The 72,089-nt window shown below is 35.4% G+C and overlaps 2 protein-coding genes across 2 annotated transcripts; one reads left to right on the top strand and one right to left on the bottom strand.

Annotated features, from left to right (window-relative positions):
* Positions 1 to 12,666: 12,666 nt before the first annotated feature.
* On the top strand, positions 12,667 to 39,709 carry LOC100369323 (zinc finger CCHC domain-containing protein 24-like). The gene is made up of 4 exons (XM_002735381.4): positions 12,667 to 13,086; positions 14,598 to 14,771; positions 36,178 to 36,342; positions 36,853 to 39,709. Exons 1-4 carry the CDS (start codon positions 12,799 to 12,801, stop codon positions 36,964 to 36,966), a joined length of 741 nt encoding a protein of 246 aa, XP_002735427.1. The 5' UTR covers positions 12,667 to 12,798; the 3' UTR covers positions 36,967 to 39,709.
* A 12,023-nt stretch (positions 39,710 to 51,732) lies between these two features.
* LOC102808498 (sphingosine-1-phosphate lyase 1-like) lies at positions 51,733 to 68,837 on the bottom strand. Its single transcript, XM_085494115.1, has 15 exons — positions 68,772 to 68,837; positions 65,508 to 65,706; positions 64,848 to 64,915; positions 64,254 to 64,404; positions 64,081 to 64,160; positions 63,849 to 63,977; positions 59,759 to 59,847; positions 59,137 to 59,242; positions 58,207 to 58,305; positions 57,447 to 57,593; positions 56,824 to 56,944; positions 55,497 to 55,614; positions 53,588 to 53,734; positions 53,306 to 53,426; positions 51,733 to 52,277 (listed from the first exon to the last, which is right to left on the bottom strand). The coding sequence occupies exons 1-15, from the start codon at positions 68,808 to 68,810 to the stop codon at positions 52,155 to 52,157; spliced, it is 1,737 nt and encodes a 578-aa protein (XP_085350241.1). The 5' UTR covers positions 68,811 to 68,837; the 3' UTR covers positions 51,733 to 52,154.
* Positions 68,838 to 72,089: the final 3,252 nt, after the last annotated feature.

Below are 72,089 nucleotides of genomic sequence, written 5' to 3'. Positions count from 1 at the left end.
ACTTGTACGAGACCCCCATTTACATGTACACCGTCTGTACTTGCTGTCCTATCAGCGAGGAAACACTTCATCTGTTTGTTTCATATGACAGAGAGTTAAAGCGGTAGGGTCGTCACGCGCGGGAATTAAGTCCCAAGCAACGATAACAACACACGCTAAAACGCAAAGGCTCATCGCATTTGACTCCCCCGCTTTAAATGTTTCTGGACAGCTCTGGGGGTAATTATCTGAATGCCCCCCCTTCAGAACGTATAATAATAGGCGATAACTCCTGCTCTGAATTTCTGAACCATATTATTATCAATTTAAAACACTATATCTACTCGTGCACTTTAAAAATGGTATTCTGTCCTCTTTCAGTTTAGTTATAAACAAGGTCTTGGAAGTGGAAAGTTACACCCGTAGAACATTAAAACTTCATTTTCAACAAGTCTCAACAGCCAGTAATGGAGAAACAGCTAATCTAATTAAGCCTGTCTAAAGTATCATGTTCGAGTACATGTAATTTTTTTGTAAACTGTTTTTTCTTCACCGTAACTATTTGATAGATGTCTTTAATTCGCCTACTGGCATTAGCGTTCCAAGGATTAGGCAAGTTTTGGAGGGCGATAAATATATAAACTGATTTTACTGCAAGTTAAGTGCTTTAGAAGTGAAATATATTTAGAGTTAATATCAATCCTACCTCAATATTCATAAACAAAACAGTTCTAATCAAACAAAACAATCGGATTGCCACTTTTTTGAAGGAATCATTGATTTTGCATTTGGACGAGGAAAGAAAACAATTGTCACCGTTTGCTACATAAATAACCATAGCCCTGGAATGTCATTGCTCTAGACATTGCATCATGATAGTATAAGTAGTCATTCCTGAAAATGTACGTCTAAAGATATTATTCTATAAGCTATCTGCCATTTAAACGAATCGACACGTCGGTTGTCTAAGTTTTGCATTGATCCGACTATACTTTTGGGCACAGTACGTTCCATTCTCCTTCCCAGAGTTCCTTGCGGTTAAATCACCGAAAGTATCTCTGCCACCGAACACAGTTCGATACGCGTTACTTGTCATCACTGCACAAAGCAGCTTTGCATAGAACTCATTTGCTATATTCGAATATGTTCGAACTACAAGACCCTGTCGGTTAACAAAGTTATGCGTAAGTCACTTGGTTACTTTAGTCACTTTAATAAGAGGTTTCAAGACTTTGAATAAAATATTCAGTTAATTAGATTAAAATATACATGACTTGCGTTAGAAACGTACAATCTTTTCCCAGATGAGAAAGCATTAGATTGTACAATAAATAAATAACTTTATAAATTTACAAGAACCTTTGTGTTCCATGGCAGTTAGACGCGGAAAATCGAACCCGTTCAAGCCAGAAATAGTATTGAAATATTCAGCAGAATACAAGATGAACGGAAATGTTAGGAAACCATTTTCAGTGAAATTAGTATTTAATGTTTCTTTCCCAACTATATTCGTTAACAGAACGTTTTTTCCTCCAAGTTTTAGTGTATCACGTGCGCCGTTTCACTACTATAACATTACCTTGCAAAATATAGTTCGCGATAAAATGGTTCGTATTTAGGTTTTTACTGAAGTCTGACATTAATAAATAGTTCGGATGTCACAAACGTTTTTTTCCCACTTTTTGTAGTTCGGTTTCAAATGAAACAACCGCGGAAAAATGGCCGTGCGTAGTGAGGTGATTAACCACAAAATTGAAGGCTGCCTGTGGCAGAGGCACTATTGCGTAGAGCGCAAAGGCCTCTGGGAAGGAGATTGCTCTGCCACCACACACCGCCATTTTGTGGTGAAACACCACAAGACTTTTACTACGCGTATCATTCGCGTATTTTTGTTATTAAAGGTCTCTAGTGTTTCTTTATTCCTACTGGAAAACAAGTTTTAAAATATGTTATCGATAGCTGATAATGATTTTTTTCGTAAACACACTGAAAACGATGAAATACTTATAATTTACAAAAGAAAATCATTTCATCGAGGAATAACGGTTTCTAAGGTGTTACTCGGTTCATCAAGCTGACGGCCCTGTCGATCGCGAGACGAAGAACTACACACTATCGAAAGCACTTCGTATTATTGACGACTAAATGGTCCTACTGCCACACCGTTTGTGTAAAAGAAATAAATAAAAAGAAGCTGCTAACTTTGAAAACAGCCAAAATCTGCAAACAACGCGTACACATTCTTAGAGTTCAAAAATCGAACACTTGCATGACAATGTTTTGGTGAGCGTCTTTGAAAGAAGCAGGGGGGAGGGGGTTGGCACGAGAGGGCGCCATCCGATCTGAATGGAACGTTTCGACGTCAGTCGCCCGTAGCCCATTGTCAAAGCAACAACGTCCCGTTTACGAACAGATGAAATAATTTCAGCAATTTCTTTACAGAATAATCCACAACAAAACTTAGAAACATTTCGTAGACAAATACAGGCCCAAAATTATGTCTACTGCAAAACAATTCAACCGACAACCAGTTTGACGCCACAATTTCTTGCTGGAGCCCGAGTTCTACCCGTGATTTTATTGCGTTCAAATCTGTTCCATTTCAAACTGCGCATGCACACACACTGTGGTTTCTCGAAATGCATACTAGTTAGGTAACTTGTCACTAATAAAATCACCGAAAACATTTTGAGCAATTTTGAGCAATAGTACTAGAGTGAAATATAAACGTGCCTCTGCATTCTTCATGAATTTCGTAACTTGCTATGATCATGGTAATGAGAAAACCTGTGCTTACTTTCAACAGTTAGCTGGAGTCTGATCGAAAACGTGTCTCAAAAAATACTTTTACATCATTTTTCCAATTATTTTTTCAGCTCGTAACGATGGTATCAGTCAACTTAGAACTAACATGTATGCTATCGGAAAGCATTTTGGCACAATTTTACTGAAAAGATGAGTTTTTTATTGCTCATGAATATTAATTTATGCAAATAAGACGATTATTCCAACCAATCGTGTCATGCAACTCTCCCCCCCCCGGCGTGGTGGCAGAGATATATTCGTAATAGAACTCTGCCTGGGGAGATTGAGTACGTTCCGCGCGATTTGTGTGACCAACATTGGAGGCGCTGGTTATAACTTATCATCCAAAACGACGAGTTGGGTAGCGAGCCCGGCAGTACAATACAGTGGTCAAATGGTACACTGTCAACAACAGTTTATTATGTCACAGAGAGAGGTCACGTGCTCCTAATACACCTGACAAGTCGTTATTGTGCTTTCTAAACCCCCACCTACCGAAGTGTAATGAACTGCTCCTAATTCAGTTAAAACTATTATATAAACATGGGGCAATATTATGTAATAATTGGTATCAAATGACATCATCCTAATTGCTATTGTAATTTCCCACGTGCAACAGGAAGTGATTGAAATCAAAATGTTATTTATGGTGTATTTGTAGCTAAGATTGTGTGACGAGAAACAATGTTTGCAGTTTCCCACGATCGAGTGGCGCCACTATCGTTTCCGAAATGCGTTTGATACAGTTACATCAATCTGATACATTTAATTCAAGTTGTTGCAATTAATTCATCATGTTGTGTTGTTCATTCCCATTTATTGCGTTTTTCTGGTGTACACACACGCTGCTCTCCATACCCAACGACTGATTCGTAGTTACTTTGGTGAAAGTATGAGAAAAGTTTAACCAGGTGGGATAACTTTATTTCTCTAGTAGCTAGGTAAAAGGATATTTTACATCGCGGATGTGATTCAGGGGTATCAGTGAAGTGCGCCACATACGGTGAATCCATTGTTTGTTTGTTTGTTTGTTTAAATGTTTTCAAGTGCTGAGTTTCATAAAGTCCCATTTATACACATAAACCATATTCCACTTTCCGAGACAGAGTTAGATGACGATCTCCAAGACATAATGGCCCAATGGCAATTTAATGCACCGTGACCAAACCGTTGTCAACCACGTCTGTTCCAATACAATGTTTCCACAAAGTCACACTCATCGTGCACGAATCTCGGTTGTCTATGTTTAAAACACGGATCTTGATAGATCGATTAATCTTGCAAAAAAATAATATTTGTTTTTGGTTTTATAATTTAATTGCAACGAACCCTTAAAATTAAAGAGTGGTGGCATGACCCATTCAACGCATGTAAAATATATTTTTGGTTGTGTGACGACAACCGCCCTCAGCGTCGTGGGAATATACAAGTTTGAAAATGGTGAAACGTGAATAGAATTTAATCAGTATTTCCTCGGTCGAGCGACAGCCCGAGGCGTTGCTGATTAAGACCAAAAAATAATTAGCAGAGACAGCGGGGAAATTAATCTGCATAATGGATGCACATGTTGCATCCCTCTGAAAAATATACATATTATTCAGTAAACAAACTAAACATTGCCAACAAATGCTGTCCGCCAAATGTGACCAGTTGAGGGCACTTTCACCGCCTGGCAACCCTCGCGGTGAAAACAAAGGCCAAAAACTCGCAGAAAACGGTATTTCGGGATGACTGAACAGTTTAACAAGATTAGCCCTACGTGTGTAACATATATAGATTTGGTTGTTCAGGATTACTTCAAAGTTGAGTTTGTGTTGTTTTCTCGAATTTTCACCGGCTCCACCGGCGTTCCACAGCAGCGCGGACAGAGCCCATAGAAATGCATGGTACAGTGGTACGCGTCTTAGCAACGTAGAACGTCTTGTGACGTAGCTCCGCTCCCGAGGAGACAAAATTTTCGAATGAGTATGTGGATTGTTCAAGGTTTTACCTCATTTGTTCGATTGGGAGGTGTTAAAATCATCAGAATGGTTCGCAGCTCAACGAGGGTCTACTTCGGAGTCACATGGAGTGAGTGGTGAATATCGAAATTGAAAAAAAAAACACTTGAATTTGTAATACGCCTTCTCCACAAGTGCGCCATCTGGCGACGAAACATTTCTATGACGTAGTGATGCGATGTTCGTTCCAAGCGTCCATATAGTTTATATCTATTGTCGTTTATCAATAACGATTGTTTTTGAGAGATTTTTATATATTCTAGATGACGAAAAACTACGCAACTAAATACAGTTGTTGATTTGATTAACATTTCTCTCACCTATCTTGACGTCACAGAAGCGCTTCGCCACTAGAGGGCGCGGTCCATAGGAAATAAAACAAAAGAAAAAAAAAAACTTTTTTGTGAGAAAATTTGTCAAGTGAATTTCTGATGAGTTAACAATAAATTAAAACAACTTCTTAGGTATTTTGCATGATGGTCACTGATGTTATGAACGTACCAATTCTGTGTCGTAGATGCCGCTCCTCGAGTGTTCCCAGGAGCCTGAGTCGCTTGTCGAGATATTCGGTGTCGTACGCGTACAATTCTAAAACAAACAAGTAAATAATAACGCAATACACATTATACTGATTCTATTATTGAGCAAGTCCCCATCCAGTTTTAGTGACTGTGTCAATTATAAACAATGAAAACATGTCCATCCGGAAGGGCACATGAAAGCTGCTAATGTTACAAAAGATAAACAGTTGCCATGCATGTGTGCTGCATATTTATTGCAGTGCGTTCTCGCGTCTTCCACTCGCACATGATACCAACCGTAAATGTGCAGAATTAATGATTAAGCTTCCAATTCGCCTCATCGAGTTTTTTTTTTTTTTAACCATAACAGTAGTGATCATAATAATCCAGAGATTTTCTTGCATTTTTGGTTGTAAACTTCGAATATTTATGATAATAAAATATAATATAATGTGGCATGTGGTTGTTATGATATACACAATTCCTCACTCACATGAGCCATGATTATCAACAAAAAACACGGAATAATAATCACAATAATAATACATGTATAACGTTCTGTTGTTGACGTCGAGGGTGTTACAACGATGTAGTAGGACTTCACGCAATTATATGCATATCACACTACCTGGTGACTGCATTTGACCTCAGACTAGTAATACAACAGACTGGCAACGTCTGAGTCTGAGATTTGACCAATGACATGAGTGGAATACCCACCCGCGAGTTCACATACATAACGAATAGACAGCAATTATTAATTAATGGCTCAATATCTTGTATTGCGAGTGGCCTTCCCTGGCCTTTGCTTCTTGTCATGTTGTTTGCGTGTACGACGACACCAGGCTGAAACAAAAAAACACCTGTTTAAAGGGCGGTGGTCGTCACGCCGCGTTCTGTTCGATATGGGACTCATAGCGACGTGCACAACGCGTGTAAAATACATTGTTTATTTACATGAAATTTGAACACGCGCTGCGCATTGACCACCGCCCTTGAAAGTGGAAGGGTCGTCACCTGCGCACGCGCGGGAATTGAGTCCCAAGCGACGATAACAACACACGCTAAAACGCAAAGGCTCGTGGGTAGACGCTTGTTTGTAAACAAAGACACGCTATGGCCGTCAGACGCATGCGCAGATGACGACCTCCCTGCTTTAAATAAAGTCATACGCACCTCATGTTTTACGTGCACAGCAACATAATAATGTCATATGTATCCCTGCAACACAAAGAGAAATTCTGTCACATCACAAACAATCTGTTTCTATAGTATAGTGTGAAAAAAACACACAAGTAGCGATAGCATACTTTTATTATAAAACTGAAGGTTAACCTACTAGTATTTGAAAGCAGGGGATGGAGCGGGTAAATGATCTGATCAGGACAACCGCCATCTCGATGTTAGTTTTTCGGATCACATGCGTCTATCTTCGCTAGCCAAGGTTCGCATGTACGGCTAAATCTTGACTTGTTCATACGTGCGCATTAAAGTGTGCCCTTTTTGGCAGTTCAACGTCCCGCCATTTTGTATTACGTCCGATACCATACGTTGCGCCAACTCTGATTGGTGCGCGGTTTACTGACTAATCCAATCAGATTTATCTGTACGTTTTGTCGAGGCCAAATACGCGACCTCGCGGTAGAACCACGCATTATTCTGTGGGCGTATGTTTAATTAGGTTCGTGAAAAAAAATACAGTCGTGAGCTTCATCATCGCACCATGGACGTACGACCACGATCGCACGGATAAGATATTTTAGCGAGACGTACGGACAAAAGAAGCGTTTAAGAAAATGACTTACAATAAACACGTGGTAGACGTGGATACATGGTAATGCTTTGGTGAACAAGCACCGGAAACTCACCGTACTATTACTAGTCGGGGGTGAAACGGATGAATGGAAACGATTAGCGCAATTAACCGCTAGATTAGAGCCACAACGTGGATTATCCGAGTGTAGGACAAAAACCTTAGGAACCCCCCCCCCTAGGAAAAAAAACCTAGGAAAAAAAAACCCATAGTGAAAAAAACACTTTTAGGAAATACTTTTGCAGAATACGGAAGACTTACTAACTTGTTTCTCATAACTATATTCACAGAGTTGACATAAATGGTCACACATGTTACTAGTATATTATTGTCTCATTGTGTTATTCTTTGATCTTAGTTGTGAACATCTAGTGTTAATTTGTGCATAGACCTTATATTGTTCAAATTGTTGCATTCGTTACTTGAGTCATGCCATTTTCGAAGTAATTAGGGTATTTTATTTTGATAACTTGCTATACAAAAGTCAAAATTACAAATTTTCTAAACTGTTTGAAACCGTGAAAGTCAGCAGCTTACAGCATCGGAAATGGCTGACCCGGTCTGTTTTAGATCACTGTATTTTCGCCCGATTTCTCAAAATAAAAACATCTGTTGTTCAAATTATTGCGTTTACTAAATAATTTGGGCATTTTAATTTGATTACATGCTTTAAAAAAGTCGAAATTCTGAATTTTCTAAACTATTTGGAAACGTGTGATACTAAGTGGAAAACTCATTAACATACAATTAGCATATTCATGACCGTTGCTTCAGTAGTCACGCAGGGAAACTCACGCGTTTTGCGCGATTTCACGAGTGCTGCCGACAGTACTAATAAACAGATGGTTGTTTATTCGTTAATAGGATTGTGAGATTATTTGGAGGATTATAACCCAGGTTAAAACAAAAGAAATGATGTAGTTGCCTGTCCCTCTCTTTCTAAGGTCTATGATTTGTGTCAATCACTTACGTTTATAGGCAACCTTTGATCTTGAATGCCTATTCATTGGTGTTTTGTTAAGTGTTTAATTCTATATATTGTCGAGGGATGCCTTTGATCTTTACATAAGATAAGTCTTGTTCATTTAGTTTTAAATCTTTGATATAGATTGGTGGATTGATGGACAGGAAAGGGCAAAAGTAAACATCAAGCATTATTACACAGTGTTTTTTTTTTATTTTTCATTATTTATTAAATATTTACAAAATGTGAAACACATTAAATTATTCAACTACACGATTATTATTTAACTACCACACACTGTAATTAAACCCACACCATTATTTCCACCTGACACAATGTCCCACGGCTTCAAGAAATTGTTGTTACCATATCCCCCATGAGACCATTAACATACTCTAAAAATAATAGCAGAAAATATGTGTTGCCATTTTTTTTACATGTAAATACTGACAATGTGCAAGCATTGGTGATAAAAAACAATTGTTTTTTACCTAGGGTTTTTTTTCCTAAGGGTTTTTTTTCCGGACCCCGGATTATCCGATGTCTGGTTGGACACTTACGTCAAATTACTTGAAACGGAGCAAGGAAAATGTCGGAAATACTCAGCAGTTAAAATGTCTTATGTTGGCGCAACAGAATTTCAGTTTGCGTTGTTGAGTCGCATTGAGTCATGACGTGATTTTGGTATTTCAAGTCACTAGAAAAAAAAAACGGTCATAATCTCTCTGGACAACCCTCTCTAAATCATGGGGGCACGACATTTCGTTGAAAGTTAAATTAATCGTAATTTAAAAATTGAAAAAATAAAAAACTAGCAAATGGGGTATAAATTGCAGGAAATAAAATGAATGGACTTGGCAGTTGTGTAAAATTAATGATTTTTAGAGATCTGAACTTTGTGAGTTGATATATCTATTAGTTGTCAACGAGCAATTTCTTAACTTAGAATGAAAAATAAATCGGTAAATGTGTTCTGACGGTTTATCCCGATTAAAGATTTGAAATCAAATACGCGTTGTTACACCGTCAATAGGCTGAAAGTCAGCCAATTGGGCCTGGGTCATAAGACCGTATTTACTCAGGTTACCCATAGTTCTTCGCGAAAAATAATGACGAGTACTGATCGATATGTATTTTTTGTCCGGACATCGTTAATAGAGCTGGCGTCGTCGCGCAGTGTTCGAATTTCATGTATACAATGTATTTTGCAGCCGTTGTGCACGTCGCTTTGACCATTTTTTTTCCAATTGGCTATTTCTTAGATCAAAATTCTGGAAAACAAATATAGGAGAAATTTTTGCAGATTGATTTCGTGTATTGCGACGTTAATGCGTTGATGTTATAGAATGGATAAAAAATAAATCCTACATATCCAAAAAATACGGTAAGTAATCACGTGGCTGAAAAGTACATGTACTGAAATTTGGCTGCAGGTGATTGGATAAGAAAACGAGACATCCGCGGCACCAAACGACCGAACACAGACACAACATACGGCCGAAATGGTGGTTATCGACCTTTCGTCGAATGTCCATATTTTAAAATGATTTCCGTGAAGGCGTAAACAAAATTAGGGTTATCACCGACAATTTCATAGATCATAAAGTCATAGTCATATTCCAGACTGTCAAATTATGTGTGATGACGTCATTAGGTCCATGTTCACCAAATTACGTCATCGAATGTCATCTCACACGTGGTGTACGTTTGAGAATAGAAGGTACCTTCCATGATTTGAAAGAGCCATAGTCATGAAAGCAATTAAAGGGCGGTTGTTGTCGCGCCATACATGCGCGAGATATGGGTCTCTTATGAACAATGATGGCGACGTTGACTGTTGCGGAGACCAACGAGCACAAACTGAGACGTGATTGGAAAGTATCAAAGTAGACATCGACGGGAATTAGTTCAAAATTTGTACTCGTGATTTCCATTAGAAGAGCGCACTGGATTGTGGGAAAACCAATGTTTATCAACACAAGTACAGCACATGCGCGGCGCGACGACCACTGCCGTCGGTTTAATATGTTTTACACCCGTTATATCGCATGCGGCCATATCAAATGCGATGCGGAACGACGACTGGTGGCGCTTTGAAAGACACCAAAAAATCGTAGATTTGGTCCATGTGGATGGTGGTACATCCCAGGAACCCGGACAACGTCTCGTGCGAACAACTCATACCTGTTTTGCAATCGAGACATCCCACTCATTGTTAATACTATAATTCCCATAAATATTTATAGAGAAGCAACTTACCAAAAGTGAGATGCTTGATTTAATTATATCAGTATGATCAAATAAAAGGTTACATGCAGTCACGTCATCATTTGTAAATATAATTTTGCGATTTTTTTAATTTGAATACTAAAATGTACTGTGGTTGAGAACTACCCAGTTGTCCGTCTCACCGGTTGTCCGACGCCCCAATACCTTTACAGTCCCTGTGAATGGAAAAAGATTGCAGAAATTTCAAAGGTATGAATTTTCTCGAATTAAATAAATCTGAAAGACCGCAAAACATGATAATAATACTAATGAATACTTCTCGGATTTAATAATTCAGAAAGATCGCGCATAGCCTATATCATGGTTCCGAAAATGTAAACAGTACACACATTTCTCGAATTGAATAAGTCGAAAATATCGCAAAAGTTTAATAAAATGTACCAAAGTTTCTTGAATTAAATGTGTCTGAAAGATCAAAAAACAAATATTAAAAGGCATGATTTTTCTCGAATTGAATAAATCGGACAGATCGCAAACATTTATATGAAACATAAGTTGTTTGCATGTATCATGTCGGTGTAACCAAACCATTAGAAAAATATCTTTTGTGTAACGTATATATATATATTCTTTCAGTTGTGAGGTATATGCATAAACCTCATAGTTATAGTATTTGTGTGTTCACATATTACATTTCGGCCTCCCGGAGATCCCCGAAGGAGAACGATCTAGCGTCACAATATCCGAGAAGACCGGAAGCCGCACAACCCTTGCACCACCGTCCCTCAAGGGACGGTGCCTTGCACTAACTTGTGTGAACGATCCCTCTATCTTTTTTCTTAGACGTGATCACTCGAAAACAATACCGCATCCGACGATGACAGTGAAAGCATTGCCGTTTTTAGACCAACTGCTATTTCGATGTCCCCTGGGTGACACGGAAAGGTATATTTCCGGTGTATTTCGATAAAGCTTACCGATTTGACCACTTTTTTCCCCTTTTTTAATTTGAATATTTTCAGTTGATTAGAGATTATTGATTGGATATCATGGAAAAGAATATAAATACAACTCGAACAATTCTAAAGTTGAACTATAGTAGCAACAGTCGGCGAATGTACTATATATCCATTATGTATACCCCAGCCATACACGGGTTAGTGCATATTTACAAAAACAGTTCTTCAAGTTGTTTCGTACTCTCGGGTGTAGGGTGGTGGTGTGGCTCCAATCTCCAGGCGGTATAAACAAACCTAAACCAAGTGCCCGGCTGTTCACAATAAACACATAAAACACATGGCCGACTGTTTATACATTTTATAATAATTGTATGTTTACCTTTAGATCTGTTTGTTTGTGTTTCTTTCTAGGACACCAATCTGTTATACGGTGCAAATCGTAGCCTTTCCTGGGCGCGTCATAAATGACACGGAAATATACACCAAAGGAAACAAAATACCGCGAACTATGTGAATAACTATGTACTTGACAGGCCCAGGGCGAGGTATGAATTCACTGGGTTGCTGTAGAAAAAGTTTCAATAAATCCGATCACCCCCAAATACATTTTTCGGTGTTTTGACCAAAGTCGGACTAACATTAATAATATTAAAACTTCTTAAATTCTGGGATAACCTCACTCGATCACACGCAGTGTGGCGAGGGAGAGAGCGCTGGTGATGGCGGACACCGAATCGAAGGGGACAACTTCCCTCCCTGCTTCAAATCACCGTAACAGATGTTGTCAGGCTGGTCAATAACATGCTTTGACCATCACACGAACTCATATACGATAATAACACGATAATCTTAGGTCACTTTGCGCTTGATTTTCACACATATGTTATATTTATTTTATGTATGTATTTTTGTTCACTTCTCAACAGGCAAGTGTTCTTTTGGACCGCGATATTGACACTTGCCAGACGGCTCAGCATCTTAAACACCCGGTTGCTAAGAGACGAACCCCGCAGATTCAACTGTTTATAATTTCCAGCACTACACAGGATAAATGAATGGGCAAGTCAATGTTCAAAATCATAAGTTGTTTGGCTCGGGACGACAGGAGATGACGCATTACTATATGTAGATTATTACTCGCTTGCTCCCAAGACATTGAATCTTCAAGATTGTTTAGTGAGGCTGTGATCGCTGACATTCGTTGACAGTGATTTACTGACAACATCTGGCCAGTCTCCACCCATCCCACTGTGAGCCCGCCAGCAGGAGAACTTCCAGGGCGGCTCGTTTGATGGTCATTATCCCCAAAACAAAAAAACTGCACGCTGATTGGTCAAATTAAGTTTGTTTGATAAATAGTTGCTTATTTCGTATATGACTGGCAGTGGGGTAACACACACCACATATCACTCGTGTTTGGTTGACCGTATAATTCAGTGATTGATTGGGACGGAGGCCCGTTTTCGCCGATGTGATCATCACTACTGTACGCTCGGTGTAAGATTCAAGTTCCCGGCGCCGATACACCATGTCTAACTTGTCGCTCTCCTCAACGATTGACGCAACGTCATCGATGTACCAACCGGCTCAGCTTTTAAACTGGATGTACCTGACACTACAGGAACAGAATGCACAGAAACAGCAACAGCAAGCGCAACTCCAGCGACAACAGCAACAGCAGCAGCAACAACTTCAAAATCACCCGGATTTTGGATGGGCAAATAAATTTGGTAATCCAAATTTGAGCCCGAACACCATTAGTAATATAACCAACGGGCTGGCGAATTATAACAACAACAACACTAACTACAACGAGGTGAGCAAATTTATTCCATTCCTTTTAATGTTATTTGACCAGAAAAAAAAAACATTCCAACACACACACTACCATCTATGCATGCTAACCAGTATACTTTCATTCAAATCGCGAATGTCCTCCGAGTTTCACAAAGAATCATAAAGTTTTCAAAACAGCTGTTCTCATAGCTCAGTGACGTTCGCCACTCCATCGTTCCGGATCTCATCGTTCCAACGGCATTATTTGGAGTGTGTAGCTAACAATAAAGCCGATGGTATCATTATCATTCGATAATTCGCCGTGAAATGCAAACCGTTTTTGAAATTTCGTTGAGGAGTCTCACTGTGAAATGATTGTAGTAGTCGGTCTCGCAGACCGCGCCATTCACACGGGCTACTATTGTCCTATATAAAAACGACGAAGTTGAAATGTATTTGTGGATTATGCCGTTTACATAAGATTAATATTGACCTAGTGCGTGTATTAGTTGGTGAACTGTTGATTTTATTTGTGTAGTTACTACAGATTAGAAACGTGTTATGTAAAGTAGGTCATTGTTCGATTTTGACAGACACCAAATACCGAATATTCTTCCACATTTCATGGATTTGATATGTATATTTTCATATTTTTTATCGCGCTGTAATAACCATTTTTAAAAACCTTATATGGCGTACTATACTACTATTTCACCATCTGCACAAATTATCTAAGATGGCGGACGGTATTTATGTTATAGGCAACTTGTTTCCGTTCACATTTTCACTCTTTCCTGTGCTGACATTGTTTTGAGTTCCGTTTTTTTGACAACTAAACTGATTTTTCGATGATCGGGTGTATTTTGGAATCGTATATGTGAAACTTTTTTGTTAATTGTAAAACATTTTGTTGTTGCCATTCGTCGGCCCTGGAGTTGTCATGAAACATAAGATGGTAGGATAGTTAGTTTTAATAGCAGGCCTTGTGGCTCCCTGCTGACGATCTCCGCTCTGGAATGTGGCACTGTCCAATAGCAGGCAGACGAAGCTACTCAATAACGCGGCCATCATCCAGTTGTGCTCTGGTATATAGGGGGTGATTGACAAACTCCAGCCGCCGTCGCAGATAAGATTTCCCTTGCTACAGCCCCTAGGTTTATTTCCGAGGATAGATCGGTCGGCCGTGGTGGTCGAGAAAACGACAGCAACCATGATGAACCCAACGCTGAGCGTCAACCCTTTTTACGAGCATTCTTCGATGACATTATTTGATGTATGGGTTTCTCAACTTTCAAATATTCTACCGAGTCAACGAAACTGTCAGCAAAATTGGTCAAATTGTTTACATTTCGCAGTGAAGTTGCCACTAATGCCAGCTTAATACGAAATCTGGCCGTGATGTAGTTTTGTAGGTGTTCGACATGTTTTGTCGTCACGAAATCGGCTTCTTACTGTCTGCCGCTTGTCGTCTGCTCCACAATACCGCTTTTTTTTACCCGACACAGGGGCAGCATTAACGCGTTCTTTTAATTTCACTTTTTCCCCCAACAGCAATCCAAATTGATGCCTTCTCCCTACGGCAGCATTGGCGACATCGCAGATCAGTTTAGTGACCTTACCCTCGGTAACCCGCTGATCGAGAGAAAACGTGAAAAGCGACCACCACCAACCTATCTGTGCCATCTTTGTTTCCAGAAGGGCCATTACATAAAAGACTGTCCACAGGTAACACCAGTTTTATTGTGTATTTTCTATTATTTTATTTGTTTGTTAATCATAACTTTTATGACCTTTAAATTTTTTGTGAACCTGTCTTTTTCAGAAACATTTTTAATTCTAAAATTTAAAGTTTTTCTCAAACAAAACACTTTCGCACCAATTTATTGTCATGATGGTTATAATTCACCTTAATTTATTGTATGTATGTTTATAATATAAGATTTTCTAGGTTCAGTTTGTGGGTCAGTGTGCAGAAAAGTTACTTACTACCATGTTTGGTTCGGTTTCTTTATCACACAAGTATGTTTCCTATGGGAAATAATGATATTGTGTTTAATTTGTAAAATTTGAAATGACATTCTATTTTTTTTTGTGTGGTTTTCCCTATTCTATTTGCTATAACTTAAGAATTTGTTACTGAACTCCTGAATAAATAAGTAAATTGTATAATTGCCAAGGTATTATAATGGAATGGCAATCATATCACATGTTTGACGCCAGGGTGATATTAAAAAAAACCCTAGACAGACACTAAAGTGGATGTGCCACACTATAGTGTGTTCTGATGGTCCATTTTAACCACTCTTATCTAATTTTAAGAATTCTGTAGGAAAAAAGTTTACTTTTAATGCATGTTTGTATATGAATTGTTTGTAAACAGTGATTAGCCTCTTGTGCCTATATTAGGTTGGCTGTGGGGGTATAGATGTAATCAGTGGACATGTATCTATGTAATAATAAAATAAAGGCTAAACTGCAAAAGTATTGCTGCTCTAGGCTTTAATTGGAATATTAGTTATGTCTCTGGTCTAATTAGACCACCCTTCATCAAAAATAAGTTGCACATAGCTGTATCCCCAAGGTACATAGTTCAGAATCTGTCTGGTATGACTTGAGGTCCTGAATGTCATTTTCTAGATTACATACAAAGCAAATAGAATTCTAGGATTTAATAGTCAATTAAGACAAATCCACTCTACATGGACAATACATTTAGGATTATTTCCTGGCATGCACCTTTAAATACAGTTAACAGTGTTTTTGTGCAGTCCAATTCACAGAATACTGATAACCAATAGTAAGAACCATTTAATTAAGTTTTAATGGTCTGCTTGATATGGTAATCAAAATAGTGACAACTTAGATGGCTGAACAGGATTGAGTTGAGTTAATGGGATGCAGTTTGAACATTTTCATTTGTCTTTGCATTTGTTCAATCATTATATCATCCACATGCAGTTGTACCACACTGTAAACTCACCAATTATTCACTGGGTTTTGATTTCGCTATTTTCACTGATAAATAAAGTCAGCTAAACTTAATCCGTGTGAAATTTTCAAATTGCAATAGAATACATTGTTTCATTGGGAAATTTGGGATGTAAAACCCAGTAAATATGTCAAAATATTGAAATTAAATGCCAGTGAAAGTTACACATTACTATATATGTGGAGGAATGAAGTATAGTATCTATTTATAATCAATTTATATATTACTTTTAAACTGTGAATAAATACTAGGATTTATTACTCAATTCAATATTTTCAAGGCACACTTGTGTGAGTCAAAAACAGAAAAGGCATACAATCAGACAATGTTTTTTATACAAATGACATACTTCCACATTATTCCACATTATTATGCAAAAAATAGACAATTTCCCATTCACTGTGAGATCCCTTGTTATGCGTGAAATCAACAAAAAACATGACAAACAAAGGTCATAGTGGCGACAAACATCTCATGGGATTCGTCATACGCAAACATATTTTATGTGATATTTCCATGCTTAATAATGTGCCATACACATTTGATCAATCACAATATTTTATGTGATATTTCCATGCTTAATAATGTGCCATACACATTTGATCAATCACAATATTTTATGTGATATTTCCATGCTTAATAATGTGCCATACACATTTGATCAATCACAATATTTTATGTGATATTTCCATGCTTAATAATGTGCCATACACATTTGATCAATCACAATATTTTATGTGATATTTCCATGCTTAATAATGTGCCATACACATTTGATCAATCACAATATTTTATGTGATATTTCCATGCTTAATAATGTGCCATACACATTTGATCAATCACAATATTTTATGTGATATTTCCATGCTTAATAATGTGCCATACACATTTGATCAATCACAATATTTTATGTGATATTTCCATGCTTAATAATGTGCCATACACATTTGATCAATCACAATATTTTATGTGATATTTCCATGCTTAATAATGTGCCATACACATTTGATCAATCACAATATTTTATGTGATATTTCCATGGTTAATAATGTGCCATACACATTTGATCAATCACAATATTTTATGTGATATTTCCATGGTTAATAATGTGCCATACACATTTGATCAATCACAATATTTTATGTGATATTTCCATGGTTAATAATGTGCCATACACATTTGATGAATCACAATATTCCCCCAAAAGTTGAAAGGGCGGTAGTCATGCGCGAGATATATGGGTCTCATATAAACAAAGATAGCGACTTTGGCTGTTGCGCAGATCAAGTACAAACTGAGATGTTACCAAGCTTTAATTGGGTATTTTTTTAGGTGATTGGAAGGTATTGAAGGAGCCACCGACGATAATTAGTGCAAGTTGCGCCCAGATCAAACCTCATACTTGTGATTTCCATTAGAAGAGCGCATTAGATTGTAGGAAAATCAATGTTTATCAACACAAATGTCTCAGATGCGCAGTGCGATAACCACCGCCTTTTAAACCACTGTGGTGGTAACAGTTTAAATAGTAACTTGCATAGTAATTTGCATTATATTTGCATAGTAATTTGCGTTTATATTTGCATAGTGATTTGCATTATATTTGCAAAATTATTCACAAACGAAAATTGTAACAAACTTAATTACACTATACACAACATTATTCACTTACAAAGCTGTTATTGCATCAATTATACACATAAGTTTCAGCAATTAACTAATTTGATTTTACTAAAATCAGCAGTGGTACAGTGGAAATAAACCACTGTGTCAGTCAGAATAATGCCAGACTAGTCTGAAGATAAAAAAATCCCTGGTATCAGTACCACCATCCTGTTTCATATGTTACCAGTGAAACAAGTATACACAATAAATCTCATAAATAAAACTTTATTTGTTAGAGGGGCCCACCATAACTGCTAGAGGCGAAATGTCTGGGTAATATTGTTATTGTACATGTCTATCATGTGTGTTTTTTTCTGCAGGTTATCTTCTTTCTTGTCTTGAAGTTTTGAATGTGTCAAAGCATGCACATACATAAGATATCACATATTCAAAAACAAAATGGCTACCAGTCAGCCATCTTTGATCCAATTACAAAATGAATAGACCTGTATCCTAACATCTTAACTACACCTCACAAATCAGTCAAGTGCTTTCACTAAAACAGACCTACATTATGATAACCCAAATACCACATTGCCTGCACCAATAATAAACAAGATGTTATTTGCTTTCTTCATTTTAACCATCCTCTCTCCCCACAAGTTAATCTCTTGTCTGCCATAGAGAATTAATTATATAACACACAGATTTGTTTACATACAAAACAATCAGTTCAATATATAGTAACAGGTGACTAGTATTTATGTAAACCAGAAACAAGATTCTCACAAGCTACGTTCTCACACATCTAAAAAACGCTGGTGTTAGCACTGTTTTTATGTTGTGCAAATATTAGATAATCTGCTGAATTGTCTGCTCGCGTTCTCACTTAGTAAAAACAACGGTGTTTGAGGATTGAATGCTGGTCTTCCATCTAATATTTTGTGTAGTTCATCCCAAAATGACATAGTTTTCGGATTTCTACCGCTTCTGTTGTTGTGCTCAGTCACTTCTCTGTACTTCATACGTAAAGTTTTGATCTTCCATTGACATTGTAATGACGTCCTATCCAACCCCTTTTCAATCGCTTTTTTCTGCAATCACAGCATATGCTCTAGCATCCCTAGACGTTCCATCCATCATGCTTTGAATATTCGATTCTCTCCATACCAGATATCAGTAATTTCATTTCTTCGTCTGACCAGTTCGACATTTGACCTGTAACCTCTGACGCCATCTTGTGTAATGACAAGCATAAATAAGTTGGCGATAGAGGGCTTTTGGCTGTCGTATTGTGTACACACGACACATAGCGTTGTGCAAGAGCCGGTGTGACAATGGTGTTGAGGACCTGGTCCACCCTTTTTACGACAGTTTCAAAAACGCTGACGCCACAGCGGCGTATTCTGTTCACACACACATTTTAACAACGTTCTCCAATAAAAGACGTTGTGACAACGGCTTATTTCGTCCAGTGAGAACACCACTACAGACACATCAGGGAGATAATGTGTTGTGTACACACCCTAAATTTGTCTATTGTTAACCATGATGACAATCTTGAATTTAGGCTGTTTGCTTCTTTCAAAGTTTACTGTAAAATATTTTACATTCATGAGAGAGACACTATTTGTAAATTTTCTAAGTCAGCAAAAAAAATGTTTGAATCATCAAATCTTACAAATTCTTAGTATACTGGTCTTTAAAGAGAAAGTTGTCAATGAATCAGGGAATCGCATGACATCAATGTTTATGATATTTACGTAATCCAGCAGGTAATATTCTGTGAGATTAGCTTTGTGTATATCCTTCTCATCTTCTGGTTTGTGTAATTAGCCCATCTGCAGTTTTGCAATTGAATCACTGCTGTAATAATCGTGCTTATATATATATCCAATTTTATGCTGAATTTTATTAGAGATGTGGCTCTCGAATCCCTGGGATCGCATCAATACATCATGGCAAATATAATTTCAATGGCCTGCCTGTAGTTTACTGTGTGTACAAATGTTACAGAAGAGTGAATGCGGTGTGCAAACATCCTATGTTGTACATTGTCCATCTTGAAAAGATGTATCACCACTAACACAACAACACCAGGGATTGACAGCATATTCCTGAATAAAACGTTTTTTATTTTATGTAGCACTCCGACCAGATACATCACAATCAAATGCAATTGGAGTAAATCAGTAACAAATAATTAGGGCAAGCCAAGTTGCATCTGTTTTCATCCAGCAATAACTACAGTGACTAAAGGTCTGTTAATGTCATTGAGTTTCCTAATCCAAATCAGCTGTTCACCAGCATTCCATAGTGTAGCTGTACTGGAATGCAGCAAAACATCACATCAATGTTCCTCAGAGTCTCTGTTTCATTTAGTGGAACTGTAAACCTTGAGAGTGGGCCTGCTGGTGTTTCTCAATAAATATAACCCCTAGATGTTGACCTGGCCCCTTAGTATCATAATAGGATGGCTATAAATAGACTAGGCTGTAAGACAGCTGATGCTGGACACACAGACCTCAGTAAATTTACTCCATGTTGAGAACTTGTTACCATGTTGGACCAAATTTAATCATGGATAAATCGATTACTGAAAATGTAATGATAACAATTAATTCATACTCTAGCTGGTGCCTGTCAGTTTAGTTTATGGTCTAGAATCTCAAAACAAGTCAGAACTGGATTTTAAGCACTTGATATACTTCCATGTACTCTTTTTCAAAGTATCTGGGTTTATTCCTTGTTTTCCATTTTTGGCTTGTTGATATTTTGTGGCCATTGTTCTCTCATCTATTCTATTATTAATTAAACAGATTAGTAAATAAAAATCAGAATGGTGACAGTATTTATAACTGTTATAATAATATTGCAAGTGATTTGTTCAGTAAGTAAGTATTTACTATGAATCGCTAAAGTTGTCCATGTTTGATTTGCCCTGTACCTTCTGTTTTTACCTGTTTTGGTAATATTCAATTTTTGTGGAAACTCCACAAAAGCATCACAATAACAGTAGAGAAATAATGAACAGTGTGTGCCCCATAATTTCATTGCACAATTGACAATATTTCCCACAATTTATGATGAATTCAATACTCTCCTGTTTATATCAATAAACATTATCAGTGTTCTTTGTTATAGACCACCCAATAACTTTAGTAGCTCTGAAGTTCATGATAGCTATTCATTTTACTTATCGTCTGTGATTTGTCATCAACTTTATATTGGTTACTCTTGTTCTCTCTCAGATGTGTTTATTTTTGTGACAATACCTCCAATTTTTAAATTTAAGTTAATATTTTTAGCTCCGCTGTCGACTTTGTCGAGCGGAGCTTATCATATGAGTGATTGTCCGTCGTCGTCGTCGTCCGTGTCAATGTTTTATTTTTTCGACTTCTTCTTGAAAACTACAAGCCTAAATGCTTTGATACTTGGTGTATATGTACCTTGGGTAGACCTCTCTTAGGTTTGTTCATTTCATGTTGATATCTTTAATTCTCTAATTTTGGTGAATATTTTTGTCATTTTTGGTAAAAACTGATATTTTCGACTTCTTGTTAAAAACCGCAAGTGCAATTGCTTTGATATTACATCTATAGGTACTACATGTGGACCTCTCTCAGATTTGTTAATTTTGTAATGATATCTTTAATTCTTTAATTTTGGTGAATATTTTTGTCATTTTTGGTAAAAACTGATATTTTCGACTTCTTGTTAAAAACCACAAGTGCAATTGCTTTGATATTACATATATAGGTACTACATGTGGACCTCTCTCAGATTTGTTTATTTCGTGATGATATCTTTAATTTTCTAATTTTGGTGAATATTTTTGTCATTTTTGGTAAAAAGTGATATTTTTGACTTCTTGTTAAAAACCGCAAGTCCCATTGCTTTGATATTACATATATAGGTACTACATGTGGACCTCTCTCAGATTTGTTCATTTTGTGATGATATCTTCAATTCTCTAATTTTGGTGAATATTTTTGTCATTTTTGGTAAAAAGTGATATTTTCGACTTCTTGTTGAAAACTGTAAGTCCGATTGCTTTGATATTACATATATAGGTACTACATGTGGACCTCTCTCAGATTTGTTCGTTTTGTGATGATATCTTCAATTCTCTAATTAATTTATTTTGATGAATATTTTTGTAATTTTTGGTAAAAAGTGATATTTTCGACTTCTTGTTAAAAACTGTAAGTCCGATTGCTTTGATACTATTCATATTGTTCATTTTCTAATGATGTCTTCACTTCTTTAATTGAAATGTGCATTGCTAACAGCGGAGCTATCTCAGCCGATAGGCTGCTTGTAATAATTTCTAATGTCATTTTAAAAACTGCAAGCCCGACTGTTTCAATTTTCAAATTATTATTAGTTGTGCTATTGTCAGCTCAGTTGTCAACTTTGTCAAGTGGAGCTTATCATATGAGTGGTTGTCCGTCGTTCATGTCAACTTTTTCGACTTTTTCTTTAAAACTATCTTGGGCAGACTTCTCTTTGATTTGTTCATTTCAGGGTGATATCTTCAATTCTCTAATTTTGATGAATATTTTTATAATTTGTTATAAAAAGCGGTATTTTTGAATTCTTGTTAAAAACCACAAGTCCAATTGCTTTGATACTACTTATAGGTACCTCAGGTTAACCTCTCAGATTTGTTCATATTCTAATGATATCTTCAGTTCTTTAGTTGAAATGTGCATTGTTAATAGCGGAACTATTTCAGCTGAGAGGCTGCTTGTTATGCAAACTAGCAATTACATGATTAGAGAACATGGTTAGTATATCTCGTGAATTCTCACACTCATTTTTAAAGCACTGTAATAGGTGATTTTCCGTACAATTGCGAGATCTCGCGAGATGTATGAAAGACGCGCATTGAACGTTTGCCGCAAAAAATCGAACGATTTGATTTTGAACTAGAATTTCTTTATTTCCTAACTCACATCGACCGGCCGATCTTCGACAGAGGAATATTGCTTCCGAATACCCTCACTTAATTGAAATTGCCTATCATGAAATGTGGACAGCTCATTATTAAGCATGGAAATGTCCCCCAAAATACTTCGCGTTTGTCGAATCCCACGTGATGTTTGACGCCACTACGACGCTATGACCTTTGTTTGTCCTGTTTTTACGTTCGATTTCACGCATAACGCGTGATTCTCGCAGTGAACGGAAAATGGTCTATTGGAATGGCAATTAAGCCCAGTGAGTAATCAGTTACAGACAAAGTTGAGATAATAGTCCTCTGGCCTGGGGCTACCAAAAGTAAATGTTTGTACTATTATAATAATTTACTACCCACATCCAATTACACAATACAAATAAAATCTTGTTAGTGACATATATTCGTTTTAATCCAAATTTTCATGGTGAATTAACACATTACCAACTAATGCGTTTTTTTCCTATACATTTTGGCTACCTGTGGAGGCTTACAGCCAATAGTGTTAGCAGCTTTTATTTCAAATATTTGCATTTGTTTAAATTACTGTAAAATAACTAATTTTCACTGGGTTTAAATTTCACTGATTTAGCATTTCAGGCATATTCAGTGGGTTTTATCTTTTAGATAATGTGTTCTATATGCTCAATTTTACAAATTCACTGGGTTTTAATTTAGCACATTTTCCAGTCAGCGAAATAAGCAAAATTAAAATCTAGTGAATAATTAAACCTTTTACAGTACTAAATTTTGTTGCAGTGAAAATCTAAGGACAGAGGAAGTGATAGTCACTTTTCACAAAATGTTTTTGAGAAACCATTATACCAATCAATTACAAAAATTTGTAGCACCAACAATTACTGGTCCAAAGTGACATTGAAGGAAGGGCTAGGGGACGACAAAACTTATTACGAATATGCAAATGTTCAGTCCTTTTAAATGTGATTACAGGAAAGTTATTTGTTACTTCTACGTTTTTAAAACAATACAAAAACAAATCTAGCCCGTCCTAGAATCTGGACCAGGTCTTAATAATGAATCTGATTTATTTTAACCTGTACTTAGCATTTCTTAGACTTTGCTAAGCGTTTATTCATGTTAGCACAGGCTAAGAGCTGCATGCAAATTTAAATTGCATATCTGTAAGGTATTAGATCATATTAATAAGTTGATATGTTGCTTGATCATACATATTGGGTTATAGGTGCACGTCATATTTTTTCTGTGATTCAAACTAATATGGCCGACTGGTGGTCATTTTGTTTTTCATGATACCCATGCCTACTTTCCCATGAATGCAATGAACATTTCCGTTTAAATTTTGTACAAAACAGTATACCAATAGATGCATCAACGTGAACAGTGATATTTTTGACTTCTTGTTAGAAACCTCAAGTCTGATTGCTTTGATATTATATATATATTGTATAGAGGTACTACATGTACACCTCTCAGATTTGTTCATTCCGTGGTAATATCTTTAATTCTCTTATTTTGAAGAATATTTTTGTCATTTTTGGGAAAAAGTGATATTTTTGACTTCTTGTTAAATACCGCAAGTCTGATTGTTTTGATATTATATATATATAGGTACTATATGTACACCTCTCTCAATTTGTTCATTTCGTGATGATATCAAAGATATCTTTGATTCTCTAATTTCTCTATTTTGACAAGAGGTTGCTTGTTTGCATATATATGAAAACAATGGTGTAAATGAAAGTGTGCTGTGTGCACTTAATAACAAAAATAGATTGCTCACAATAGTACTACTACTGTAGATTGGCTTCAAGTAGGGATAATACTATATTGGTTGAATGACCCTCAAATCTTCATCTGGAACCACTTAACTTTTCTACCTGCAGGTAATAGTCATTATTGGTTGTCTGTATCAGTACAAATCACACCAGGGTTCTAAAGAGTCACAGCAAATTTCACATTTTCTATTTTTGAACCCATTAAATCAGCAAATTAAAAAAATTCCTGGCTGTGACAATGTGAATTTTTATAGTACATTTTATGTTACAATAAAAGAACAAATAATATCCTGTTCCTGGCATACAAATATTTACTTTTTGCATATCAAAATCATGTTTTTACTTTAATTTTTTATGACGATTAATTTTTCTTCAATTTTGTTCTGACAAAAAACTTATAAAACAGCTGCACATTTTAACTGATCTGTTGTGTTGTATTCAGAAGCAGAACTTGATATGACAGGTAATTTGCATATCAATTTATAACGATTATACAATTATTTTTAAATTCAGTTATGTTAATTTTTAATAAAAAATAAGGTTTGATTGCTATTTATAAAGTTTAATCCGAACTGGGCTTAATCTGGAATCTAAAATCAGTAATAATTATTACCCCTGATGATCCATGTACTGGTCTTTGCAGTTGCATAATAAATCACAGCTTGAGACCATAATAATGTCCTACATATTTCCATAGAAGGATCTCTACAAAAACAGACTCCCCTTTGACCCTTGTTTTGTCAGCATTTTTAGAAACCCCCTTGTTGTACCCCAGGCTCAACTATTGGCAGTGGTGTGTTTACCTCCACTCAAAAAAAAACATAAGATAATTTTTCTCCTCCATTAAGTTTTGAATTAAATAAACCAGATGGGATGTATTAGTGCAAGCCTAATGACGTAATTCAAACAAACTAGTTGACCTGTGGAGATTTGGTGATTAAAAAACGTACTGACCAGCTGTGAAACAAATGCCTCCATTAAAACAGCTGTTTGGTTGAGTTTTCTTCTTCTTCTGGGAGTTGTTAATGAGGTACATTACTGTAAATATTAAATATTCATAGCTCACTATATTTGCTGATGAGTGATAAAATTGTCTGAATCACTGAAAAAATCAGCTCATTTAAATCCAAGTGAACATGATCAAATATCAAAATACATATAGTGAAATGAAATACCAGTGAAAACAAATGCTTTAATGGGAGGGGGAGGGACAGCAGTTGGTACAGGCTAAACTTGTGAAGCATATACAAATCCAACCTAAATTGTTCAGCAAATTCTATTATCACCTTATATACTAAAATATGTTTGGATATTTAGAGTACTTTAAAATCAATATTAAAAGCCGCGTTTTTAGCTCCGCTGTTGACTTTGTCGAGCGGAGCTTATCATATGAGTGATTGTCCATCGTCGTCGTCCGTGTCAATGTTTTACTTTTTCGACTTCTTCTTGAAAACTACAAGCCTGAATGCTTTGATACTTGGTGTATATGTACCTTGGGTAGACCTCTCTTAAGTTTGTTCATTTCATGTTGATATCTTCAATTCTCTAATTTTGGTGAATATTTTTGTAATTTTTGGTAAAAAGTAATATTTTCGACTTCTTGTTAAAAACCGCAAGTGCAATTGCTTTGATATTACATATATAGGTACTACATGTGGACCTCTCTCAGATTTGTTCATTTTGTAATGATATCTTTAATTCTCTAATTTTGGTGAATATTTTTGTCATTTTTGGTAAAAAGTGATATTTTCGACTTCTTGTTAAAAACCGCAAGTGCAATTGCTTTGATACTACATATATAGGTACTACATGTGAACCTCTCTCAGATTTGTTCATTTCATGATGATATCTTCAATTCTCTAATTTTGGTGAATATTTTTGTTATTTTTGATAAAAAGTGATATTTTCGACTTCTTGTTAAAAACCAATAGTTCAATTGCTTTGATATTACATATATAGATACTACATGTAGACCTTTCTCAGATTTGCTCATTTTGTGATGATATCTTCAGTTCTCTAATTTTGGTGAATATTTTTGGTAAAAAGTGATATTTTTGACTTCTTGTTAAAAACTGCAAGTCCAATTGCTTTGATATTACATATATAGGTACTACATGTGGACCTCTCTCAGATTTGTCCATTTTGTGATGATATCTTCAATTCTCTAATTAATTTATTTTGGTGAATATTTTTTGTAATTTTTGGTAAAAAGTGATATTTTGACTTCTTGTTAAAAACTGTAAGTCCGATTGCTTTGATACTATTCATATTGTTCATTTTCTAATGATGTCTTCAGTTCTTTAATTGAAATGTGCATTGCGGAGCTATCTCAGCCGATAGGCTGCTTGTTTATTAAAATGGTACAATGCAACAGAGGGGATGCTCTTCCATAAGAGCATTTACACATATGAGAAATGGTGATTTTTGTGGTCTCAAAGAATGGTTGCGGCTTCTATTAGGAATGCGACTTCTTATACAGATTTTACAGTACTAATAATTTCCCACTTTCAGCCGGTCAGACTTAAAATACACCTAGAATATTCACTTTTGAGATATAATTTTTGGTATGTGTTGGTTCTTGGATGTTTCAGCTTCGTCGTCCTGTTTTGATTGTTGAAATATTGGTTTTAATTATACTAGTATGGTATTTGCTCTCTGACAGATGAGTGCATATAAATAATTTACATACAACTTACTTTTATGTACTATTTGGTATTAGTTTATCGATTTTTTTTCTATTTTGCAGCTTTATTAGCTCCTCTGTCTTTGTTGAGCGGAACTTATCATATGAGTGATTGTCCATCGTCCACGTAAACTTTTTACTTCCTCTTGAAAATTACAAACCTGGTTGCTTTGATAGTTAGTGTATATGTACCTTGGGTAGACCTCACTTGGATTTTAGTTACTGTAAATTAAATTCCATACAAAACACTCAAAAAAAGTTATTTCAGGGAAAATTAATTCCAGCTATAATAAGGTATTTCACAGTAACAAACAATAAACATAGCAATTATCTAATTTTCAAAGATCTTCAGAATAGGTGGAAAATTGCTTTCTGTGCTAGACTGACTCATTGGAATTTATAAAACTATATAGGCTTACACAAATCAAGAAAGAATTTAATTACTTGTTTTTAATAAAAACATCCTGTACCTAATTGCTGGGACTATATCTAATCACACTGCAGGGTTGTCATTATCCTAAGGTTTGCTTGGCTGGATTTATCTTTTTTTACTGGGTGGTTCCAAGAAATTGATCATAGCCAGACCTGTTATACAATTAGTACAGTGCAGTTTGCTCTATTATTAGTCTGGAAACTGGACTACTGCATGCCCTCTTCATTACAGTCTGGATTTTGCTTTTGATATCAGTGAGTGATGTTGATTGGCTGATATATATAAAATATGCTAATTTTCTAGAAATGGATAAAAGTTATGAGTTTTTACCCACACACTACATCAACTAATAATTGCCACATGAACAAAAGTGAAACCACTCTATTATTCATTACACTGCAATAAATTGTACTTCATTTAATTGGTTAATAAACAAAATATTAGTAGCATGTCTAGGCTCTAGTTGAAAAATATTCACTGGGTTTTAATTTTGCTCATTTCGCTGACTGGAAAATGCGCTAAATTAAAACCCAGTGAATTTGTAAAATTCAGCATGAAACACATTATCTAAATGATAAAACCGTGAATTTAAAACCCACTGAATATGCCTGAAATGTTAAATCAGTGAAAAATAATCATTTTACAGTAACTTCTGTAATTGCTCAGAATGAAAAATTTTGTGAAATACACCTGGTGAATGTCGCATTACTGACAAAATAATGTGTGTTTGGCAGCCATTTTGAATTTATAATTACCTGATAGCAAAAAAAAAAATACATGGTCACGCTTTACAATATTTTACTGTGATTCTAATAACGGAAGTATCATACATGTTTTGTGGAGTATAGTGTTTTCTTAATTCAATTTCCTTCTATTTACAAAATGTTATCACTTGTGCAGGAAAGTTTATTGATCAGATTAACTACAATCTACTTATACATTAAAAGATAATTATACAGTTTTTAAAATTGAGGCCCTAAATGAGTGGGTGATTTGTTTGACTTCTCTCAATGTTGCTGTCTGAATCTGTTAAATGTATCTCAAAACCCAAAACAGAACCAGAACAGGAAGTAGAAAACAATGCACAATTGTGTTACTCGGGGGAAATTACAGCAGTTCTAAGAATTATATGAACAATCTGAGTTAGCATTTGGTTTTTATCCAATCTAGACTTGACAGCCCATTGATAGGCGCACAGCTCAGATCATTCTGTTATTATACTAGACAAGTGTAAAGCACAGTCTTTAGAATACATGAATAGGTTATTTTGATTATTTGTTTTAGTATTTCTTAAATCAAGTATGATTGTGTATACTCATGAAATGACGGATAATTATTGAATACGTTCACTAAATTAGCAAATCATCATGTTGACAGTCCCTGGAAAATAGTGAAATTCACATATTACGCTACCATCAAGTCTAGAACAAAGCAAAAGCCAAGTGTTTTGCAAAGTTGCAAGACGTCCTCAGAACCGCTGTAAAGCTGCAGTGTCTCATTGTCTACTCACATAACGCTGTTTAAACAATGAATTTTCGAAGTTTTCCTGAGTAATACTGAGTCAAATTACCTATAGCTGGAATTTATTTTACAAAAAAGCATTTTTTATCTAACTATATGCTGTTTGCATCTTTATATGTTACCCCATGGTACCATTGTGACAAGGGTTACTTTAACACAGTACTGTGAAAACATTTATTTTCACTGACATTTATTGTTTTGAACTATTCACTAGGTTTTAAGTTTGCAAATTATAATCATCAGTGAAAATAACTACATTTAAAGTAATACTTGGATTGAAAAATATGACAAAACTGATGTCAAATGCCTCTCACACCTTTTATAAAAATTACTTTTGTAAAGAGCCCTGATAAATATCTGTAATATAATCTGTAATGCGTGGCTTAGCTTTTTTTTTTTTTTCCATTCAAATTTACATCCTATAATTGTTCCACACATTTCATTTTGATAGTACTGGAGGTTCTTATCCCTCATAAAAATATACCCAAGTGTAACTGACCTTTTAACCCTTATCTGGTCAAGTCAATGTAAAAGTGCATGGGGCTGGCAGAATAAAGGTTAACAAGAAACAGCGCCTTTATTACTTCAGCAGCAACTTTGTTAAAATGTAAACTAGCTAAATGTTATAACCAGAATATAAAAGATTTATAAAGTTAAATATATTTTGGTTATTTAGATTTAACTTTATTTATTTTAATATTTCAAAATAATGTAATGTAACCTTGGGCAACATTGTGTTTGTTCTACTTTTGGGTGCAGTTGCAATTTATGGTTGTTGTGGTGGGTGAGAAAGGTCAGATGGGTTGAATTACATCCATTGGCTATCTACTGTTAGTATAACAGTAATAGATTATGTTTCTGTTCTCTTTATTGCATCTCTTCTTTTTAACACATGACAAGTTAAACTGTATTTTGTTCTTTCAAAGTCTTATGGAGGTATAAACAGAAGGAGTTACAACTGGTTTAAGGATGCTGTACACGTTTTTGGTATTGATTTTCTAAACTGATATTTTCATATTAAATATTTACTGAACCACACAAAGCTATATATTGATGGAAAGCTTATTTCACACTGGATATGAAATCAACAAGATAGTGTGTGTATGGACGTGTATAGTCACGTGATCTCTGTGTAAACACAGAAAGCCATTTTCAGTAAAAAAATAATTGAACCAATGAATAAAGAAATTTAGTGGAACATTGGCAACAAAACGACGCTCACCACCATTCCACGTTAATTGAGATATGTATCGACATGATAGTTGGAGAAGAAATAATAATTTAGCTATCTTGAAAAAACAATGCGATCTGGTTCTTTCCGGTATTCAGAAATTAGAACGTAATTTCTAAACAAATAGGAAAATAGAAAAATCCCAGCGCGGCTTGAGAGGGAACATATCGAAGAGTGTCTGTGCGAAAAATTAGTATAATGCGTCCACTAAAACTGGAGTTCAAAGGCCTGCAGTTGCGGTGAATCGCTGTTTTCTTTCACCGAGAAAACGGCAAAAACAACTTAGCAGCAACGTATCGTCGGCTAACTCAAAATCCGTTTGTCCCATGGATCAAAACAAACTCATGAAGAATAGTCATGGTATCTGTCTGTCATAATCACACAAATGTGTGGATATGCGTGGTCGCAATTGGTTATAAAGTACGAAATTATGCTCCCGAATCCAATAGGAAACACTGTTTCACGGCATGACAAAGCCGTGCCAAAATGACGTCATGATTTACATATTCATTAATATGTTGTAGGAGGAGACACTCCTTTTCTGGAAGACTCATTACCATACATTGCCCTCCATGGAAGGTCATTCTCTTGCTCAGCTGCTGAAGCAATAACTGTGGCTGAACGCACAACCAGAGTCAACTACATGTAGTTTTCTTTCCAAGATTTTTGTTTTACTGCGCGAGATGTCTCAACAAATATCTGTATTATCTGATTTGAATGGCAATGAGGGGGATAGAAGTCACAGCAAGTGCTAAACTGAATCGGGAGATGCGATCGCTTAGGTTTAAAGTTGTCTGTCGATCGGGCGGTGAATTTTCAGTTTGTTTGCTCCGTTATTATTTTGTTGATTTGTAAAATAACCTGTTCGCCATAAATCGTGTTTTCCGTTTTTTAGTTCCCAAAACTGTTGACAAAATTAGTTTGATGATTCTTTTTCCATCTTCAATACGTAATACGTATTACCGGAACAACTGCTGGCGGGGACTACTACTGCTGGTATCTTACATTCAGTTCACTTTCTATATCATGTATAACAAATCTAACTTCATTGAATTCGTCAAATTATTTATTGAGAATGTGAAGATAAAGAAAAATAAAACAGGTAAAACAAGGATGCTCACACACACGCTTTTACAGCTGCTTGTCTCAGGCTTTACGTGTAGCCATGGTGTAGCCAAGTCCGGGCCCAAGTGTTTCACTTCCGACTCATTGTGGTCGGAGTCCATGACACGTAATTTGGTCACGAAAACTAAGTCTGCCATGTGCTCAAATTTTCTACCTTCTGTTTATACCTCCATGGTCTGATCAATTAAATCGTGGAAGGTACCTTCCATGATTAAATTTTCATAATAATCGCTTTACATACTGTTGACGTTCTTCTCAAAATTTCCTTGCATTCATTTTCTTTCATCACTGTCATAGTCAACCCCAAGACGGTTTCATAGTCGACTGCTTGAAGAGCGAGAAATTCACCGAAATTAAATTTGTGGACGATCGTAAATGGAGTGCGTGTAACTTGTACCTCGGACTACTAATACAAAAATGTACTCGTATTACTAGTCTGAGCTTGTACTGAATGCAAGAGACTGTTTATATTTGCCATGGGTGGCGACTATTATGCAAATTATCTGTCTATTATGTCTTTGGCTGATTAATTAAAACATAGCTTTCAAAACAATGACATGTGCTTTTGTTTTTAATTAACAAAAATTGTTTTTTACACCTTATAAAACCATTCAATTCATTTTTTTTCCTACTGAGTGTTTGCTCCTTGTAGTCCAGCATTGAAAAATACAAAAAAGTAGAATTTTGGGTTTCAAAGCAAAAAAAGGTATACAGCATCCTTAAGATCAAATGTTCCATGTTCATTTCCGTCGTTTACTCAGTGATTATAATGTTTGCTTGTTAATCTAGCAGCACAACAAATTGTCTACAGATAAGGCAAATTAACATACTGTAGGATGGGAAATTTTTACTGCAATGAATTTTTTACATGAAAGCAATTTTCGTCTAATTTGCGCATCTTATTATTTGTATTCTACTTGCAGACGAATTATTTCAACTTTGACCTTTCATTTGCACGTGATTGTCAATGAATTTAAAATAGAATCTTAACAAATAAGAACAAAGAGCATTTATTATTCAATGTCTGTTACTAATTCACACGTTAAAACGGGTGTTACACTTCCACTAGCCAACACACGTCTGAGGATTATTGCTATTATTACTGTAGTTCACACTCAGCACGACAGCCATTTCACCAGAATCTGTGGTTACCCAATAAACAAAAAGCCCTGGCAATATTTGATGTATTCAGAGCACATTGAATCGAAGATTTTTTGGAAAAACTACACGACAACAACAACTGTGTTTGTTCCGGCCTGTTGTACCAATCAGCTGCAACCCCTTAAACAAACCTTTCAATGACTTTCAATCATGATACACTGACCATATTTTAATGGAACTGCAGATATTTCCGATGTCAGTATTACGGACGTACTTCAGGAGCCTTTAAGAATATTCAAAAAACGTCGGGCAAAAGGTCATTGTCGCTGGAAAGTTGTGTACGTGTTCAAGAAGATGAAGTTAATAATTGCTTCAATTCAGCGGAAGTAAATGAAATTGAAGAAGTCATGGTTGAAGAGGATATATTTTTCACAAAATCACGACGTCTGGATAATGGTTGACAAAAAAAAAAATTGAAAACAGTTTCCATCATCTACTGCATGCGCAGAGTATTCTGGAGGGACATAGTTTTAACACCATTGTAAAGAAGGCTTCAATTTAAACTAATACATAAGTGTTTAAACAGACAAAATAAGAGGATTACTAGTATCAAAGGAAATTTAATAGGCTTAAGCCAGTTGTACCTCCTTCTGTTTATACCTTCATGAGTGAAAGACAAAATATCTTTTGGTGAGAGAGAGAAAGTGAGAGCCACAAAGCTTGTTTTTTTTGGCACTCAAATACTAGTAGTATTCCATTTTCTCCAATCATCACATCCCAGCTTGTGTTCCAAGTAACAGTGAATGTTATTACAGAAGAGTATGTAACACTATTTAAACTATTTAAGGGAAATTTACAAGTTTGTGTCTCACTTTAAATGAGATCTCGACATCAATTTCTGAGTCTATTATCATGAAATTTTCTCAACATTTTTTATCAAACCAATAGAAAATAATGTCACGCAAAGAAGTTATATGAAAAAAAATAAAATATGGCATTATGTGAATTACTTTGAATTAAGTTATTTTTGATGAACAGATGGATCAAGGAAAATACCTTCCCATAACATTTTACATTAAACCTCAACAAATATCAGTGAAAATACACTTTATACAAAATTTAATCTAGCTAAAAGTATTTTACAACAACAGTAAGTAAACACTGTGTTGCACATTTGTTTACTTTCATATAATAATCACTCCATAAGAGAAATCAGGTAGCAATAACCAAGATTCATTTGTTAGGGAGTAAGTAGGAAGCCCCCCACCCTCCCCTATTTATGTTTTGAGTCATCAAGTATGTCACAACTATTGGTTAGGTTTTTTGTTGGAATTTATAGAGAAAATGAACAAATAATTTGATTTTCATAAAAAATCAAAATCAAAACAAAACTGTTAAAAATACAAAAAAACACTTGCATGTTGATTGGAGTCGTGTTTTTCTGTTGCTGATATTGACTAGCTGGGAGGCAACATAGCTGGATGGTAAATTAACTGTATAATTGCTCAAGCTTGTAGTAGTTAGTGTAGTTGTCATGACAACTAGGCGTAACAAAGTGGCCATATCTTAGTTGTTCTTCTGAAAAGTCTTTAATTACATCTCGTTTTTCATTTTAATGGAGGGAATTAAGAATATGGTATCAGATAGATCATTAGTATGGGAATCATTGATTAGACAAGTTTCATGTGATGCATTCCTCTCATCATTATATGGGTTTGGCTAACACTTGGTAGATGCATGCAGTAATAGTGGTAGCTTAGAATCGTTGCCCTTCAAACCTCTAGTTGATTTGATATGTTGAATGCAATGCCAGTATTGTCAAGTGGAAGATATGCAATTTGATTGGTTCAGTGCAATGCCAGTAGTGTCAATGATCTGGAAGTCAGGCAATTTGATTGGTTCAGTGTAATGCTGGTAGTGTCAATGATCTGGAAGTCAGGCAATTTGATTGGTTCAGTGCAATGCCAGTAGTGTTAATGATCTGGAAGATATGCAATTTGATTAGTTCAGTGCAATGCCAGCAGTGTCAATGATCTGGAAGTCAGGCAATTTGATTGATTCAGTGCAATGCCAGTAGTGTCAATGATTTGAAAGTCAGGCAATTTGATTGGTTGAGTGCAATGCCAGTATTGTCAAGTGGAAGATATGTAATTTGATTGGTTCAGTGCAATGCCAGTAGTGTCAATGATCTGGAAGTCAGGCAATTTGATTGATTCAGTGCAATGCCAGTAGTGTCAATGATCTGGAAGTCAGGCAATTTGATTGATTCAGTGCAATGCCAGTAGTGTCAATGATTTGAAAGTCAGGCAATTTGATTGGTTGAGTGCAATGCCAGCAGTGTCAATGATCTGGAAATCTTGCAATTTGATTGGTTGAGTGCAATGCCAGCAGTGTCAATATTCTGGAAATCTTGCAATTTGATTAGTTGAGGTGAGTGTAATGCCAGTAGTGTCAATGATTTGAAAGTCAGTCAATTTGATTGGTTGAGTGCAATGCCAGTAGTGTCAATGATTTGAAAGTCAGGCAATTGGATTGGTTGAGTGCAATGCCAGCAGTGTCAATAATCTGGAAATCTTGCAATTTGATTAGTTGAGTTGAGTGCAATGCTAGCAGTGTCAATGATCTGGAAGTCAGGCAATTTGATTGGTTTAGTGCAATGCCAGTACCGTAGTGTCAGTGACCTGGAAGTCGTGGGATTTGATTTTAAACTAGCTCATATTAAAGCAGACCCACAGCACCATGATATGTTGAGTCTCAGAGAAAGCACATATAAATTATTCTATAATAGGAGTGTACAGGATGTGTCAAGAAAGAAATGGGAAGGGTGTTGATATTGAGTAAGACAAAGTTTCCTAAAATTTTATGTATCCAGTTAAAATTTTATAGGATAAAAACATGCAGTGACTGTGGCTCTTCATTCAGTATATGATAGTGACTTTCATAATTATATATAGGCATTTTAAAGTGGTTAGATATTCTTGTTCTTAGTAACCTTGTTGCAACCAGAATCGTCTGCAATAGCACCTTGTAAGTTAAACTAGTGTAAAATCTGTATTATACCTTTTTCCTGATATTTTACATTCAACTCATCAAACAATCAATAAAAATAAATTTCATACAAATATATATATTCCATATAAATTCTAGAAAGTTCTTTCAGTGAAAATTAAGTCCAGCTAAAATATTTTAATTTTACAATAGCTTCTATTAAAATGATACAATTCAACAGAATTGAGGTATGCGGCTTCTATTAGAGCATCTACACATATGAATTTTGGGTCTTTAATTGTTCAAAAAGAATAGGTGCAACTTCTATTCCCAAATAGAATGCAACTCATAATACAGATTTTACAGTACTTTCCACTGGTCTTCCTAATAAAAAAAAATATAAAAAATCATTAATTCACTCTCAATGCCATATACACCCATGAACATTTTTGGCTACTAAATGGATTCAATTTATGTGGTATACCCAGTGCCTCACCTTAGAATTTAGTTACAGAAACTCAATTGACACCAAATTCTTGAATACTGTCAAATCTGTATTAGAAACTGCAGCTTCTATTAGAGCATCTACACATATGAGAAATGATGAATTTTTGATTCTCAATTATTCAAAAATAATGGGTGCGACTTCTATTATTGATGTGGCTTCTAATACAGATTTTACGGTAGTATTATTATGAATTTATGTAAATATTATTGTTTGTTTGCATCCAATTTCAGGCCAGACCAAAGGGAGAAGGATTAACTCCATACCAAGGAAAGAAACGATGTTTTGGTGAATACAAATGTCCCAAGTGCAAGCGCAAGTGGATGAGCGGTAACAGCTGGGCTAATATGGGACAGGAATGTATCAAGTGTCATATTAATGTCTATCCTCATAAGCAGGTAAATATGGTACATAACTTGATTTATTTATTACATGTTCTGGTCCTAGTCTCACTCCCTCAGTATTATTAAGTATCATAGTTCAATATCAAACAATTCTAATAAATCTATAGCTGCCAAAATCTTGTGTGAGATCTTGTGTAAACAAGACGGCCATGAGAGTTGTTCTCATAGTGCTCATTCTTCCAAATATCATGGATTCATATACCAGTACTATAAAAAAACAAATATATTACAGTAGATACCCATGTCATGGGGTGAAAACACCTTTGTTTTGTGTAATATTGTTTATTGCTTATATACATATCAGAAAGAAAAGATATCACAGTTTAAAATAATTATTAATATAGACAAATTAATGATGAGTTTTGTAATCAACTGCTCATGGCTCTACTAATTTTATAGTACTCAATGGATACCATCAACTCAGTAAACCAGAATTGTTTGCAACATTGTTTCAATGTTATTGCTATTGCTTTACTCACTGATCAATATTCTTTGATTGAACAGCGCCCTCTTGAGAAGCCTGATGGACTTGATGTCTCTGACCAAAGTAAAGAACACCCCCAACATCTATGTGAAAAGTGCAAAGCACTGGGTTACTACTGTCGTCGAGTACAGTAAATCAAAAAAGACGACCGAAAGAAACAATCACCATTCTCATTTCACTAATATCTGCACTTCTGTCGACGAAGAATAATCAGAAGGGCCCAAGCTCGCTTTAAAACAGTCGGATGAATCGTTGTTATGCGTAACAAATGACAATCAGAACATTTCTCTCAACAGGTTAAGTTTTTCTGTTACCATACTCCTTATATTAATTGGACCATGACAAAATAATTATTTTGGCAGGAGGATGAACTAAGATTTTATTTAATGGGAGGTTGAAATGTTATACTGTAAACTACTTAATTTAATTATCACTGAAATAATATTTGGGCTGAAATAGAGTACTGTGAAATACTTTATTTTAGCTGGAATTAATTTTCGCTGAAAAGAATTTTTGGGTGTTTTGTGTGGATTTTATTTTCACTGATTCTTGATGAGTTGAATGTAAAATATATATAAAAAAAGTATATTCGCTGGATTTTATTTTCACTGAATCATTCCTCCAGCGGAAATAGCAAAAATTAATTCCAAGTGAAAATAAAGTATTTTACAGTACTTTACAGTCATGGATTTTTAGTGGAATTTTAATTTCAACACAAAATCTGAAAATAAAAACTAAATCACTATTTTCCATCATCAAGCAGAAACATCAAGGTGGGTTGATAGCATGTGGTCATTTCCTGTCAGGTAGTTGAATTAAAAATAAAATCCGATTGATAGAGGGGCCCATTTAATAAAAAGGATTGTGAGATACACTGATAGTGCAGTTGGTAGTTGCTTCAAAAAAAAATTTATAACCCCCCTCCCCCTTCTCAAAAGAAGCATCCATCCTTGAAGCTCCAAAGTCACTGTGTTACATTGTGTTCAATACGAGTCCCATGCGACGTATACAATACTTTTAAAATACTTTGTTTAGATGAATTTTGGACACTGCTACCCTAACGGCTTTGAGACTTAATGATGTGTGGACATTAGCTACATTAATATAAGTGGCTGTCAACGCTTGGGAATTACATTGTGTAACACCTTGCAAACCAAAGATTAACAAGGTTCAATATTTCATTACGTCTTGATAAGTTACTAATACAATAATAATAAATTTATGACTTTATGTTTCCAAATCATGAATGAGTGAGCCATACCATTATCCTGAAATTTCTAACACCATTGGCGTCTCCGCAATATATGAAAATCAAGTTCAGGTTGTACATTTACATATTATTTTGAGAGTGAGTGGGCTGCAAAAGGTTACAATGTCTATATTAGGTGCCCCAAATAAAGAACACATCTTGTTTATACATTCCGGTTGAAAAAGCATAATAATTTTTTGCTCATTGTTCGAAACAAGCATAATAATTAATTTTTTTCACAAACCGTTGCCCTCAACCAATGACCAAAAAGATTTGTCTTTATAAAACTGAGTTGTCATGTTTGAAAGATTGATAAATTATTTGTGGTGCATGACAATTCCATGGTTATAGTGTTCTTATTGGGAAAATTACTTCACCATCCAAGATTTTAAATGTTATTTTTTTTAAACTGATAAATCATGTGTGTATTTAGCTCTATATTTGCTTATAAAATTGTTGTGTTAATAATCCATTAATAGAAGTTTGAACATTTATCTTCAAACTAAATTTTTCTGTATCATGATGGGTTTCTTGGAATTGTTTATTTTATCTGTGATGATTTCTCTTCACATGTTGAGTTTATATAATATTTGCCTTCTTTAAGAGAATGTCTTGTACGATGTTATAAACATGATATTTCCAGGTGTCTGGTATTTCTATATATTTCGGAAAATCCGATGGAAACTGAGTAATGATTGAAGGAGTACACATATTGATGAAATGAGAATACTTATATAATCATTGTTTTTATTTGCCTCTAGTTTCTAATATTGTTTTCTTGTGTACTGTTTGTATGAGTGTGGTTCAAGGCATCTCCTGTGTGGTTTGAGAGGAGCTCAACTATTGAACGTTTGTGATAAATATTACTATTAGGAGAGCACTTTATATGGGAGAAGTGTGTGCCTCAGAAGGTGTATTCGATTGTTATTTACAAAAAAATAATGAATTGGTATAGGGTCCCCTAGCATAATAATTGCTATGGCCCCTAACTATGTAAAAAATCGCAGATCAAGTTCAGTTGGAAATCAACAATAGTGCAAGCAAACTTAAAGTATAATTATACAATATCAGGGCAACTTGATTCATAGTACCCCCTAACTTGGTGGACAAGGTGAGGTAGATTAATCTTCACTCCATTCTCGATATCACCTTCTGTGGCTTCATGCTTAATTCTCACTCAGACCCATAGACAAGAATATAATTGTAGGCCTTCTAATAATTATTGTGAATTTTCTGAAATTTAAAAAAAAGGTATTTTAATAGTAGTATATTTTGGATGTGAATTTTATCATTTTTTGGCATAATTACTGGGTCCAGATTTTTTTTTTTTTTGTATTTCTGATGTTTAGATCCAGTTTTTTGCCAGTATGGAGGTTTGTTTGCAGTGTTTCTTATCTATATATATTTTTGTTTTGTTAGACTTTTTATTATTTCCAGCACACATTATTCTATTGTAGTTCCTCAAGGTGTTTTGACATAGACTGCACTGTAAGCTAAGAACAGTGGATATCTTTATGATGCTAAGCAGGGCTGTTAGAATATGTTGAGTGGATTTGAGTTTTTAAACTATCCATCATGTGCCAGAGGCTTTTATCAATAAATATGTTAATGTTGGTAACACAAGAAAACATTTGTTGGTGTGTTAATTTGATGTGGATGAGTTTGCTACCCTCTGCTGACAGTTATGTATTGGTATTCAGCAAGGTACGGTGGTGAGCATGTTCAGTGTTAAAGGCCGTTTCCCATGAGGTTATTGTTGAGGCAATGCAGCAACAATTACTGTAAAATCTATATTAGAAATAGAAGGGATGTTGCTTCTTATATAACAACTACACATATGAGAATCAGTGATTTTTTTTGGTTCTCACTTGCTCAAAACGAATGGATACGGCTTCTAATTTCGCAGTATATAACATGCGACAACTGGTGACATGTGAATGGATACCTGAAAAACCATCACAATTGTTTTTCCAGTGATTTTGCTTGGAGCGATTACATCATATACACAAAGCAACACATGCGTTGTTTCATGCATTTCTTCATGAATTGTCTTGTGTTGCCCAGCCTTTACAGTACATTCTGTTCAAATCTTGAATCATGATTTAGTGTGTTTAGGAAATGTCATCCGATCAAAGCCAGTGTTTTTGTTATGGGCAGTAAACAGGTAAATATTTACCAAGTTCCGCAACTATGTTTAAATACCACATGTGAATTTGATGTATAGTGCTATCTCCAATGAATATTACCATGGTGATATTGAATTCCCTAGTCTTTGCTGAAGGGATGATTCAGTGAAAATAAAATCCACCGAATGAACCAAAAAAGTCATTTAAGTGAAAAGTAATTCCAGCTAAAATAAAGTATTTTACATTAGGTAATGTCATTTTCAATTCTTATTACCACACTTCCACCAATGGTGACAGCTGTAGTCTTAGAAAAAACACTGTGTCTGCATTGAATATTATCACACTTCTAAAATAGCAATACATGCTTTCCCTAGTCTTAAAACTGTTCCTGTCCTTCGATGAATGTAAATAAAATCAATGTACTTGTTACAATGGGTAGCATGATAACTAGAACTCTAATATAATCTGTAAATGGGACTAAATTCTTCTGTTGGTCTCCAAAATAAATAAAAAAATATATTTGATTTCCAAGATCTAGCAGATCTGTACAATTAAAGACATAGCTTCTACTGCCAATGAATGCAATCACAGTTGGCTATTGACATTATATTTGATTAGTTGCTTGAATTAGGGACGACGTCAACAGATCGATGTCAGATAAAAAAACTTATTTGCTTTAGTTTGGGGTGGGGGGTTTTGACCTCAAAAAGTTTCTATCCTACAAAAACGATTTTATTTTTTAATGAAGTAAAAAAAAATCTTGGAGTATCTGTAGTTCGTTTTTTTTCTATCCAATCATGGACAGAAATAACAGAAAATGAAAAAAATACATCCAAGACGAGAAAATGGTTTGGTCCGAGTGTAAATATGTGCGTCAAATGAGGTGCATTTGTAAAGTCTTTTTACACCCACCCGACAACCAACTGCTATGCAATACTACTGTCCTATTAATAATTTGTATTTAATGGTGAACCAATATTTATCAATTAAGTTTCAGTAGGGGTTAGGGGGGTTGGAAAAAAACTAAAGGAATTAAGTTTTTTATCCGACATTGATCTTTTGACGTCCCTTACATGCATGCTGAATTTAAACGATCCATAAACACAGATTACTTTACTTCCTGTGGTTCAGATGTACCGGCCCTTAGTATGTGAATTTTGAATATGTATGCATGATTAGATATATCCATCCTGTGCTTTGGTTGAAGTTGGCCATTTTTCAAATCACATTGAGTCGTTGCCACATAGTGCACATGGTACTATATGACAAAATGCATCACCTCTTCCAGTGATTAATACTAGTGTGTGAAAACTGACCTCCGTTGACATTTCAGCATCAACTGAAATGCTTGGACCCTCATCCCCATGGGATAATTGGAATTTAAGCAGTTTACCCACAATCCACCATTTCTTTTAGGATGAATTATATATGTTCCTGTGTCTGAAAGACATCATTTTGAGAGATCTGGCTCGATTGAGATAATGTAATTGTTTAACAATTTTTGATTAAAAAACATCCTACAAATGGTGCTGTGGTTTGATGCGGAATAATTAACAACAATTAGGTAACGATCCATCTATGTGTAACTTGTAATATCGACACAACAAACCCATTCCCTTTATTTTTTTAATCAACTAGGGCAGTTCGAAATGACGTATTTTGAAATGTTTCTATTCCTCTCTTTCAGTTTGAATTGTGAAATGTATCAATTCTAATAAAAATGAAAGGATTGGTTTTGTTGTGCCGATAGTATTGGGAAGACTGTCATTCCATTCAATATCCACAGAGGTGAATTTTTCAGTGTTGGTTACTGCTTCATAATAACCAAACATCTTAGTGAAAATACATACAGTGAAGTTGTGTTACCAGCAGGGGTAGTTGGACTTAAACCGGAGTCATTTGCATAAAGCTTTTGCCCTGCTGGTTACTAATGGACCTTTTATCATAGTGTTGTTTATTATTGTCAGTGGTATTGTTTTTTCAGCCACAGATTTTCATCTAGTCAAGTCAATATGTGCGGAGAATAAGGGGCAACTCATTTGAAAACTAAGGGGTGTTTTAGAAGGATGGGGACATAACAAGAATAATTAAATACACATTTAAAGACTGTTTAAAGGACGGTAGTCGTCGCGCCATACTTAAAGATATGTGTCATATAAACAAATATGGCGACTTTGACTGACTGAGACGTCACGAAGCTTTAATTAGATAATTTGTTTGGTGATTAGAAGGTGTCGAAAGAGTCACCGGCGGTAATTAGAGCAAAGTCGCGTCCAGGTCAAAACTCGTATTTGTGATTTAATACGAAGAGCGCATTAATCGTGGAATAATCAATGTTTATCAACAAAAATGTCGCACAAGCGCGGCACGACGACCACCGCCCTTTAATGTAAAGACTGATACCGGTAGTCTAAATAACATAATTTAAAATGGTTTTTGTTATCACCCACAGTGCATCGAATTTTTGTAATATGTGCTCATTGTTTAATGTTGATAAAACAAAATATGATCACCGAACTACTTTTCTTACATCTAAAAGTTTAGTCCTGTAATCAATAACTTATGTTGAAAACAAAATAGTTATAAGACGAGTACGTATTGTAGCCACGAACTATTGAGAATGTTTAACGATTGCTATTGTTATGTAATAATTGATTCCTAAAATGGCAATAGATCAAACTTGTTTATCATTGGATTACAATGTAAATTACTTCATGTTTTCCACAGAGTTGAGTTTTCCTTATTATTGCAAACTTGCGTATTAACTCGCACTGAGAGTATAAAAGTTGAAATAAATATCGTTGTAACATTTTTTAAACAAATCTTATACTCCCCACCCCCATTCAACGGATCGAATGCCCCCTTCGGGTAAAACAATTCGGAACATATAAAAACAAATGGTTTGCGTGAGAGAAAAAAATCTACAGTCACCCGCAAAGTTTAAAAATGCTTGATACATAACTGTGCTTTCTTCAAAACAACCAAGAACCACCTCCCCGATCACGGCTATTAGTCACGAAATTGATTTGACAAATGTTCAAACTATTCGAGGTCTTTCGCGGTGAAGTAGGTCCCATTCCAGGACTTCGTCACAGGGCAACTTCCTAAACTATAAAACTCACTGTAACCCTCAACTATGTCAGATATTCACAGCAAGGTGTATTACTTATGTAATCCATATAGGGTCTTTCACGGAATGACAAGTATGTGGCTTGTACGTGTTTTATTCACGAAATGTTATTATCATCGACATTTATATCTAAATTAAAAAAGTATCGCTCATGGTTTTCCAGGCGTTGCTTGTTAATACAAGGGACAGTCCATTTAAAATTGTGCGCCGTTCTTCGAAAATCGTCGAGCGTAAGATATTTTTTTTTTTCAATATACTGTGATTTGTTTAAACAAGTTAAACGTTTGCAAATTTTTTGCTTAATTTAATTCCACATGTCCTTAAACATACCTTCGGCGATTTCTCAATTGATCAACATTGCAATGGGAAAGAATTGAAAATAATGTCCCATGATTCCACAGTGCAGTCCCGGGAATTGATATCTTCTTTTTCAAAGGGCGGCGGTCGTCGCGCCGCGTCCTGTTCGATACGGGACGCACAGCGACGTACACAACGCGTGTAAAATACATTGTTTGTTTACGTGAAATTCGAACATGCGCTGCCACGACCATCGCCCTTTAAACAATGGTTGCTGAAACTTGTTGACAAGTTTAAAAACTAGAGTGGCATTGGTCTCATGTGCTCGTTCAAATGTTTGCATGCGGCCCCAAATATTGCCACCGGAATTACACATACATATCAACGTGGCTCCGAGTGGTTGTACCCGGGGCCGCGCTGTTAGGTGTACGCTTTACGTAGGGTTGGACCATTAATCTACCGGGGTGCAGCTAGGAATATTCGACAAAAAGCATTCTCTAAATCGGAACATTCACTTCAGTACTGAAATAAAAATGCACGTAGTTCTCGGAGAAGAAAAAAATAATGCAATGGGTTGCATGAAAAGTTTAATCTACTTTTTGTACCCCTGCGACAGAAAGTGTTCCAGCGGTCTAGCCCTTACTCAGTTCAACTGTTCAACCTCATATGTTTTATTTAAAGTAAGATGTTGTGTAGATAATTGCTTGACAACTGAAATAATAGTGTTTCGTTCCTGTGTGGAGGCCAGTGAAGATACCACATTCCACTGTGTGTTCTTATCTAAACATAAAAGCATCTTTCAGACGCTGTGTCATGTTACACGGGTCAGTTTGACGTAGTGTATCGTTACCATGGTGATGTCATCCCCACAGACCGTTATTAGTTGTTTGATGTCCTAACAGAGATCCACGTGGAGTAAAACACAGATTGTTTAGAATAATTTACTTGTGGGTTTATGACGACAAGCCGCGAACTTCTTAAAGACTCTCAGAGGCTCTCATCTCTTGCATAATTGTATGTGAAAAGCAATTGCTGGTCGGCAGGTTCTATAGTATGAAAAAGTATCAATTTCAATCAATTACTTTCAATAATATTCAGTTCTATCACAGAGAGTATTCTAACAAAATGACTGACGTGTACACATTTATATATATGAAGAGCGTCCCAAGTTCAAGTACGTGTCTAAGAATGGTGAACAGCATTTTTATCTTTGAGGTCACGTAATTTAAAGCTAGTTGGAATTTTTCCCCAACTTGGTTGTAACTCAATGTCGTCGCGTGTATTCGGTCACGTATGTGTGACGCAAGCACATAAACAAATTCTTGAAAGTGTCGCGGTGTCGAGTGTGCGCGTCCACGGTTATATGAGCAAGGCGTCTACGGGTTGACGTCATTCCAATAATTATTTACTATTACAATAAAGTATCCGATTTCCTTCAGATGTGATTTTTCATCAAATCAGTAAAACAAAATAAAACTTTTTTTGCACAAAATTTGGTTATATATTCACAAAAGGGGGATTTTTGATCAGTCACGTTTCGTACCAGTCACCCCGACGAGTGTGATATGTGCGCCGTGTATCACTTTCTTTACGTACACTTTCTTTACAGCAGCTCCTCGCCGTGCCACTCAAGCGAGCTTTCAAGCGAGCTTTCCAAACAAATACCGGCCGCCGAGGGCAGCACAAATAAACTGGAAGCCAATATGCACCCGAAGTAGAAATACTAATAATACTGGACTGGACACATATTAAAAAATACATTCAATCTTATTTCAACATTGTGTTAGTAGCATATGGTAAAATACTTTTCCTCTTTTGTGTACAACTTTACGCACTTTGCTGTTAAATTTATCGAATCGCATGCATGTTTACGGAACTTTCCCGACTTTACTATGCACGTAGTTTTTTTGATTTTGCACGCAACGTCATGATCGCTTTTGTTTGCAGCTTTGGCGTTGTTCGACATATGTCGACTTCGCAAGCACGTTTACGGACTTTCTACGTAATATTCCGGATTTTGTGCGTACCATAATGGACGTTCTATGTAATCATACTTACTATGCATGTAGCTTTCTCCTAATATGACGGACGTCACGGTTCCTCTCAACTTCATCTATTTTGCATGCAACCTTCCCGCCTTTGCGTGTACCAATGCGCACTTGGCTCTTAACTTTATTGACTTCGCGTGCAAGTTTACGGACCGTCTACGCCACTTTCCCGGCTATCATGCACGTAACATGACGACCGATCTGCGTAATTTTACCTACTTTGAATGAAGCATTTCGACTTTACACGCAACATTTCCGCTTTTGTGTGCAGCATTACGCACTTTATCGACTTCGTATGAAAGCTTACGGGCCTTCTGCGTAACCTTGCCCACTTTATACATAACATAACGGAAGTTCCCCGTAACTTTATCCACTTTGCCTGTGCGTACAACCTTACGCACTTTGCACGCAACGTTATCGAGTTCGTTTGCTAGTCCAACATGTCCAATGCTCAATGTTACTTTTATAGCCCGACATGTAGGCATGAGTACGCCCTCGCCCGTCATCAGACCTCACTAACATCTGACAGAATAGTGTATGTCTCGTTGGCAAGATGATACTACTCACACATTATGCCAACATACAAATAAACTCTGCCGTGAATGGTTATTCTTTGATGGCTGTCACTATCTGACGTATGTTGGGTTTGGAGTACCGCGGAGGGCGCAACTCACGCCAGCTCGTCAGGCTATAACTTTTACTACGTTTTTTGCATGTAGCTTTTGTGTGTCAATCCAGCATGCAAGTTTACGAACCTCTACGCAACTTTTGCGTAACTTGATGGACGTTATACGTAACTTCACTTATTTTGAACGTAAAATTTCCGATTCTGCAAGCAGCTTTCGAGGCATTCCGTGAAATTTTATCGACTTCGCACATAGGTTTACCGAACTTTTTTCCCAACTTTATTTACTTTACTCGGCAAGGTGACGGACGTTCCATGCAACTTTACATACTTTGCAGGCAACTTTTGTACATCGCACGCAACTTTATCGACTTCGCTTGCAAGTTCACGGACCTTCTACGTAACTTCTTTTGCACCTGACATGACGGATGTTCCACGTAGCTTTTCGTCACTGCTACATACATTCAATGCTGAATTTTCTAAAATGCAGTACTGTATTTTAGAAAATTCAGCATTGAATCATATACCCTGGAGGTAATTGATTAAAGCCGTATTGAACATTTTAAATCCTAGACTGTTGAACGAATTCAACGCAATAAAAAGGACCGGTCAGTCACGTCACTATAAATATTTTTTGCACTGTCACCAGGCAACAAGTTTTTCGAAAAATGGTGACCCCAAACTTGTTAGAAGTCAACATTCTTTTATTTGCCGAAGGTAGTTTCATTAGTCCTTAGACGTAAATGGCTCTCGTTGAAATCTCGTTGAGAGCGAGATGACTACAAGACATGGTTTTCCATTCTTTCATATGGTGCCCTCCCGTCATCATGTCCGCCATTTGAGAGGCAGAAGCAAATCTCATGGCTCTCACGAGTTCTCGGCGGCCATATGCAAATTTGACAACGGCCACGTTACTCGTATATGACTTGATTCTGTTTTGCAATTGAGTGAATTTAGTTTTTGTCTTGAATATTGATCACAATTACGCCATCTAGCGATGACATGAAACCGTCGCTGAAGTGCGCAAATTGAACGGATTAATTTGGGATTTAGTGAAAAGTTGGTTGAAGCGGTTTGTGTTGCAGGACTTCAATTCGCAAACAACTATAGTTGGTCACTCGACACTGCAGTAACTGACTGAAATATACATTTTTACACTTCGAATCCTGGCTACGTCGTATCGCATGGTGGCGCACTTCACTGATAGGAGATTGTATTATTGACGATGACTGATTTAAAAAAGTAACCACACGCAATCAGGTACGCATATTCCTCTCATTCCATCCATCTATTCATCGTTTCACAGGTGAGGGTGATCTATTAAATACACTGTGATTGATTGGTCAAGTTGTTTTCAGCCGTCACTTGAAATTTATAAAACGTGTATACTGTATATAATCGGATGACGATTTTTGTATGTATTCCAATATACCCTATAAAAGTCACACGAGTTCCATTTTCTATTACAATGTCCCAAATTTGAGGAAATTAGAACTCGTTTTATAGACAAGTTTTACTATTGCCCAGCGCTTGAATGGAAATTTATTTTGCTACTGCAATCTGAAAACACACATACAATACAAAATCTTGCCAAATACGTATTTTATTCTTTACAAAAACGTCATAGTTTGTTGCAAGGAAATTTAACTTGAAATGTAAATATCATTTTGTACTCATAACTATAAGTTTGTAATATTCAGACAAGTAACAGCATTGGCTATTCTTGTCAAACGATCTATTTATTTATTTTTGTTACATTTAAGTGTGTACATTATAGCCTATGGTACTGAATAAATATATTATTTAGTCACACTCTTTAATGACACAGCGCTTCTGTGATGTGTTTTGTTGTGAAATCGTTCGTTACTCATTTACGACATAGAACTGCCCTCTGGAGGACGAAATTTATAGGCTACGTGCTATTAAAGCGCAGTGGTCGTCGCGCAGCGCATGTTCGAATTTCATGTAAATGAACAATGTATTTTACACGCGTTGTATACCCATATCGATCAGAACGCGGCGCGACGACTGCTGCCCTTTAAACTCCAGCCGACCCACACTACTTTTAAATTGGGTGTAAACGATGTCTTTTACAAATGTATATGCGTTGTGTACATCGCATCGAACACGATGCACACAACTGTTGCGCTCTAAAAACAATCCCCTATGCAAAGCGTTGTTTCTTACTATTTCGTACGGGACAACTTTCTGGTACAACATAATCTTGCTCGTGGTAATAACCATTTGATATTGGAAAAACAATACATAATAAATTTATTGATATTGCTCTTTTCAAATTATAATATGAAAATACATCAAAACATTGTTCCACTAATTAGTTGCACTCAGTAATATGTATATAAAAAAAACAAAAAACAAATTGTGTTTTTCTCACCTAAACATAAACATTTTTTCAAATGGAGAGAAAATCAACAATTTGTTCTGATAGAGGGCGCACTTTAACAATGCATGTTGGGGTTCTAAAATAAACCATTAGTGATTATGATTGATTGGAATCTTAATCGTTCACCAATTTCAATCTTCCCCCTGCAAGAATATTGGTTTCTCCCTTGAATGATATAAACCATATACATATAGTAATAAGAATTCATTTTATACAAATAATATTTTGGCTGGATTCAATGCTAGCATTTTTATACACTTAAAAGTAATGAAAAATACTTCAGATTAATTTTTTTTTGGGGGGGGGGTGAATAATGAAAGCTAACCTCCAGCACATTTGATAATTGATTTTATCTACTTTATTTACTGAGAAATTGCATAATTTATTTCAAGAACCATAAAATACTACATTTTAAGACATAGTTGTATTGGTTGCCATAGGCGGCATCTGATTAGATTGAAATGAAAGATATTACTCATTATTTATAAGCAAACATTGTTAAAATAATTGTATAATAATTATATTATATGATAAACTTGTAAAAACCATTCACAATTTATATAGACAAAGTATGTGCCTCTTCTTGGTAACTCTCTCAACTAGTGTAACAACAAACTGCTACAAAAATAATTTTGTATTTTCCTGAAGAAATGAAAATCTAGAACTTAATAAACATTGAGGTTACAAAATAATTTGTAAATTGCATGCCTAATAAGTGTAAATTTCTGTTTATTTAATTCAAATGGTTGCAACTGAGCGGTATTATTTTAGGGAAGATTGTTGTCATGGGGGAAAAAAGCTTGGGTATACTAGTTTTTTTTTCCTTTTTCTCAACTAACCTATAAAAATAGCAAAAAATTGTCAATTTCATGTTCTCATTAACTTTTGGTGGTAGTTAGCAATGGAATTTGCATACCTCATTTTACATTATGCAAATAAATGTACATCCATGTCAATAATGTGCTGTACACATTTGATGATGGGCAATTTCGATCAAGTGAGGATATTCGAATGCAATATTCCTCTGTCGAAGATCGGCCGGTCGATGTGCGCTACGAAATAAAGAAATTCGAGTTCAAAATCAAATCGTTCGATTTTTGCGGCAGACGTTCGACGCGCGTCTTTCATGCATCTCGCGAGATCTCGCAGTTGTACGGAAAATCACCTATTTGATGATGACACTATGACCTTTATTTTGTTTATATGTTCAGTTTCACCATGGAAGGTACTATGGTTTCACTCATAACATGGAATCTCAGAAAACAGAAAATAGTCAAATATACAGAAAATTTTGTAATAGTCACTTTAAAATTATAATTCAACAATCAAACATTTCATCTTTTAGTTACCCCCGCTAGTCGAACAATATGCACAGGTCTGAGAATGTTTACGCTTGTTAAAGCGCGGTGGTCGTCGCGCAGCGCGTGTTCGAATTTCATGTAAATAAACAATGTATTTTACACACGTTGTATGCGTCACTATGAGTCCAATATCGAACAGGACGCGGCACGACGACTGTCGCTCTTTAAGTTGAAAAAAAAAAAAATACCCTGCCTCTTTTCCATTGCATCACCTTGCACAGATTAACCATTTTGTAATATACAGAAATAGCAGATGCTACAATGCAATTGGTCACATAGAAAGTACCTGTACACATATGAGGATTCAATCATAAGCATCATTGACAGAATTCACTAAACTACACAATGTACCTCAATGAATCTTCATTACAACATTACATTTACCCGTATAATAATCACTAGCGAGTTCTTGAAAAGTGTGATATTATGTAATTATTGAAATTTAGAAATTATAAAATAAAATAAAATAAAATACAATTTCAATTTATAAATAAAATGTTTATAAGCTTATACATATTTTCTTTGCAAATCAGAATTCAGAGCTGAGACACACAGACACATCAGTCTATTTAAGGGTGTACCTTGTTTAAAATGTTGGAAAAAAAATAGTTTCGCCATTTTGTTTTTTGGTCTATTCATGAGAAATTGACTTTCAAATATGTTGCATGTGTGAAATATGATGCTAGAAGACTGGTCGCATCATGGAAACTTGTTACTGAGTCACAATTTTCAACACGAACACTGCAAATATTTTACATCTGTGATTTGGTCATATCATATGAATTTATCTATAACTGGTTAAACTAAACATTTCAGTAGATTAGTATTAATGATATACCCATATTTTGATTAAATAAAAAAACTTGTATTTTACCCATTGTGAAACCAGTGACACTGCAAAACAGGTAATTTTAAGCAGCCTTTTTATATATTTTTTTTCATCCATGCAATACTGAGGCAAATTTGTGAAACCAAATGTTAGGATATGGCATGCAAATAACAGCGTGCCAGAAAATAAATATTTTGATTGATGAAGTTCTCAGTTTTACAGTTATTTGTTTGCTATTCTCAGATTGCATCAGAAATTGTTTGGTATTTACACTGTAGTTGGTTACATAGATGGAAAAATTTAACAAAATTGATGCTCTTTTAAAAACATAAAATAAAATAAGGTGTTTGAATAGCTTAGAATAATCCTGCATCCCTTGACTTCAACCTGACCTTGAAATGACCTTGAAATGACCTTGAAATGAATGGTTAATAATTGAAGGAATTGCAAAAAGTTGGATGCAAACTTTCCGGTAATACATTGTGGCAAACATTTTGTAACACTATCACTTGATGGCTGTGTCAAAATGTTTTAAAAAGCCAAATCTAAATTTGGTTCGTCCTCAACTACACAAGACTGAAATGACCATAATAATCACTGAGATAAAATGTTGTAAATTTTCATTCTGTCGCATTAATAAAAAAAAATGTTTTCCGGTTGGTCTTCGGTTTCTAAACATTTTGCGGGTATAAAAACAACACTTCAATATTTTATCTCACATGGATGAAAAAGAGTGACAAAACACAAAACAAAAACAAACATGGAATGAGTCAAGAAAGCACACACACTTTTGTGTGTGTGCTTTCTTGACTCATTCCATGTTTGTTTGCATTATGCAGATTTTACACAAATATTTGCATTGCATATTTAAAATTTTCATGGTTGCCATGAAAACAAAATCTAACAAAAACTGGAGCCACAATGGATTTCCAAAGCTTGTCTGTACATTACAATTACTCTAAGAAGATATATTGTTCAAAATACTTAATTATTTACTATGCAATTTGGAAAAGATATTTTTAAGTTTTTTTTACATACTTCTACATGTCTAACCTAACCCTTGTGTAAACCAGAATTCTCTCTAACCCTGACTTCTTTCGAGCAAGCCTTGGATTAGCTGTAAATTTCAAACACGTCAAAATCATGTTTCATTTGCATAGCTTAATTAATAAACTTCAAGACAATTGGTAAAAACTACATGTATGACTTGCATTAATAAGTGTTGTAGATGAAGTGGGAGGAACGGATTGAGATTATTCCATTCCATTCAGCAAAGGTGAAGGAGTGGTCCTGTAGTAGGCATTATAATATGTACAGGCCACCTGAGTAACAATAGAGCGATCAGGAATGGTTTGAGCCATGCCGTACATAGCAGCCTGTGAAGAGATTTAAAAAAACAAAACATTTAATAGTGAGACATTAGTTGGTTGCTTGAAACTGTAAATAAAAGAATTGAACTATCAATGTTTTGAAATGAACCCAAAAGTGAATTTTTATCATACCAAAGGTGTTTTTTCTTTTTCTCAATATGGAGATTTTTTTGGAAAAAAGAAAGCTATGTTGAAATGCATAGAATAAGAATCTGCAAAGAATCTGAAAACATATTCTAGAATGGAAGGAATGTACCAGTACTGAATTTTTAGGTATTTATGTTAATCAGGCATGCACCAGCGAATACAGTACGCGACATAGACTGGCAAAGTTGGGACTTATTTTTTGTTTTGCAAAAAGAAATAATTATTTGTTCTATTAGTCCTTTTAGTGTGATCACGAAAATTGACCGCTAAAGAAATCCCGACTGGACGCATCTGCGGGCATTTGACTGCTATCATTATTCATGATGTTATTGATTATTCATGCGTGGGTGTGTGAAAGTAAACATGACCTTTTAAAGGTTGTTTTGATTCGATTTAAATGTCCAATGTATAAGAGTAGTCTTTCAAAATCGCCGGGACCTCAAAAGTGAAAGGTTACGTACATTGATATTAGATATGACGTACACAGCTGCACTTTGATTCGTTGTCAATGCTAGTCAAGAGTGATTTTCACTTCAACGCAGGGAGTCGTCTGCAGATGCGTTCACTCTGGATTTCTTTCGCAGTCACGCTAGTGTTTTGCGACCACGTTAAAAAGACTAAATTGACAATGAATTATATTTTTTGGAGTAAAACAAAAAAGAAGTCCTGACTTTGCCAGTCTATACGCGACAGTGCCCATCTCTGTTATGCAGTCCAGTACTGAATTTACCCTAATGCTACTCAAATAGCTCTAGTATAGAGATACATAGATAAAGAATGTTTTATGGTGACAAAAATAATATTTTAATAATTCAGTATACAACTATTGAAAATGAGATTCTAATAAAGCAAATGCGAAATTAGAAAAACAACTAATAGTGACTTACTGATCCGTCTGGCTTTGTCCTGGGTTTGCTCATCATCTCCGCGGTGACAAGACGTAAATCATTCAAGAATTTATCAGCATATCCTGTTTTCGTATGAACTAATGTACAACAAATATGTATGCTAGGCAAATAAAAAGAAAACAAGTTAGAATGCAGCCATTTTGGTTTTTTTGGGAAACCATGTTTTATTATTCGAGGATAATCTTCCATGATTTTTTTTTTTTTTTAGCTTAACCCCAATTTTTTTTTAATATATTGATTTATGGTTAAATGCTAACTTACCTGGTAGGAAACTGCAGGGGATTGAGATGCCATCCTTGTTTAGTCATCATATCTGATAATTGAAATATGTCAAAGTCTAGCGATCCAAAGGCAACTACACTCACATCAGAACTGCCAACAATATGAAGGCCTTCAATTTCACGAATTCTGAAAAGAAACAAAATAAATCATAGTGAAACAAGTCATTGAAAATGACACAGTCCCAGTTAAATTTTTGAAAGTTCTCTTTGTGCTCGTCATATTAAAGCGAAGGGGTTGTCGCGAGCGTGTCCTTGAAACTTAAGTTTCAAGTGGCGTTACAACAGATTGTTTATTTACATCAAAACATGTGTTCCGTGTAGTAGTAATATGGCCAAAAATAAAAACAGCCGTTATTTGGCCATTGATTTGGCTTTGATCTGATTATGAAACACACTGATATGTATGATGTATGTGCCAAATACGAATAAAAATGGTACATAAATTTTGGAAATATAGTAGTAAGGCCAAAAAGTCAGATGGCTGTCAATCGGCCATCTTTGACCAGATTTTGAAACAAATTGTTATGGACATGCATCCTAGCATGTATAAAATACATGTATGTGCCAAATTTGAATGAAAACTGACAGAGCACGTCCAAGATACCGCATAAAAAACCCAAAACAAGATGCCTGCCAGTCGACCATCATTGATCCAATTGCGAAATAAATCGTCATGGACATGTATCCTAACATGTATAATCTATGTACCAAGTTTGAATGACAACTGACAAAGCATGTCCAAAAAACAACATTTTCAAAAAACAAGATGCCTGCCAGTCGACCATCTTTGATCCAATTGTGAAATAAATCATCATGGACATGTATCCTAACATGTATAATCTATGTACCAAGTTTGAATGAAAACTGACAAAGCATGTCCAAAATACAACATTTTCAAAAAACAAGATGGCTGCCAGTCGGCCATTTTGAATCGAATCGCTAAACCATTGCATATGCATATGTCCCAATTAAGGTACTAGGCACATGCAAAGAATGAACGGAATCGGTCCACAGGATTCTGAAATATGACTCTGGACAGACTGACGCACTGACACACAGACTCAGGAACTCACGGACGGTTGGGGACATGTATCCTAACATGTATGATCTATGTACTAAATTTGAATAAAAACTGACAACGCATGTCCAAAATACAACATTTTCAAAAAACAAGATGGCTGCCAGTCGGCCATTTTGAATCGAATTGCATATGTCCCACATAAAGTACTAGGCACATGCAAAGAATGAACGGAATCGGTCCAAGGGATTCTGAAATATGACTTAGAATGGACGCATGGACACACGGACGGACGGAGACCGAATTAAAAGTCCCCGTTTTCGGACTTCGTCCGAACGGGGACTAATTATTGTGAGTTTTCTCTTGAAGATACACATAGCTAACTAGAAAAAAATCTTCATCTTTAAATATTTAAAAGCAGGCAAATTCTTGCTATTACCGGTATTGTTTGAAATTCCACAAAATTATGTACCACCAAACAGGGCTGACAAAGTTACCAGTTTTGCTAAAAGGTTATTTTAAGGTTATTTTTCCCCAGATGATCCCACATCAAAATCAAGTAAAATTAAAAAAAAAAAATAATTGTCAAAAATAATTAATGTTTGTAACATTACAGCAGATACTAATCAGTGTTGTACCTAACTTAGACTGCGTCTGTTAAATGTGACTCAAAGTAGCGAAATTTATCTTTATGAACATTTTACTGCTCTGAAATGATCATTTTCACTGATTTATCTATTGAGTAAAAATAAAAATTCCAAAATAAATTACATAACAGTATATAAATATATATGATGGACGGAAGACAGAAACTTTCACAGAATCTGCAATTTCTAAACAACACAAATTCTATTCATCAGAAATAACTTACCCTGCTTCGATATAACGTGTAGTTTCAATAACTTTACGGGTGGCTTCAACATATCCTTGTTCTCCATGATACATCATAACTGCCCAAGTTGCTGCAATGATTGCACCACAACGACTACCTACAAAGTATATGAGAGTGGTATATCTGTGATACATCATAACTGCCCAAGTTGCTGCAATGATTGCACCACAACGACTACCTACAAAGTATATGAGAGTGGTATATCTGTGATACATCATAACTGCCCAAGTTGCTGCAATGATTGCACCACAACGACTACCTTCAAAGTATATGAGAGTGGTATATCTGTGATACATCATAACTGCCCAAGTTGCTGCAATGATTGCACCACAACGACTACCTACAAAGTATATGAGAGTGGTATGTCTATGATACATCATAACTGCCCAAGTTGCTGCAATGATTGCACCACAACGACTACCTACAAAGTATATGAGAATGGTATATCTGTGATACATCATAACTGCCCAAGTTGCTGCAATGATTTCACCACAACGACTACCTACAAAGTGTATGAGAGTGGTATGTCTATGATACATCATAACTGCCCAAGTTGCTGCAATGATTGCACCACAACGACTACCTACAAAGTATATGAGAGTGGTATGTCTATGATACATCATAACTGCACAAGTTGCTGCAATGATTGCACCACAATGACTACATACTAAGTATACGACATAATCAGCCCAGGAACTAGTATATTACCATTTGGGATACACCAAATAATCAGCCCCGGAACTAGCATGTTACCATTTGGGATACACCAAATAATCAGCCCTGGAACTAGCATGTTATTATTTGCGATACACCAAATAATCAGCCCTGGAACTAGTATGTTACCATTTGAGATACACCAAATATTCAGCCCTGGAACTAGCATTTTACCATTTGCGATACACCAAATAATCAGCCCTGGAACTAGCATGTTACCATTTGCGATACACCAAATAATCAGCCCTGGAACTAGTATGTTACCATTTTAGATACACCAAATATTCAGCCCTGGAACTAGCATCTTACCAAATACTAGTTTTTTTTCTTTGCAGAGACATGATTTGATACTATCATGATAAACCAATGTTAGACCATTTGTCAGACAATGTTAAACATGCTGCTACATGTGTACTAACGGTATTCAGTTCCTTGAATGTTGAATGTTTTCCTCATAGAGCCTGTGTACCACATGCACAATATGAACATAGTGTTTTCTCAGAAACAAATTCTGTGCATGTGTCTACAGTTTCTTTGCAAGGTGCATTGGATTTTACACCATGTTGATCAGCGCTGATAAAAAGAGGCTTACCTCCGATACATGGTGTGGCATAAAGACCACCTTGCCAGTCAGGATATGCAAAATATTGCCCAGAACGAATTTCTTCATTTTTATATAGAACTACAGATGATCCTTTTGGAGCATAACCATACTATAATGAAGATTGAAAAATATATAATTTGATATAGTAAAATTATCGCCCAAGAAAATTTTTCAGAAAATCAGTTTGATCTAAAAAAAACAAGCCATGCATAGCACAGTCCCTGTTAGTTATCAAATTTAAGATATATAGTTTTTGTTTATAGTAATATAGCTGGTATATAACCATGTCAGGAATATGATTATGATGATTGTTTAACATTAAAATGATTGAAATTTGTATCAGATCGTCAAACAAGTCCATATACGAGAGATATTGCTCTGGAACAGCATTAATTAAAACAAAATCAGCCATTTTGAATACATGTATATATTTTTAACGTGATGTATAATGAATATATAAAATTTGAACATAATCAGTCAAAGCATGTCAGAGATATGGCTCTAGAAGCCTATTCATTAAAACACACACGCACGAACGCACAAGTGTCAAAACATACCGGTAAATCCGCGTTTTTGGACTGTGTCCGAACGGGGACTAAAAAGAGCCTCACCTTATGAGTATCAGCGGATATACTGGTAACACCTTCCAATCTAAAGTCAAATGGTTGTAAAGGATAACCAGCTTTGTCCATGAAAGCAATAAGAAAACCTCCTAGGCATGCATCCACATGGCATGGTAAATTATACTTTAATGCCAGCTGTGGTTTAAAAAGAAAATGATTACAGACTTAAAATCTCTGATTTTTGTTGAGAAATTAAATATTGTACTCTATATTCAATTACCAATGGAGGTTGTTAATAGTAAATTCATATACATATTTACAGGGTAATAATGTGCACTGTAACATCGTTAAGGATTTGGGCGCAATATCTTCATCATTATTACTCGAATTCAGGTACCCTGAATTATATCCAGGAAAAAAAGGGGAATAAGAAAGTTATGTAATCAAATGGATTATCAGCTTCTGAAAATGGTAGCCCACCAGTCATATTTTATTTTCAAGACCTACAAAGCTACAAAATTCAATCAATCATTATAGTGGTTAGTTGTTCAGTTTTAGAATAACATCATTCAATTCAAATCAAATTAGTTTCACTTTCACCATACAGCAGTCGACAGGAAGCAACATTAAATTTTGTGTAAAAAAACAACAAATGTAAATGTTGCATGACCCATCACACACACCAAACATGACACAGTGCAACACAACTACAGAGGGCACTATAACTTTAATATTTAATTCCATTAAATCATATCCATTAAATCCATTTTGAATTTACTCATTTATCCATGTGAATCCTGTAGCTTACCTTTGATATATCCTCTATGGGATCTATAGAACCATGAGGGAATTGTGGTGCTGATCCAACTAAGACACAGGTATTTTTATTGATCATTCTCTCCATAGCCTGGATAGGATATAAAAACATATTACACAGATATTTTGATTGCATTTGACAATTATTATGAATGTAAAAAATAGAGAATATGTAATATACACACAGCACATTTGAAATTTGGTACTGAGAAACTTAATTTTAATTCTGACACCCTCTTCCCGGGCAGGTAAACTCTTCAAATTGTTAAGTATTGCATGAAATTAAAAACCTATATGGTCATCCCTGGGAGGGGGCAGTTGACCAGAAAGTGTCAATTTATGTTATACCCAGAGGTCACAGCTTCCATCATTTTGTTTTACTGACCTTGAGGTCACATATTCCACAATATCGGTCTCACCGACCTTCAGGTCACATCTCCCGCCATGCCGGTCTCAGTGACCTTGAGACACCCTCCCCCCCCCCCCGGTCATACCGGTCTCAGTGACATTGAAACCAAATTCCTGACATGTCTGGTCTCAGCGACCTAGAGTTCACATTCCTTGCCACACCAGTCTCAAGGTCACATTTCCTGTCACACCGGACTCAGTGACCTTAAGGTCACATTTCCTGTCATACCCAGTCTCAGTGACCATAAGGTCACATTCCCTGTCATACCCAGTCTCAGTGACCTTAAGGTCACATTCCCTGTCATACCCGGTCTCAGTGACCTTAAGGTCACATTCCCTGTCATACCCGGTCTCAGTGACCTCAATGTCACATTTCCTGTCATACCCGGTCTCAGTGACCTCAAGGTCACATTTCCTGTCATACCCGGTCTCAGTGACCTTAAGGTCACATATTCAACAATATTGGTTTCACCGTCATTGAGATTACATTTGATGCCGTATTGGTTACACTGACCTTAATGTCACATCGCATATTTTCATCCTGCGGCACACGAACAACCTTCATACAAAAATATGTAGCGGCTTTATCAAAGGCTGCATGCACACTTTTTGGCGCTAGACTGCAACATAAATTTTTTTTATTAACCCTCCTAGTACCGCAACCAAATTTTTTCCGAGCAAAACGTTTAATTTAACAAATAATTTTGTGTAATAATGCCCACCAATTTTGACCAATGTTTTTGACTTTGGAATGAGATCATTAAAAAAAAACAATAATTATTTTCATTTACTATGAATTCACATAACAATATTAATTACACATAATAAATAAGTCATTGACATGACATAGCTCCTGTAGGGCAATAGTAAACAACACTGAAACATGTCAGCCATTTTGAAACACAATAAATGCCTGCTGATATGTTTAACATGATGTAGAATATATGTTAAAAGTTAAATTGCAAGCAAAAATAAAGTATTCTACATTAATAGCCACCATGGTTCAACAGGTTGGTAATTGGATAAGAAAAACAATGTACGATAGTATTAGCCACCTGGACTAAACAGGTCGGTGATTGGCTAATAAAAACAATGCAGTATTAGCCACCTGGACTAAACAGGTCGGTGATACATACATTTCAGGTCTTTTAACTCCCCTCTCATAGGCTATAGCTCTGTAGGCTCTGCATGCCATTAAAATACTTTCAGTACCACCAGTTGTCACCTGAGAAACAGAAAAGAAACATGTATGTAACACACCATGTGACACATTAGATAATAAGTCACATTACAATTTAAATTACATAATCCTTTTCACCACCAGACTTTCTTTATAGTATTACACTTTATAGTATTACATCATACTAGGGCACACAAATTACACTTTGTAGTATTACATCATACTAGTGCACACACATTACACTTTATAGTATTACATCATACTAGGGCACGCACATTACACTTTATAGTATTACATCATACTAGTGCACACAAATTACACTTTATAGTATTACATCGTACTAGAGCACACAAATTACACTTTATAGTATTACATCATACTAAAGCACACAAATTACACTTTATAGTATTACATCGTACTAGAGCACACAAATTACACTTTATAGTATTACATCATACTAGTGCACACAAATTACACTTTATAGTATTACATCGTACTAGAGCACACAAATTACACTTTATAGTATTACATCATACTAGTGCACACAAATTACACTTTATAGTATTACATCGTACTAGAGCACACAAATTACACTTTATAGTATTACATCATACTAGTGCACACAAATTACACTTTATAGTATTACATCATACTAGTGCACACAAATTACAATTTATAGTATTACATCATACTAGTGCACACACATTACACTTTATAGTATTACATCATACTAGTGCACACAAATTACACTTTGTAGTATTACATCACAAATTACACTACAGTATTCTATATTTCAAGAGATGCATGCAAGATTTATTCCATATACGGCACTGAAAAGGTTAAACAATGAGCAATTGATTCTGCACACATCGGTGGAAATTACTGACACTTGTTTAATAGATATATACACGTACCAGTGTGTAGCATTAAATTAGAAACACATCTCCAATAGCTATGCACATAAACCAAATATTGTATCTAATGTACACTGCATAATTAAAATTTACTTATTTGACCATAAACACATCTCTGTCATTTACCTGCAATTCTAATCAAAGAAAGCTTAGAAAGAACTCCCATGTGCTGAGAGTATTGGAGACACATTAAATATAATTCGAAATTACTTAGCTGAAAACTAATTATGCAAATCAGAAAATTAATATGACCAGATTTGAGTGTAAAACTAATGAGGTCTGCGCAATGTAACAGAAAATCTATGTCTCCAAGTTTAATTGAAATGTGATTAGAACCAAAAAATTATGAATTATTATGCTTATTAGGGAATTAATATGAACAGATTTTTACCCCAAACTAATTAGGTTTGTACATTGTCCTAGAGCATCTTTGTACTAAGTTTCATTGAAATGGAATAATTAGTACCGTGAAAACTCCAAAATCTCGACCCCTCTAAAAATTCGGCCGCCTATTTATTTGCCGGGGTTCGGTGTTTTATTTACCTCCAAATTTTCGACTCCACTAAGAATTGCCGACTCATTCTTATTCGAAAATTGCGACCAGTTTTAGTTTTCCCCCAAACGAAAAAAAAACCGATGTGAGCGTTCAAACGGGACCTTCCTCGAAGGCATGAATCCGGGTTTCTGATTGACTGAGAGATTTTTATTTTATTGGTAACGAAAATATATTCTAAATAAACGAAGTTTCAAATAAAAACGAACACAAAAATCTCGGCATGCTGTGTTTCTGAATTGTTGATTATTACTGTACTCAGTAGTGATTATAATAATGTACACAAAATAAATTTGTTGAATGGTTATGAAATACAAATAAAAGTCAACTTAGTTTCATCGTAAGCGAATGATTCCGGTCTCGTATAAACGTTTGATGCTGTAGGATATCCGCCATGTTCTCTTAGGTCAAATAGGTCAAATCGCTAATTAACCAATCAAAAAGCTGGATGATGCCAACGTGTTCAAATTACCATAGCTTATTTAAATATGTTAATGTTATTGAACGCAATGCGGAAGAGATTGGTGTTGTAGTACGATATTTTGGCTTGGATTTTGATGCGAAAACGGCATGATTTTTTTTAAATAAAAAAATTAGTTGTTTTTAAAAAATAAACTGGTCATCTGAAGAATAATTTAACATTGTTCACAGTGATAACAGCTCATTCTCGAAAGGAAGCTTACCCGCTCACGCTAGTCACGATAAAAATCATACACGTGTACTCTTGAATAGACAGACGTCAATGACCACGGTAAAACTTACTCTATTTTAGCCGGCAGGATTGATTGAAATGTCCAAAAAATGACGCCAAAATACACCTTAAAAGTCCCATTTTATTTTCTTAAATCCCATTTTATTTTTTAATCCAAGGGCGAATTTACGGCAGAATTTGGTCCCTCAAATAAGGGACACGTGAGCTTTGATTCTAACCGGATACATTGCACTGGGTCGGGGAGATAGTTTGCTAAACTTCCATGTATCTTTTGTCCAATGGGTACCTGTACTTCGAACATTTGCAAGTTTTCCTAGGTAGTGCGAGACAGCTTTGTCTTTTGACCTATTAGTTTTGTGCTGACCTCTTCTCCGCGTCTTGATGTTTTGTTTTGCTTGTCATAATACTCACTGATTGATGACTTTGTTTAGATTTTGAGTTACAACTCGGCCACGACCTTTGCTTTTACCGTGAAACATGAGGAAGTTTACGTCAATTGACGGACATTGCATTTTTTAAAAACTAATGAAGCACACTGTCTATCATCTCCATTTTTTCATTTGCTGATTTCTATTCTGAAAAATTCGACCGTCCGAAAATGCACCTTAATTTTGACTCTAAAAACACGTCACATTTCTAACACCAATTATTTAAAACCGGTCGAAAGTTTGGAGTTTTTACGGTGCTTTAGATATCAGTGTGAAAGCTTAAAATTGGTTAATTATGCAAATTAGGTAATTAATATGTACAGATTTTAACCCACAATTATTCAGGTCTGTCTATTGTCCTACAGCATCCATGTACATTCATTGATATGTGATGTATAGTACCTGAGATATCAGTGTGAAAGTTGGTTAATTATGCAAATTAGGTGATTAATATGCACAAATATTTACCGGAAACTAATTGGGTCTGCATAATTCTAGATTCATTGAAATGTGATGATTAGTACTTTAGATATCAGTAGAAAAGCTGAAAATTAATTATGCAAATTAGGTAATTAATATGCACAATTATTTACCCTAAAACTAATCAGGTCTCTGCATAGTCCTAAAGGATCTATGTACCAAGTTTCATTGAAATGCGATGATTAGTACTTGAGATACCCGTGGAAAAGCTGAAAATTAACTAATTATGCAAATTAGGTGATTAATATGCACAAATATTTATCGAAAACAATCAATCTCTGCATAGTCCTTGAGTATGTAAGTACCAAGTTTCATTGAAATGTAATGCTAACTACTTATATCAAATGCTGAAAATTAATTAATTATGCAAATTAGGTAATTAATATGTACTGATATTACCATAAAAACTATCAGGTCTGTGCAGTGTCGTATGACATCTATGTACCAAGTTTCATTGAAATGTGATGATTAGTACTTGAGATATCAGTGGAAAAACCGAAAATTGACTAATCATTATGCAAATTAGGTAATTAGTATCCACGGATTATTACCAAAAACTAATCAAATCTGCGCATATGTTCAGAGCATCTATGTACCAAGTTTCATCAAAATCCAATGAGTGGTTCTTTAGATATCAGTGGAACAGTCATAGAACAGCTAAAAAATAGCTAATTATCATGCAAATTAGGTAATTAACGAGCATGGATTTTTACCAAAACCTAATCAAATCTGCGCATTGGCCCAGAGCATCTATGCACCAAGTTTCATCAAAAAACGATGTATGGTTCTTGAGATAGCAGTGGAACAGTCGGACACACATACACACATACACACACACATACACACATACACACATACACACATACACACATACAGACACACTAACTGCAAAGACTCCCATTTTGTGCTTCGCACATGGGAGTCAATAAAACAAATACAGTAGTTGGTATGAAACTTACCGCGCCACATGCTTTTGGTCCACCATTGAACATTCGAACACACATTGCTACCACCTCGGCTTCCATTTTACGAAGACCCGGGAACACATCCGGATGTAATGGATTGGCCCAGGCAAACTCCCCATAAACCTGAAAGCATAAATATTAGGTTTTAATTATATCAAATGTTATATTGTAAGATGAGAAGATAGAGTGCATGCAAGGGGAGTAAAGTAGAATGGTATTGCTATACCTTGGCAGTCAGCCTTGTTAGGTCTTGACTCCCACAATACACTGTGCCAGAAACCATGCCCTTCTCCCAGTTATGGGATTCTGAAATAAAAAGAGACATTTCACTGAAACATGATTCAATTGATTGTATTTTAATTTTTTTTTTTATACCGGTAATATTCCTTGAAGTCTTACCTATTGCATGATATTTATCTTCAATTAATTTCATTAGTTCATTTTCTTTTATTCCCTTGTCAGGTAGTTGATTGACGTACCTCTGTCCCGGACCGAGTGGAAACAATTTGCTCTCAATTTCACGCATTGTCTTTTCAATCTCTTGCTGGATCTAAAATAAACAAGAATATTATATTTCATTTTGAAAAAAACACACCATAATGTTCAAATTTAATGTAACAAAGTATTGTACTATATAGACCTATATATGTTTTGCTGTAATAGTGGTGTTCACGTTAGAGATCTCGGCACATGCCGAATCTTGAATCTTCTTTGCCGTTCAAGTGCACGATGACTCGTAATAAATACCATAACAACAAATGAATATAATTTCAATATAGCAATTATTATTATTATCATATGCGTATCGTTTTCCATGTTTTGGTCAAATAACAGATTGACGGATGCGGGCGTGATTTCCGCTCAAGCCAAGGTGGTCCTAAGTGGGTCCCAACTAATGTGAATGTAACTGCTGTAATCCTTCTGCAAACACAAAGGATTACAAATTTCGACACGTGCCGAGATCCCGTAACGTGAACATAGCAAGTGACTTACCTTTGGTCCAATAATAGGTATTTTTCTAATAGTTTTGAAAAAAAACTTGCTTAATCTTTGCCAGGGACCTGTGTAAAAAAACAATTGAAATTAAAATTCATGCTTATATTATTCATCAATATGTATGAGTGACAGAGGTACTGAAGTTAAGCCAGTTCTCAGACAATGTTTTTCGGTGTTAATTTTCATGATTTTGATTAGTTGAGTTGAGGTAGTCACAATGAGTCACAAGGAAATGTGAACTGGTAAAAAATTTTGCAGCTTTCCCTTGACCCAGGAAATGTGTTTCTAGCAAAATAAAAACCCAGAATAACTATATTAATCACATGACCCCCCTCTTGGTTTTTCCAGTTGTTCAAAATTTAAGCATGCCTCTTTAATTGTATACATATCGCAAACAGCCACACTTTGAAAAACGAAGAATGGATTCAAGCGTACAATTCAACCATGGGAGGTTCAACCATCAACCTCTGCTCAATTGGCGTTGATGCTTCAATTCCACATGGTAGGTTTTAAAAGTCAGTTATCATTGAATCTACAGCAAATTGCATTAATTTTACAAGAAAAAAAAAACAAGTTATTTTTTTAGAGGGCGTACTTTAATTTTAACTAACAACCAAAAAGAGTTATATGGCATATTTCAAACGCATGCATACTTACTTAGATCATGGTCAAATAGGAATTGATAGATCCATATAACAGCTACGGTCAGACCTAATGTGCATAAAATAATCTGCCACGGTTCCCAATCATCGCAATACGTATTCACGGCCGTTCTACAATTATTTGCATACACTAAAGCAGTATCCGCGTATGGTTTTAACAAAGTCTTGTATTGTTGGATGAACTCAGTCAACCCCTGCAACAAAAACAAATAATGGTATGTCTCTGTATTAAAAGTTTTTCTTCTTGACTTTCTATATATACCCGGTACATGTTTTGTGTGGTACATACTTCTATTATTCACTGAGTTTCATTCTTGCTCATTTTGCTGGTGGTTACCACTGCACTAAACTAAATCCCAGTGAATATTCAGCTAAACATACTCATAGAACTCATTGGTTTCCATGAGCATGAATATTAATGAATTCATAACATTATTTGTTAATTTTTTGAATAGGGTGAATGTTATCTCATTCGATAACAAATTGGAAAACCATTGCAAGGAAAAATACATGATCGGTTTTTGATATCATTGTAGCCAATCTAAACATCAGTGAGGTGACATATTGTACCGGTATGCAACTCTATAACAGCAGTAAATCAGATGTAATTGAGATTCAACACGTTTGAAACGTTAAAAAAAGTAGTCAGTCATTTTCGAGAAATTCATTACTCTTTGAGATGTGGTCTCTTTATTCGACCATCACCTTACAACTGTACTTGTCAGATTAGAGTATGTTTTAAAGCGCCTCTTCTTCGCCAAGTTGACATCTTACCATTTTTTTGATATCCATTGCCATGTGCAACTATAGGGAACCTTTGATTGGGTACATGTTTTAGAGGCACGTCCAATCAGATCTAAGTATTTTACCAAGGTCAAATATGTGACCTTCTAGATAGAATCATGCAGGGGTTTATCAAGTTTTCAGAAACCATGCAATTCAGACAATGCCATCTGATAGTGAACCAAACCATACGCATTGTGGGGCAGTCAGCCATGGGTGAGGGAGTAATTCTATCTTGGTGAAGAGTGAATACACCTATAGAATGTAGGATACATCTGTCATGCAAAGTTCAATTAAATTCTTGACTGACATATATTGCTTGATAAGCAGTACTACGGAGTTTACATCATAAAAGCCAAGTACAGTACCTTGTCCATGTTTGATTTGATTACCATACATATATCATGACATTTTGCACCAAGACAAGGTCAAATACCAGTGTCACACCAAAATACATATTACATTATAAATACAGGTATGCCCACTGTGTAACAACAAATTAATAAATTAACATGTAAGTAAAATAAATAACAATTTATTTCAGCTGTTTTGAGTTTTAGGTTCATGGTAAGATTGAATATATATGTTTTGTCACAGCAAAGTTTGTTGAACTCTGATTCACCCTTTCACCTTTTCACCCAGATTTTTAAATACAGTTTAAAACTGGGTATGTGCATTAGTAAATTCTTGTATATGCCAGCCTAATGGTTTTGACATGACCAGTGAGTACATGTAGCGTGAGAGAAAATATCAATATTGCTTCGAGCAATACCCGGTATTATCAGATGAGCAATGTGATATTCACGGTGTTCTATTGTTTTAGCAGTGGCAATATTTTGCGGTATTTGATGATCACAGGCATGCGATATCTTTGGACCCTGTGCAACAACGTCACATAGACTGAAACTCTGAATTCAGTCTTTGTAGTATAAGCATACTACGGAATCGTTAACGATATTGACAATGAAACTATTCAGAATTGAGATGGTTTATCTGCTTTCAGCAAAGAACCAACGCTAAAAGTTCACTTGGCAAGATGATGTCTTGTTATATGGTAACACCACAGTCAGCTGGCGCACACCTGATATACGAACCGTATTTTTGTGAAAGATTGGTATTTTTGTCCTGATTTGTAGGAATCTGTAAAACACGTTTCACAACTTGTCTCTTATTTAGTTTTATGCGGCATTCATGATGGCGGCCCCCATATAGTAAATATCGCATTTATTTTATTATCACGTGTGCGCCAGCTGACTGTGGGTAACACCCATGGGCGACTTCATCCCTAAATGTGGTTAATCGGTGCATGTTCATACAATTTAACATTAAAGATTCATATTTACTCAGTACTTAGCAAGATATCTAGAAATACTTAACATATGCTAGTTTTAGATACATGTATATTCTGAGTCCATAAATTGGCAATGCAAATTGTTTTACATACATACAAAAAATATTTACATATTCCACAAAAATCACGAGAACGCATCCTGATCAAGTAACACACTGTACGTGCTCTCATGGTATACGATACACATGTATGTTCTCATTCTCCTGGTTAGTTTTCATGTGGATATAAAGATGCACATATGACAAAGACGTCATTCGCAGGAAATAATGCAAATAATGTGCTCAAAAAAATATCAACAGATTATCTCCAATATGAGCTGTGAATAACATGCAATTATCATAAATTATTTTAAATATCCTGGATTTAATTAGTTTAAAAAATAAAAAAAAAATTTGCTTTAACTTTGTTCTATGGAATTGTTCTAAAAATAGTAATTTTCGAAATAATATGTGTCAAATTTTTGATAAGTTCGATATTGTAACACACAGAAGGATCCATTTTATGTTACCATGGAATTTTACATAAAAAACCAATAATCATTGTCATGCGATTTATGACAAACTTTAAACAAATCATGAGTAGGCTTATGAACTTCAACGTAAACCTTAAAATTGGATCCGAATTCGCCGCATGGATGCATATGTTAATGTTCGCAGTCAGCCGGCATTATATGCACTCAATTGACCATGTCCCAGCGATCTACACATGACGATGGCTGACTACGGTACCCAAAAAACCTCTTTGTTGTACGATTGACCGGGTCCAATGTATCGCAACACGTTCACGTTCACGCCGCCATCGAAAATGGTCTTTACGCTTTTTATACTATCCACATTTCAGCTGAGAATATCAGAGAATGTGTAACAGTCTAGAACGTAAAATTTCACCTTTAGTATCATAGTCACATAAAATCGAGGTCAGATTATAGCACGAATAGAGGTCAACAAACTTTAAACCGATCAGTGCGGGTTGGTTTACTCGATTACCGGTACATGTTATGTGGACATACCATAAGATCAAAGCCATACATTCTAATCATTTTTGTGCCGTGTATGAATACTTATCACAAACATGCATAACTACACACTTCAAACACAGAAGAACCATAGTTCTGTATTGACTTACCGATAATTTTGTCGAGTCAGTGCCAGTGGTCGACGCCATTTTTTTATGAACAAAAAAACAACTCGAGATAAGGTTCATTGACCTCCGAACCGAAGCTGTTGATTGTGGAAACCAGAGAGGGCGCTGTACCTCTAACAAGCGAGTTTTTTTTGACAATGTAGATTTTCTCTCATGGTTTCCAAGCTTTTAAAAAAAAGCTTCAATGTAACAACCAGAAGGAAAACAACAATAATGTTTATACTTCGTATTAACGCAATAACACTAAATTATATGCAACATTTGAAAAAAAGGTAAAATATATTCATTCCAGGGTAGTAGTAAGCTGGGTAATAATTCAAGTTTATATTGGATTTTTTGGAGTAATTTATTTTGAAATAACATTTTCTGCTGGTATGATTGTGGCTTGTACCACTTAATTGAGATTTGTTCACACGCGGAGGCAGTTACCGCCAAAGAGTTGAATGAATTATTTTAAAAGAAAGTGTGTCGATTACATTCCGCATCTCCATACAGCATAGCATATGTGCAAAAAAAAAAACATACTGGATTTATTACACAATTCGTCTCCTAATAATAGCTGCTTCTATTTAAGAATGTTCAAGTTGAATGGAAGATTATATAATATATTCTTTCTGCCATACATGTTATGTTAAATAAAAAAACAACGTGTTTGCCTTTAAGCCTTGATTTCACCCTCCGATTACGCGATTAAGGGTGATGGATCTAATAACTTAACTTTAGAATTCAGTATTTTCTGTATTTTCACTGACGACACTGTCTTTAAAATTTACACGAATGTTGACATTAAATCTAAATGGTGGGTAGGCATTATGTATATAAAGCCATTATCTGAATAAAGTGTCGCTAGATCGAGTTAGACTTGCCTTTAAAAAAAGAGTCATAAATGACTGGAACGACCAATCAATTTCAACGGTACGATTCTCGCCTGACTTTGTCGCTCATTATCAGTGAAATTATCCATTATCTAAAAAAAGTGGGCACTACATGTTGTAACATAACATAGCCTGAAATAGTGAACGCCAATAGAAATTGTTCAACGACGTCAAAAAACAAACGTACAAGTGAATTTTGTTATTAACATTGAGGGCAGTATGAGTCTGAAACTATATCTTTAAAAGAATGGAATGATATAAACAGGGTATATTCTTAAACAAGAAAATCAAAATTATGGCGAGTTTCACCTGAATGAATTTATAAAAATAATATATTAATAGATAAGTTATGCTTTTATAATTAAAAAGTAAGCTCTGGTATTATAAGTAACTCTGAACGCTCAGAAAATGCTATCAGAAGCCAGCACCCAGAAACCAAGTAGAAATTGTTTTTCAAGTACGCAACTAACTGATTTATTAATTTTGTAACATGGAAGATATATATCGACGCCATAGTTAGTTAAACCATTAATTTACTCCAGATGTATCCCGGCAGGTGCGTGTATCACAGCTGTGACGTAAATAATACAGTACATAATATATAGCGGTAACTGAACATATGTTGACAGGCGTCAGTACGCTGACTTAGGTTTACCCTCATCCAAATGCTGTGTGCTTGTGCGGCGTAAATCTATACATACATCTTCATAAAAATTCCGAGCCACATTTAGTTAATGCGATATAAATACATTAGCATAAATATGTAAAACTAACATTTTATTATAATAGTTAATAAAAATAATAAATATAATTATAATACATACATTTGACAACATTGTAAATTACCCGGGACAAGGTTCTCGTGTCCGATCTTACTTGAATGTTAAGTTGCACAGTGCTTATACATTTAATCTTCCGCAGTATATTCAATTTTTCGTTTCGTTTTCTGATCGATTACAATGATATGCTAAATTTGAAAAATTCTTACAATTCATTGCGTCTCTTCTGTCACACCACCTGCTCTCACAGATTAGCTAAAATATGCTTAGTTGAGAATGCAATTGAAAAACGATCAGCATAGTGCATGCTCACAAAGAAAACATAAATCATTAAACGTAAACGTAAATTTCACATAAGGATATTTACGAATGGGGATTATGTACAAAGGTAAGTATATAGAAATGGTGATCGTAGTATATGGTAATGATTTAATATATCCAGACGTAGATATACATATGCAATAGCTTTACAGTAATTTAAATCATTTAGCGATCGTGACCGTGATCGCACTACGTGGGACATACCCGATCATGTACGTCAAACTTACTGGCAGCATAGTAAGCAAATAAAATCGTGATACAGATAAACAGTTTACAGGATTGCATAATTTCAGAAGGACTTCAGAAGACGAAATGACACAGAATTGGATAAATACAGTAAACTTGAAAATGTTGACAACATGTATGAGTATTTTCATATATCGTAACCCCATCCGATCTAGAATCACTCGCTAAATCCGTACTTGTATTTGCGCCGGACACCATTGCGAACGATACGATTCAGAGTAGGATGTAAAAAGGCGTATCTAGTAAGCACATTCTATAAAACCCCGGACAGCCTCTAACAGCTGCATCAATTACCATTCTCCACTTGCTCAGATTCATTCTTTACGCATATTTTACTTTGTCATAATTTTGAGAAAAAAAAATCACTGCTTTCGAAAAGACGGTCATCATTGGTGTGAACAATTTTTTCAATATCTTTTTTTTTTAAAATGTTCTAATCATTTTGTATACTTAGACAAGATTATACAAATAAACCGGATACACAGTACATAGCATTTGAGATATATGTTTGAACGATAGCTCAACAAATATTTTAAAATTGCCCTGAAGGGTGACTTTAAACTGGTCACCTTCCTGCTTTTCAGATACACGACATAAATATTGTCTTTTAACATTGAAAAAGTGTTATCCGTAACGTGTAAAATATTGGTAGAGGATTAATTAAAACGTCAACATGCTGCTTAAACTAATCTACATATTTTAATTTCCTGATATTTTACTTGCACGCACTTACGAATGAATTTACAATATTTTGGCGTTTAAAGGGCGGTGGTCGTCGCGCCGCGTCCTGTTCGAATAGGGGTCTTATAGTAGCGACATACGTAACGCGTGTACATTGTTTGTTTACATGAAATTCGAACACGCGATGTGCGAAGACCTTTAATGTGAATGTCCTAGATACATCGGAAGAAAATGCATGTATTTTATGCCACCCAGATGTATTTATTAAAGCGCGGTGGTCGTCGCGCAGCGCGTGTTCGAATTTCATGTAAATAAACAATGTATTTTCCATGCGTTGTGTACGTCACTATGAGTCCCATATCGCACAGGACGCGGTACGACTACCACTGCTCTTTAAA

The sequence above is a fragment of the Saccoglossus kowalevskii genome, chromosome 19 (genome assembly GCF_978046115.1).
Source record: "Saccoglossus kowalevskii chromosome 19, keSacKowa6.1, whole genome shotgun sequence".
Taxonomy (NCBI): domain Eukaryota; kingdom Metazoa; phylum Hemichordata; class Enteropneusta; family Harrimaniidae; genus Saccoglossus; species Saccoglossus kowalevskii.
The sequence above is the reverse complement of the archived record's forward strand: the minus strand, read 5'-3'. Positions and strand labels throughout refer to the sequence as shown.

Coding starts and splice junctions, on each gene's coding strand:
- LOC100369323 (XM_002735381.4), top strand. CDS start 12,799: ATGTCTAACTTGTCGCTCTCCTCAACGATTGACGCAACGTCATCGATG. Junction 13,087..14,597: donor ACAACACTAACTACAACGAG/GTGAGCAAATTT, acceptor TTCCCCCAACAG/CAATCCAAATTGATGCCTTC. Junction 14,772..36,177: donor ACATAAAAGACTGTCCACAG/GTAACACCAGTT, acceptor ATCCAATTTCAG/GCCAGACCAAAGGGAGAAGG.
- LOC102808498 (XM_085494115.1), bottom strand. CDS start 68,810: ATGGCGTCGACCACTGGCACTGACTCGACAAAATTATCG. Junction 64,916..65,507: donor CCTATTTGACCATGATCTAA/GTAAGTATGCAT, acceptor TTTTTTACACAG/GTCCCTGGCAAAGATTAAGC. Junction 53,735..55,496: donor ACACGTTATATCGAAGCAGG/GTAAGTTATTTC, acceptor GTTTCTTTTCAG/AATTCGTGAAATTGAAGGCC.